The 72,089-nt window shown below is 45.0% G+C and overlaps 1 protein-coding gene across 1 annotated transcript; it reads left to right on the plus strand.

The window, feature by feature from the left end:
• Positions 1-28,112: 28,112 nt before the first annotated feature.
• MYEF2 (myelin expression factor 2) lies at positions 28,113-56,705 on the plus strand. The gene is made up of 18 exons (XM_040342657.1): positions 28,113-28,337; positions 37,758-37,954; positions 39,017-39,069; positions 39,909-39,916; positions 40,004-40,097; positions 46,660-46,851; positions 46,956-47,109; positions 48,577-48,626; positions 48,906-48,966; positions 50,591-50,692; positions 50,783-50,824; positions 50,926-50,994; positions 53,179-53,274; positions 53,358-53,456; positions 55,000-55,068; positions 55,150-55,346; positions 55,439-55,490; positions 56,206-56,705. The coding sequence occupies exons 1-18, from the start codon at positions 28,213-28,215 to the stop codon at positions 56,367-56,369; spliced, it is 1,824 nt and encodes a 607-aa protein (XP_040198591.1). The 5' UTR covers positions 28,113-28,212; the 3' UTR covers positions 56,370-56,705.
• The last annotated feature ends 15,384 nt before the right edge of the window (positions 56,706-72,089 follow it).

A 72,089-nucleotide genomic window follows, 5' to 3' on the forward strand; every position in this document is an offset into this window, starting at 1 on the left:
CTCCCCCTGTGCTCTCCACCTCCCCCATGCTCTATGCTGCCCCCCTGTGCCCTCTGCCTCTCCCCCAGTGCTCTCTAGCCCCCCAGTGCTCTCTAGCCTCCCCAGTGCTCTCTACCTCACCCTGTGCTCTCCAGCCCCCTGTGCTCTTTAACACCCCAGCCCAGTGCTCTCCACCTCCCCCCATGCTCTATGCTGCCCCCCTGTGCCCTCCGTCTCTCCCCCTGTGCTCTCCACCTTTCCAATGCTCTACGCCTCCCCCTGTGCTCTCCACCTTCCCAATGCTCTACGCCTCCCCCTATGCTCTCCACCTCCCCCCCCATGCTCTACACTGCCCCCTGTGCCCTCTGCCTCTCCCTTAGTGCTTTCTAGCCCCCCAGTGTTCTCTAGCCCCCCCAGTGTTCTCTAGCCCCCCCTTTGCTCTCCACCTCCCCCATGCTCTATGCTGCCCCCTGTACCCTCTGCCTCTCCCCTAGTGCTCTCTAGCCCCCCAGTGCTCTCCAGCCCCCACTGTGCTCTCCACCTCCTCCCATGCTCTACGTTGCCCCCTGTGCCCTACGCCTCTCCCCCAGTACTCTCCAGCCCCCCATTGATCTTCACCTACCCCCTGTGCTCTCCACCTCCTCCCATGCTCTCTGCTGCCCCCCCTGTGCCCTTCGCCTCCCCCCAGTGATCTCCGCCTCCCCATGTGCTCTTCACCCCCGTGCTCTCCTGCCCTCCCTGTGCTCTCTGCCCCACCCTGTGTTTTTGCTTCCCCCTGTGCTCTTCAACCCCCCACTCCCTGTGCTCTCCAAACCCCCATGATCTCTGGCCCCCTTGTGCTCTCCTCTTCCTCCCTGTGACCTCTGCCTCTCCCCTGTGCTCTCTGCCCCCCTCATTCTCTCCACCTCCCCCGTGCTCTCACCCCACCCAGTGTTCTCAAGGTTCTTCTCTGTGCTCTCTGCCCCCCCTGCTCTTTCCCTGTCCCCTTGCCCCCTGCACCTTTGCAGGGTTTCCCCCTCCCCTCTCCCGAGGGATCCTTTAGGATGGAGAGTGGGGATGGGCCGGTTAAGGTGTCATGGGCTGCTCATTCCAAAATGCCGGGCCTATTTTTTGACCCAGTCCGGGCCTGGTATGAAATATATATTTTATATTGATCATATGCCTGAACTTGAATTGGATTTGTGTTTTTGGTTTGGCCACTACCATAACCTTTAAAAGGGTTGTAAAGGTTTCGAGTGGCCCCGATCCTGGTCTTCTGGGGTTCCTCATCGGCTGTCTAGTCTCCTCCCCGCAAGAGCCAACCCCCCTCTGGGAAGCTCTCTACCGAGGGGGTTAGCTTGCGGGTGAGCTACCGTGTGATACAGTCAGCGGCCATAGCCGCCAAGTGTATCACTCGGCCCCGCCCCCAGTGTGCCGTGTCATTGATTTGATTGACAGCAGCGGGAGCCAATGGCTGTGCTGCTATCAATCATCCAGAGAAGAGCTGCCTCAAGCTGGGGAAAGAAATGCAGGATCGTGCCCACAGAGATTCGGGGCTCGGATACAGTAAGTAAAACGGCGGCCCGGGGGGCGGGAGAGTGTAAGGGGTTTTTTCACCTTAATGCATAGGACGCATTAGGGGAAAAAACACAAATCTTTACAACCCCTTTAAGAGATGAGTAGGTATAAAGCTCTCTTACAATGCATGCAGTGGTCCCATGCACTGGATTGTAACAGTGTCAGGTACTAAAGTAATGTAAATTGGTTGTATATGAGATTTATACTACTTCTTCAAGTTATGTATTATGCAGTCAATTCAAATATTACATTATATTTTAGGCTTCGTCCACACCACTGTGCTGCAGGAATGTGCTTCTCGTGCTATTCTTCTTGGAATGTTCAGGTGCTGCAGTTTCATTATTTCTTAACGGCACAACACTCCTTGCCGTTGAATGTGCCTTTAAAGTGGAGCTCCACCCAAAAGGGGATGCTCTGCTTGTTTGCTTCCCCCCCCCCTCCGCTGCTACATTTGGCACCTTTTGGGAGGGAAACAGGAGTTTTTGGGAGACCTCGGCGCGGCTCCACCACCGCTGGGCCATTCACAAAAAAGCACAGCGCGCTTCGCACATGCGCAGTAGAGAACCTGCTCTGAAGCCACAAGGCTTCACTGCCAGTTTCCCTTATAAAGAATGGCGGTGGCAGCACCCGAGAGCCAATTGAAAAATCGGCTGGATTATTTATATATATCTTTGTATATGTAACAATGTACTTTCATTTTATTGTGCAATCAATAAAGCTTTTTTGACAAGGAAAAATCAGCTGGAGTGCCAATATCGAGGGACAGGTAAGTATCCTAATATTAAAAGTCAGCAGCTACAGTATTTGTAGCTGCTGACTTTTATTTTTGTTGGTGGGGGGGCTGGAGCTCCACTTTAAGATTACGCCACCACACATAATGTATTATTGTGCATTGCCTTTCAAAAAAAGTACATGGTCCTTTTTTGGTGCATTTTAGTGCTCTAGGGCAGTGTTTCTCAATTCCAATCCTCAAGGCACACCAACAGGTCATGTTTTCAGGCTTCCCATTATTCTGCACAGGTGATTTGATCAGTTTTCATCTGAAGGAAATCTTGAAAACATGACCTGTTGGGGCGCCTTGAGGACTGGAGTTGAGAAACATTGCTCTAGGGAGCCAAATGGGGTGTCCTAACCCAATGCACCCTAACACACAAGCAACAAATGTCAGCACACTTTGGGGTTGATTTACTAAAACTAGAGTACGAAATCTGGTGAAGATCTTATTAGTAACCAATAAGCTTCCAGGTTTTATTATCAAAACTTAATTGAACAAGCTGAAGTTAAAAGCTGATTGGCTACCATGCATATCTGCACCAGATTCCAAGTTCTCCAGTTTTAGTAAATCCCCCCCGCATGTGTGTAAACACACTGCAAAGGTTACGCAGATAGTCTAAAATGATCATATTGAGTTACAGTTTAATGCAGATGAAAACTGTTCTTGTCTAACATATATCTATGAAAATATTCTGGCTCATTTTGCCACCTGTAGGCCAAAATTGGTATTGCAAAATGTTGTGAATTCTTTTTGGTAACGTATTTGTTTTCTATTGTGGAGCCCAAATAAAACACATTCACCTGAAAAATCACTTATAATGTTATATTATGCACTACATTATATTTTTTTGATTTTTTTTCTCACTTTTCTACACAAGCAAGAGGAAAATGTGTTTATGGTGTGTTTAAAGCTAAACTCCAGGCATAAAAACCTGTGTATAAACATTCACCCAAATAACCACCAAAGATATAAATCCACTTTTTTATGCACCAAATGCCCTTTCAAACTCAAATGTTACCTTGTAAAAGTAGCAGTGACATTAACACTGTGTTTCACATAGTCTGAGTAGAGAGCAGCGCTGTCAGAGGGACCAATCTGGTCCACTCCTAAAAACATGTATTAATATCATACCAAAGTAATATACCAAAACAGTACTGTTGAAAATGGGAGAGTATAGCCTCTTTTAAAATAATGGTATAAATGGTAAGATGTGCCAACATCCCATTTGATATGTAAACAGTGAGATCAAGTTACAAGTATACTGATGGTTGCTTGAGGGGGCCTCAAGCAACCCTCAAGCAACCATCAGTATCCTTGTAACTTGATCTCACTGTTTACAAAACAGTACTGTTGGCTTTTTAAAAACAATAGTGGGCAAAGGGGCAAATACCCCATCATTTACTTTCATTTATATCACTCAGGTTTATCCCAATTTGGACATTTTCACTTAGGGGTGTACTCACTTTTGTTGCTAGCGGTTTAGACATTTATGGTGTGTTGAGTTATTTTGAGGGGCAGAACATTTACACTGTTATACAAGCTGTACACTCACTACTTTACATTGTAGCAAAGTGTCATTTCTTCAGTGTTGTCACAAGAAAAAATAGAATAAAATATTTACAAAAATGTGAGGGGTGTACTCACTTTTGTGAGATATTGTATATTAGCATGTCCTTTCCATTCAATTTATTATTTTTATAAATCAGCCTTTCAAATTTAAATAACTGCTTTCTACTTTTAATTTCTAATTCAACTGTTTGCTTGAGAGTTGCCACAGTAAAATGTTACTTATAGTTATTAGGTCCTCAAACACATCCAGGCCTACTATATCATAAAGTGCTGAGATCACATGGAATCATAGCAGAATGGATGGAGGGAGCCAAATGGTAGGGCCCAGGGATGGACTGGCTATTGGGACCACAGGGAGTTTCCCGGTGGGCCGATGGCTCAGTGGGCCGGCTTCAGTGACAGCGGACTGCTGCCCCCCTCCGCTCCTCTGTCTCTCCCTCCCTGCAACGCTCACCTGGGGGTAACAAAGAAGCAGGGGGAGGACCAGAGGAGCAGGGGGGACGACAGAGGAGTATGGCAGGAGGGGACAGACAGCTGACTCAACAGCTATGGCCTGGGAGTTTCTCACTTCTGCCTAATCTTGTACCATAAGGGGGGCACCGAACTGATTCGGGTGAAATAATGTCTAGCTTCCCCACTGGTACTGCCTATAAGAGTACCAGTACCAGCCGTTCTACTCTAATAAAGTAGAACGGCTAGTGGCTAGTGAAAGGGGAGAGGGGGCTTGGGTGGCCGGTGGGGGGGGGGGAGTGCGGGAGTTGTCCGGCCGCCATGGGAGAGACCTGTAAAACTGTGCCAGTCTGGATGAAGTCCAGGGCCAAATTTCTGTCCCAGTCCATCCCTGGTAGGGCCCTCACACAAAGGTCTTAATTAAAGAGTGAGAAGCTAACAGCCTCAGAAAAGGAATAGAAAGGGCTGAACCTAATTATAAAGTAAGTGACCATGCAGCAGGATATAAAATCGGTCCTTGGGACAGAAGAACCTGATGATCTAGAAGAGTCAACAAACTGTCTGGCAGGAGTCTTACTAGGCTGGTGTATCACATCCACGTAGGCCAGTGTGAAGCAATGAGGATCATTCGAATGGCCTCCATCTTGAACCTGTGAAGCAGACAAGCAAGAAGTTTCAGGGGAGGGAAGTCATAGAAAAAGGTGTACAGATCCTACAGAGACACCAGAACATCAACTGTTTCCACTAGAGAATCCCTGTGTCTTGAGATAAATCTATCCAGTTTGTTGTTAAATTTGGAAGCCAGAGGATCTGCATCCCACACCCTCTATATGCAGCACAGGTCCTGGAAACCCATCTGAGTGTCAGAACCACTACCCCGAGTCCAGATGCTTCTGGCCGAGGAAGTATGTCTGCCATTTAGCTATGCTTGGAATGTTCATTGCAGTCTGGAACGTAAAGTTCTGGGCCCAGGTTTAGACAGGTCCAATATACCTGTTTTACAACAGTGAGAACTTCTCTCATGATGATTGATGTAAGCCAACTCTTTTGCATTGTCTGACTGACTCCAGATTGGATGATGCTCCGGTAGCACAGTCAAGAGCTGTAGAGATAGCAAATCATCAGATTAAGAAACTAGACTATTCCGACCATCAAGTCCTCTTTAATGACAGGGTACCCAGGACTCCTCCCCAGTCTGAGAAGATGACATTCATTGTGAGAATACAGAAAGTCATATAGAAAGGATTTTGGTCGTCAGACCAGGGACAACATTGTCCTCAGTGACACACCAATCTTTTTGTCCAGAGGCTTGATCAGTTTGTCCAGAGACTGGATCAGTTTGTCCCATGTTGCTAGAATGTTGTATTTTAGAGGTCTGGAGAAAAAATGGGCAAATGTAACTACCTCGGGAAAAAAAAGGTCTTCCATCAAACCTAGGACTCTCAGGCCTCGTACACACGACCGAGTTTCTCGGCAAAAACCAGCAAGAAACTTGCTGGGAGATATTTTTTTGCCAAGGAAACCGGTCGTGTGTACATTTTCGTCGAGGAAACTGTCGAGAAACTCGACGAGCCAAAAAGAGAGCATGTTCTTTATTTCCTTGACGGGAATGGAGAAAATTAGCTTGTCGAGTTCCTCGACAGCCTAACAAGGAACTCGACGAGGAAAACTATGTGTTTCGCCCGTCGAGTTCCTCGGCCGTGTGTACGAGGCTTCTTGGAGAGTCAGATGGCTCCTTGGCCGGAGAGTTTGAATTTGAGACTGGAGTGTCTGAGGATCCATCTCTGAAATGAACACTCTGGCCTGAGCTGTGACCAAAATAATGAATCTGTTCCAATGACAATTTATTAAGGATCATGTTCCATTTGAATTGCTGTGACGCCTGGACGGTCAACTTCAAATTATTTGAAAGAGCCTGTGCCGACTTCTTTTGATTTCATTGTCATCCGAGTATCCCCCTGCGATGAGATCACAGCAGGGCAAGTACATGGGCCAGCACCTTGTTGAATACATGAGGTGTAGACAAGAGGCTAAAGGGTAGGGTCATCAACTGGTAATGCGGAGACCCATGGCAAAGCATAGGAATCACTGATGCATGTTCCAAAGAAGCAGAAAATCTCCCTTGTGAATGAAAGCAATGATGGTAGATTTCATATAGAAATATTGGACTTTAATTACTGTAAGACAATTAGAGTTTTGAGATCCAGAATGGGACTAATACCCCAGTTGGGTTTGGGAATGCTAAAAAGGTTGAAGTAAAACCCCTGGAACTGTTCTACTGCAGGTACTGGGACAATGACACGCTGTTCCAGAGTATCAAAGAGTGCTCGATGACGATCTGCTGATCTCTGAAACTGAGAATGGGGCCGGGAGTGAATCTCTAGTTTGTAGCCCTGGGAGACTACCTTCAGCACCCAAACGTCTGACATGTAAGCTGTCCAAGCATTGCAAAGGTGTAGCAGCTAGCACACCAACTGACAAAAGTTGCTCAAAAACGAATGTAAAAAACAGTGCAGTGCTATAAATATGCTAGATATGCTAATAAAAGAAACATTAATGACACAACATCAATGATTAAATGGTATACATCATAGTAGTCATATGTAGCACTACCCCCGAAGGAGCTGCTGGTTTGTTTTGGGCGGCATGTTACCTCGTGTTTCTCTAATGTCTAGGGGTATTTGGTGGAAGTTGTAGTAACGGAACGTCCACGACAGGTGTCTTTTTCAGTGTTTTTTATTACCGAGCCGGGTAAAAACAATAAAACCTTGTGAAGGGTAGAGGTTTAGTAGAAATGAAGACAGAAGATCCAGATGTCAGTAATAGGGAAACAGTCCTGCTCCCACGTGTAATATCTTACAAAATAAACACAGTTAAAAGCATCACTGAGATCACAAAAAACAGCTAAATGTGAAGATTCCATCCACCAATTATTGAATGGGGTGCATGCAAATCACTGCTGTTCATATAACATTTAAACCCAATGGGAGTTGTTGTACATGATGACCAACCAAATATCATCTGTCATTCTCTGGGAAAATGAAAAAAATTAAATGTAATAATTAGAAGCACTAATTCCACTTTTGGTCCTGTTTTTGCGATTTTTTTTTGACAGAATTTTATATTGTAGAGGTGTGCAGTGAAAATAAAACAACCTCAAAAAAAGGTCTACCAGTAGACCTAGGACACTCATGCAAAAGCGGAGATTCAGGTGGCTCTTTGACTAGAAAGTTTGAACCTGAGACTAGAGAGTCTCAGGTATATCCTCTGAAATGAACATTCTGGCCATACTAACAACAATTTTGCAGGGTTCAGGGTCCATTTGAATTGCTGTGTAGCTTGGACAGTCAGCTTTACTTTGTCTGAAAGAGCCTCTGCTGACTGACCCCCATTGTGAGGGCCAAAAATTAAAACAAAACAAAAATGTTATATTTACTTTTTATACTTTTTTATATATTTTGCACACATACAATAGTCTCCCATCTGCTTCAGGAACAAGCAGTGACCAAAGCAAATTTCACATGCACTAGAAAAGATTAAAATACATTTTGGGTGTTTTAGAGCTAATTTACATATATTCCATGTGTGTGTGTTTTTAGTTTTACATACAATACCACAGACTTATATGGAAGACCATTTACTGAAACCTGCACCAAGCTTGATGTAACTGTCCCGCATTCGGATGAAGTGTTCCTTCTTTGTAACTAAATCCCTTTGTCCATCTTTCCTTCTCGCGTGTGCATCTTTTCGGTCTGATGTATAGACCAGTGTTTTTCAACTCCAGTCCTCAAGGCACACCAACAGGTCATGTTTTCAGGATTTCCTTTAGATGAAACGACTGTGGTGATTACTAAGGCAGTGAAACTGATCAAATCACCTGTTCAAAACAATGGAAAGCCTGAAAACATGACCTGTTGGTGTGCCTTGAGGACTGGAGTTGAAAAACACTGGTATAGACTACTATAAAAAATTTACTATTTAACTACCAAAACTTTTATACATCACTAAATCTTTTATCTATTCTCTATATGTATCTGGGGTCTCCAAACTTACTAAACAAAGGGCCAGTTTATTGTTCTCCAGATTTTAAATCTGTTGGACCGTGGCCATTGGTATTAGGGGGAGGAGCAGTGACCCATCATTGGTATTGTAGCACCCTCTAGTGTTCTAGAAGTGTAGTGGATAGGTTTTTGTTAGGATAGGCAAGTTTACAGGCTTGGCTGGCAGCCAAGTCTGTCTGTTGTAACTCAGGGCAGAGCTGATGACTCACAGGCCGCATCACTGAGACCTCCCACTTCTTTACAGGAGATCCTAGATACTCCTGGAAAGGAAGGAGGAGAGGGGAGGCAGTGCTGTTTTGGGTGTTCTAAGGAGCCCTGATCAATCCCCAACTTGGATTGGCATGGGTCAGGCATCCTTATATACCCAGGTTCTGCCTAGCTGGGGGGGAGTTGTTCGGGTGGAAGCTGGAGATGGAGTGCTAGGCTGTCGTGGCCTTTGAAGGAGCTCCCCAGTCTGGGGGGATGTGACCTTGGGCCTGGGGCTCAGGTGCGGACGGAACCCTTCTCACGATGTGCAGAGATGTTCTGGACAGATAGCATGGGAGCAAGAGAGGATAGTAGGAGAGCACAGCCAGGTAAAGTCCCCAGGAGAGGAAAAACAGGTCGCAGTCAAGAGGGCTGGTAAATGACAAAAAGCCAGGAGAGGACTGGGCAGGTACGCCTGGGAGGACTGGGAGCTTACAGTCTGGAATGGGTGCAGAGCCAAAGGAATGGACTGTGGTGGCATGGGCAGTGGAGATTGGCAGCTGCAGCCAGGAGGGCTGGCAGTGCCTGAAGTGGTGGTGCTGGGACCAGTAGCCATGAGGATAGCTAGCATTGGGACTTTAAAAAAAAAAAATCTACACCAAAGGGGCCCGCGGTCCCTGCCTACAAAGGGCATTCAATTTAGGCCTGGCTGAGCCTTTATTCTTGATGATTCACATAACAATGGTGTGGTAGGACTTGTGTCCTTTTTCTAAACTTTCTGTTAAAAGATTATAACAACTGGTAGACCTTGTGTATAGTAGTGGTTCCTGCATTCAGTGATAGTCTTAGGTTCTGGTAATATCAGTATTAAGTATTGGCCACTTGCCTCTTGAAACTTTATATGGGCAGATGGTGAGGTACTTATCATAGACATGCTCAGTAGAATATCAAACTAGTACCAATTTTGGACAAGAGCCAATCAACCTACCAGTATGGCTTTTGAGTGTGGGAGGAAACAAGAGAATGCAGAAGAAACCCACACAAGCACAGGGTAAACAAGCAAACCCCGTGCAGATAGTGTATTGGCCAGAACTCAAACTGGGTACTCAATAGCTACAAGGCAAAATTCCAAACCACTAAGTTGTTTTTTAAATGAATGAAACCTGGTTTCTCCAGGCAACAGCTCCATTTTTGTTCTATGTGTCTTTCACGGAGTACCTTGAAAAAGGCTGAACAGATACTATGTTGTGTTATAGTTCTTCCGATTGCAACTTGTCTATTAATACTTGACAAGCCCCATGAAAGAGCAATATTAACCACTTTCCGACCAGCTACATTATATATACTGCGACAGGTCGGCTCTCCTACACAAACACGGTCCGTGCATGTCCGCCAGCGACCCACAATCGTGATACACAGAGGCAGAACGGGGATCTGCCTATGTAAATAAGGCAGATCCCCATTTTGTCAGGGGACATCATGGAGATCTGCCGTTTCCAGTGATCGGGACCAGTGATTTCTGTGGTGTTCCAGTAAGCCCATTCCCCATACAGTTAGAACACACCCAGGGAGCACAGATAACTCCTTGATCACCCCTTCCCTGCCAGTGTCTTTTATACGTTGATCAGTGCATTTTTATACCATTGTTCAATGTCCCTGGTCCCCAAAAAGTGTCACTTGGGGTCAGATTTGTCCGCTGCAATGTTGCAGCCCTGCTAAAAATCGCAAATCGCCGCCATCACCAGTAAATGCATTTAAAAAAAGTCCATAAATCTATTCCCTAATTTGTAGATGCTATGGGGTTTATTCAATAAAGCTGGAAAGTGTAAAATCAGGCTCCCTTCTACATATAATCCAATCAGCTTCCAGGTTTTATTGCCAAAGCTTAATTGAACAAGCTGAGATTAGAAGCTGATTGGTTTCTTTGCCGAAGTGAGCCTGATTTTACACTCTCCAGCTGTAGTAAATAAAGCCCTATAACTTTTGAACAAACCAATCAATATACGCTTATTGTGTTTTTTTTTTGTTTTTTTTACCAAAAATATGTAGCAGAATACATATTGGTCTAAACTGATAAATGCTTTTTTTTTTTTGGATATGTATTATAGAAGAAAGTAAAAAAAATATATATTTTTTTTCAAAATTCTCAGTCTTTTTTTGTTTATAGTACAAAAAATAAAAACTGCAGAGGTGATCAAATACTACTAAAAGTAAGCTCTATTTGTGGAGAAAAAAAGAACATAAATTTTGTTTGGGTACAAAGTCACACTTGTCAGTTAAAGCGACGCAGTGCCGTATCGCAAAAAATGGCCTGGTCATTAAGCGGGGTAAAATCTTCCGGGACTGAAGGGGTTTAAAAGCACTGCGCCTATATTAAACACTATCGGCAATCATTCTAAATGCAAAAAAATATGCAAATGAATCTCACTATCTCTTCTACATCTCCATGCCTCTTGATCTATCATTGAAGAAATGTTTTAACCACTTCTGGCTCTTCCCAGAAAACAATTCTTCTTATGTTTCTCCAAATGATCAGCATTTTGAAAAAGTACCTTCAACACCATTTAGCATTTCTGAAGACATTATGGGGTTTACCCTTTTTAGCTGTATGGACCCTGCACAAGAAGAATTAATCTCATTTGTATTCAGTGATTTTTATAATTGAAAACTATATTTCATGTGCAGCATTTTTCTTTATAACAATGAAACGAACGCTGGAACAACAGACATCTTTCAGCAAATTCCAAATTAGTTTTGCTTCAATATGTACATTGTACAGATTCCTTTTTTTCATCTCAGTAACTTGTGCTGCTAAGAAATTAATTCAGCTCTAGGGCTTCTTGCAGAAAAAGGCTCCTGCAGAGGAACTAATTCATTATTGATTTGCCAATAAGATTTTTTCCCCCTATAACTTGTTCCGCAAAACAACAATATCAATTTGTAACTTGCAGTAAGGAGGATTCAACCTAGAAATATTGAAGATATTTCAATACGGCTGTTTTAGCTACATTTTAAACCGAAAACAAAATGAGCGCAAACTGCAACATGCATTTGTTTTGGTAAATACAGAGTCAATATATTTTTGTAAAGTCTAACTTTTGCACATTAGAAAGCACTGCACATAAACAAGCCCAGCAAATAATTCATTTTAGTGCCACTGTTATGCAGCTTTCAGAAGCAAAAAATACTTATACCCTGAAAAGAACATTACAGCCAAAATATACTTTAACAGCCAAAGAGATAGATTTACAGTGCTGCCGGAGTATGCTTTTTAATATAAATGCAAGAGAAGAATACAAATCTGCTTTAGGATCGCTAGAGTAAATAATCGGGGCTACAGATGAATATGCACACGTGGATTATGCCGGGATTTCAAGAGGAGGGACTTTAGAATGTAAAGCAGGGGTGCCCAACCTTTTGAAGAGCGAGGGCCACTTAAAGCGGGAGTTCACCCGAAAAAAATGTTTAACCTTAGATTGAGGCTCATTTTGTCAAGGGGAATTGGGTATTTTTTTTAAATCCGAGCAGTACTTACCGTTTTAGAGATGCATCTTCTCCGCCGCTTCCGGGTATGGTGTTCGGGACTGGGCGTTCCTACTTGATTGACAGTCTTCCGACAGGCTTCCGACGGTCGCATCTATCGCGTCACGAGTAGCCGAAAGAAGCCGAGCGTCGGTTCGGCTCTATGCGCCGCCTGCGCACCGACGTTCGGCTACTTTCGGAAAATCGTGACGCGATAGATGCGACCGTCGGAGCCAAAAAGGCTAAAAAAAAATTAAAAATAAAAATAAAATGTTATACTTACCAGAAGTGGCTGTTACTAGGCAGATTGTCCTTATCTGCCACTTCCTCGTCTGCCGTGATCTTCTCTCTTCTCCTCCTCGTGTTGCCTCCTGGGAAATGGGTGCACTGTCTTCTGGGAACTGTGTGTCTCCCAGAGGAAAGCCACCCATTCACAAATGGGTAGTAGGAAAAGGGCAGTGTAGCCACAAGGATTGGCCTCGGGCTACCGACATCGCGGGCACACTGGACAGGTAAGTGTGCATATTAAAAGTCAACAGCTACACTAGCCCGAGGTAGCTGTTGACTTTTAATATGCACACTTACCTGTCCAGTGTGCCTGCGATGTCGGCAGCCCGAAGGCCGATCCGTCCTCCGAATCGTGTGCCGGCGCCGACATCCTCACTAAGGGTAACAGGCAGTGAAACCTTGTGGCTACACTACCCTTTTCCTACTACCCATTTGTGAATGGGTGGCTTTCCTCTGGGAGACACACAGTTCCCAGAAGACAGCGCACCCATTTCCCAGGAGGCAACACGAGGAGGAGAAGAGAGAAGATCACCGCGGACGAGGAAGTGGCAGATAAGGACGATCTGCCTAGTAACAGCCACTGGTAAGTATAACATTTTATTTGAATTTTTTAAAATTTTTGAGCTTTTTTGGCTATTTTATTTTTTTAGGGTGGACTTCTGCTTTAACCACTTAAGCCCCGGACCTTTAGGCAGCTAAATGCCCAGGCCAGGTTTTGCGATTCGGCACTGCGTCGCTTTAACAGACAATTGCGCAGTCGTGCGACGTGGCTTCCAAACAAAATTGGCGTCCTTTTTTCCCCACAAATAGAGCTTTCTTTTGGTGGTATTTGATCACCTCTGCGGTTTTTATTTTTTGCTCTATAAACAAAAATAGAGCGACAATTTTGAAAAAAAAAAGCAATATTTTTTACTTTTTGCTATAATAAATATCCCCCAAAAACATATATAAAAAATGTTTTTTCCTCAGTTTAGGCCGATACGTATTCTTCTACCTATTTTTGGTAAAAAAAATCGCAATAAGCATTTATCGATTGGTTTGTGCAAAATGTATAGCGTTTACAAAATAGGGGATAGTTTTATTTATTTAATTTTTTTTACTACTAATGGCGGCGATCAGAGATTTTTTTCATGACTGCGACATTATGGCGGACACTTCGGACAATTTTGACACATTTTTGGGACCATTGTCATTTTCACAGCAAAAAATACATTTAAATTGCATTGTTTATTGTGAAAATGACAGTTGCAGTTTGGGAGTTAACCACAGGGGGCGCTGAAGGAGTTAGGGTTCACCTAGTGTGTGTTTACAACTGTAGGGGGGTGTGGCTGTAGGTCTGACGTCATCGATCGAGTCTCCCTATAAAAGGGATCACTCGATCGATGCAGCCGGCTCTCCCCGTTCTTCAGCTCCGGGGAGCGATCGCGAGGGGGCGGCTAGAAACGAATAGCCGCGCCCTCGTCCCGGATCGCTCCCCGCGGGTTACCGACCGCCGCATGTACCAGGGGGGGGTTCCGATCAGACCCCCGACCCGCGGAAAGGCGGGGATATACATGTACGCCCATATGCCTGTACGTGCCATTCTGTGGACGTATATGTACATGCGGCGGGCGATAACCAGTTAAGCGACTTAATCGGTCGTGGGCCACAATGAGCAGAACAGGCAGAAGACAGATCCGTGTCCACTCTGCATATGGCGCACTCTATGGGCGATCAGACGGAAAGGGACGAATCCCCTTCTGTGTTTTTTTTTTTAGCAGATTGGATTTGTGGTAGGTGGGTGTAAATGAACACAAGTCCGTTTACATCTGCTGCTCCATAGAGGTGAATAAAGGGTCCGATTGGGTCAGACCAATTGTGTGAAAGGGGCCTAAGGCTGCTTTCACAATGATGCACTGTGGTTTACCCACACCGTGGGTGCAGTGCATCTGCGGCTTTCCTGCACTTTGCCATAGACCTCTATTATATCGTGCAGGTGTGTTGCACTTTCTGAAAGTGCACCAAACCTGCACCAAACCTGCACCAAACAGAAGCCTATGGCACAGTGCAACTAACCCTGCAGATCAGTTTGAAATCAGCCCAGTAACCTCTGCAGAACAGGTAGCTGTTGCTGTCCCAGGAGGCGTGCATTTGGTATAACTCTGATTGTGACAGGGGCCGGCGCTATACAGGAAGCATCAGCTTATGTGACTCTGCTCTGCACCCGCTTGCTTCCTCTACTGCTGGTTCCATTTTACAACACTGATGCTCTGGGATGGCGGGTTGGCAACCCGCGATCAGGGCTTGCCATCCCAGAGCAGAAGTTCACGGGCCACATCAGAGGGCCACATGTGGCCCCCGGGTCACTGGTTGGGCACCCCAGATGTAAAGGAACATTATAAAAATGAAACTAGGAGGAATTTGTTTCAATGTACATTCAAGTGAATGGACCCTAGTGCACACCACTCCTCGATGGCCCTTTAAGTAAGGGCTTTTCTCCAATCAGCTGGTACCATTCCAGTCAGTAGACTGTCAGTAAAAATTAGGAACAATGGTCTGGTAATTACTTGACTGAGTTCACCAAGTACCCTTGGGTGCAAGCCATCTGGTCCCGGTGATTTATTAAGGTTTCCCAAGTCTAATTTTAATTCTGTCCTCTGTTAACCATGGAGGTGCTTCTTGTGATGTGTCATGAGTAGGGTTGAATGAACCCGAACTGTATTTTTTGTACCCGGACCCGAACCCGAACAATTTGCTGAAAGTTCGGGTTTGGGTCCGTTGTTCGGCAATGTTACGGCGGGCTGCAGGGCAGCCAATCGCCATTTGTTTTACTACTGTTACTAAGAAGCCATCACAGCCATGCCTACTAATGGCATGGCTGTGATTGGCCAGTGCAGTATGTGACCCAGACTCTATATAAGCTAGACGGACAGAGCACAGCTCGTCACTCTGCATTAGATAGGGTAGGGAAAGGCTGCTGCTGATCTGATCTGAGGGAGAGATTTAGATAGGAGTCAGACTGTCCTGCTACAGAAATCCGATTACACCAGCGCTGCATAGGTTCCTGTGAGATACTCTGCATTAGATTGTTTAGGGAAAGGTTCCTGATTATTCTTATAGGGACAGAAATATATAGGAGTCAGTCCTGCTTCAGAAATCATATTACACCAGCGCTGCATATGTTCCTGTGAGATACTCTGCATTAGATAGTTTAGGGAAAGGTTCCAGATTGTTCTTATAGGGAGAGAAATATATAGGAGTCAGTCCTCCTTCACAAATCAAATTGCAGCAGCATTGCATATGTTCCTCTGAGATACTCTGCATATTGCACCAGCACTACATATGTTCCTGTGAGATACTCTGCATTAGATAGTTTAGGGAAAGGTTCCAGATTGTTCTTATAGGGAGAGAAATATATAGGAGTCAGTCCTGATTCACAAATCAAATTGCAGCCGCATTGCATATGTTCCTGTGAGATACTCTGCATATTACACCAGCACTGATAGGTTCCTGTGAGATACTCTGCATATTACACCAGCACTGCATAGGTTCCTGTGAGATACTCTGCATATTGCACCAGCACTGCATATGTTCCTCTGAGATACTCTGCATATTGCACCAGCACTGCATATGTTCCTGTGAGATACTCTACATTAGATAGTTTAGGGAAAGGTTCCAGATTGTTCTTATAGGGACATAAATATATAGGAGTCAGTCCTGCTTCACAAATCAAATTGCAGCAGCATTGCATATGTTCCGGTGAGATACTCTGCATATTACACCAGCACTGCATAGGTTCCTGTGAGATACTCTGCATATTGCACCAGCACTGCATATGTTCCTCTGAGATACTCTGCATATTGCACCAGCACTGCATATGTTCCTGTGAGATACTCTGCATATTGCACCAGCACTGCATATGTTCCTGTGAGATACTCTGCATTAGATAGTTTAGGGAAAGGTTCCAGATTGTTCTTATAGGGACATAAATATATAGGAGTCAGTCCTGCTTCACAAATCAAATTGCAGCAGCATTGCATATGTTCCGGTGAGATACTCTGCATATTACACCAGCACTGCATAGGTTCCTGTGAGATACTCTGCATATTGCACCAGCACTGCATATGTTCCTCTGAGATACTCTGCATATTGCACCAGCACTGCATATGTTCCTGTGAGATACTCTGCATTAGATAGTTTAGGGAAAGGTTCCAGATTGTTCTTATAGGGAGAGAAATATATAGGAGTCAGTCCTGCTTCACAAATCAAATTGCAGCAGCATTGCATATTTTCCTGTGAGATACTCTGCATATTACACCAGCACTGCATAGGTTCCTGTGAGATACTCTGCATATTACACAAGCACTGCATAGGTTCCTGTGAGATACTCTGCATATTACACCAGCACTGCATAGGTTCCTATGAGATACTCTGCATATTGCACCAGCACTGCATAGGTTCCTCTGAGATACTCTGCATATTGCACCAGCACTGCATATGTTCCTGTGAGATACTCTGCATATTACACCAGCACTGCATATGTTACTGTGAGATACTCTGCATATTACACCAGCACTGCATATGTTACTGTGAGATACACCCTTTATATACTTTTCTTCTATTGTGCTATTCAAAAAACATCCATTTAGGGAAAAAATACAAATTTTGCAGTGTTTCCTCTAGTTTATGCAGTCTTGCCTGCATATCTGTACGTGTGAGATACACACTTTACATACTATTTTCTATTGTTCTATTCAAAAAACACCCATTTAGGGCAAAAAATTATATTTTACAGCCACATCCACCGCCACCGCCACATCAACCTCCTACTCCATATGGACCTCGTCCTCCTAGGTCAAGATTATTTTTTATTTATTTTTTTATGTTATTTTAAGTTATTTCCCTATCCACATTTATTTTCCATTTGCCATTTGCAGCCCTCTAGCCCATTCCCTTAGTGTTTTAGAGACATTTTTGTAGTGAAAAGTTCGGGTCCCCATTGACTTCAATGGGGTTCGGGTCCGGGGTCAAGTTTGGGTCCCGAACCCGGACTTTTTTCCGAAGTTCGGTGGAACCGAACATCCAGGTGTCCGCTCAACTCTAGTCATGAGGATAAACACTGCAATTTTGGTTACGGAAGCCCCCAGATTCTTTGTGAAGACTGAGGAGAAGAATAAATTCATACCTTCGACATCTCCCCATCCTTGTAACCAGATGTCCTTCCTCATTCTTTATGGGGCCAATATGGTCTGCCCTCCCTTTTTTACTGTTTACATACTTAAAGAATTTCTTGGGATTTTTTTTGCTCTCCTCCGCTATGTGTCTTTCTTGTTCTATCTTAGCCACCATAATTGCACCCTTACATTTCTTGTTGCATTCTTTATAAAGTCTGAGTGCTGACAATGATCCCTCAACCTTGTATTTTTTGAAGGCCTTATGTCTTTGAATTCCCCTTATGTTTCCTATTTGTGTGATTTATAGTGAAGCCAATTGACCTGTGATCGCTGTTTCCTAAATTGCCCCATATTTCCACATCCGTGATCAGGTCTGTATTGTTGGTAATCAGTAGATCCAGTCACTATTTATTTCTAGTTGGTGCGTCTACCATCTGACCTATGAAATTGCCCTGCAAGACATTTAGGAACTGGCGAGCCTTACGAATGCGTGGTTTCCTCCGCCCAGTCTGTGTCTGGATAATTAAAATCCTCCATTATGATAACACTTCCCATCCTTGCTGTTAATCCAAATTGTGATAGGAGATCCATCTCCCCCTCCTCCCTCAGGTTAGGGGGCCTATAGCATACTCCCAGTATTATTTTCCCCTTAGCGACATCCCTTTGGAGCTCTATCCATAAGGATTTTACCTCCCCCTAGCTCTATTAGTGATGTCATCTCTCACATTCACTTATACATTATTCTTGATGTATAGGCATACCACTCCTCCTTTTTTACCCTCTTTATTCGTGCAATAAAGGGTATACACTTGAATGGTTGCCAGCCTATCATGAGAGCTGTTGAACCAGGTCTCTGAAATTTCCCACAAAATCCTCCTTGTACAACAGTATCGTATCTCTAGATCACCCATCTTGTCCGCCAGGCTCCTGGCATTGGTGAACATGCCACGTAGTTTAGACTGGTTGCATACTATCCTCTTATTGGGAGTTGCGAGATTGCAACTAGGACTTGTTACTATACTTACGAAGGGTTTATGTGCTTTAGTCAAGCTACCACCAATGCCTCCAATACTACTCTCTGGAATATGTTCCACGCTGACTATCTCTACCTCTGGACCCTCCCCCCATCGCCCAGTTTAAAAACCCCTCTAACTTTTTTCCCATCTTCACTCCCAGCAGATCTATACCCTCCACATTTAGGTGCAGTCCATCCCTTCTATAGACTGACTTTGATTGACAGAAGCGGAAGCCAATGGTACCGTGCTGCTGTCTCAACCAATGAGGAGGGGAGTCCCGGACAGCTGAGTCTCTCCTGCAACATCACTGGCTCTAGATGAACCTTAGGTAAGTATTATGGGGGCTGGGGACTGCTGCACAAAGAAGGTTGTTATCTTAATGCATACTATGCATTAAGATAAAACACCTTCAGCCTCTATGACCACTTTGAGTCCTTCTCGTATCCTCCTCTACCCTATTTGCATGTCATTTTGGGGGAGGGCGGGTTCTTTCATTTGACAGGTACCCGCTCTCACTTTTGCTCAGAATGCCTAGGTGTTCTGTGTGGAAGTTCTCCTCCCTCCACACCCTCCCTGCAGTTTTCTGGGACACGTCATAGGTCCCAAAAGACTCCAGGACCATTCACAAAGTGCAGCACGTCTCACGCATGTGCAGTGGGCAGCCAACTGTGAAGCCAAAAGCAGCTTAGCTGGCTGCCCACAGTTAGGGTGTCATCGCCAGGAACCCAAAGGTTAGTGAAGAACTAGTCTGATTGAGGACAGTGATGGATTCCCTGGACAGGTGAGTGTCCTTTTATCAAATGTCAGCATCAGGGCCGATCCGCCCTATAGGCTCACTATGCAAGCCGCTTAGGGCCCCACAAAGTTGCGAAGGGCCCCCCAAATTATTAGAGGCCCCGCCTGGTGAGAAGTCATTTTCGGCCCCTCACCCCGCTTCTCAACTCGCTGGCTGCATGGGAGAAGAGGTAAGAAGTCAGCACCCCTGCTTCTCACTTTAATGTAAGATGTAACTTCCGACAGCAGAACACCCCCTCCCCCCGCTTCTCAATTTGATATGTCATTTTCGGAAGCCCCCCCACTTCTCAACTTTAATGTGACATTCTGCTTAGGGCCCCAGGGAGGTCAGGATCGGCACTGATCAGCAGCTACAACTCATAACAACTTGATAAAAATATTTGGGCTCTATTCACAAAAGTAGATCATATGCGGTATTTAGGTGTTTTCCCAAATACCACATTGGATCATGAGACATGTCAATTCACTATTGCTTTATGTGGTATTTACCACATTAAAGCAAAAACGCTTGGTGAATACCCTATAACACAGGAGTTAAAGTCAATTCAGAAAAGAGAAAAAAAAGAAAAAAAAATGCATGTGGTAAATAAGTAGTGGCCCTGCCATGCGATATTTAAGGAAACAGCAACCTTAACAACCAGTAAACAACTGGTTGGGGATGCCATAAGGGGGCGGAGCCACTCGGAGATGTCAGCGGGTGGTACCATCCCTTAGTTTATTTTGTGGCAGTAAGCGGCGGAGTTGTCAGACAGCGGGAATTTTCGTAAGGGGTGGAGATTTTGTTTTTTCTTCAGGTCGAGGAGCATCGTGATTGACGATTGACCTACACTGGGGACATTTTTTTATAATAAATGACTTGTCAAAAACTGTCTCTTGTGTTTTTTTACACTACACTCTTTGGGGGGGGGAGTAGGGGTACTACGTATTCCAGCCCTCAAAATTTCCACTCGCCTGCTCGCATTTGGCGAGTGGAAAAAACTTGAGGGCGAGTGTGGGGCTGCCTTGGAAGGGGGGAATCACGACGCTGTTCTCCTCCCAGCGATCAGCCAGGAACCTGGGGAAGAGATAGAGAGGAAAAGGGGAGAGCTAGCCTGATCACACAGAGTGGGGATCTCCCTCTCTGACACAGGATGGATTTAATTGCCCAGTGGCTGCTGTTAAACAAAGTCCTGCCTTCTGGACCGACTCCTATGATAGACAGCACACCAATGCCAGAAAATTTAACTATTATGAAGTCTATCATAGAAGCTGGTCCAGGAGGCATTTGACTGCAGGAGATCCCCGTTCTATATGATCCGGCCAGCTCTCCTTTCTCTGATCCCTGTGAAAACTGGTGAGGCTGCATTGATGGGCACTCGTGAGGCCACATTGATGAGCAATTGTGAGGCTGCACTGGTGGGCACTGATCGGGCTGGATTGATGGGATCTGGTGAGGCTGCATTGATGGGCAATGGTGAGGCTGCATTGATGGGCACTGATCAGGATGCATTGATGGGCATTGGTGAGGCTTCATTGATGGGCACTGATGAGGCTGCATTGATGAGCACTAATGAGGCTGCATTGACAGGCACTGGTAAGGCTGCATTGATGGGCACTGATGAGGTTGCTTTGATTGGCACTGATCAGGCTGCTTTGATGGGCACTGGTGAGACTGCATTAATAGGCACTGGCGAAGCTGCATTGATGGGCACTGGTGAGGCTGCATTGATGAACACTGATCAGGCTGCATTGATAGGCACTGATCAGGCTGCTTTGATAGGCACTGATCAGGCTGCATTGATGGCAATAACCACAGGCTTTCACTACTAAAATAGGGCATGAATTCATAAAATAGTGAATGCGGAATTTTAGTAGTGTTTTTAGTGAATGCCAAAACTTTTTTTGAAAAATGCTGTGTGGTATCTTACTGCATACTCGGATGTGATGAGATTCCACTTAATAAATGGAGCCCATTGTTCTTTAGCAAGAAACATACATTCCACATTAATAATCATGCCACCAACATTAGTGTGTGCTCTAAATTTCCTCCAGCATTGCTCCTGTTTTTTCTTGCTTGCCATTTTGCTGAAGCCCAGAGCTCCTGAACAGCAGTAAATCATAAAGCAGAACTAAACCCATCAATTTAACGGTTTCAAAAAACAGATAAATTCCTGGAATGCCAGGATTGCGAACGGTCACATTTTCTTGTGTCCTCAACCAAACTGTCAAACCATCAAATAGCTGGTGTCATAACTGGTCACATGTGCAGCACCATGGTAGTTGCAGATCAAACAGAAACAGATTACTTGGCTGTAAAGGATAGGAGGGTTTAATTCCACCCGGCCTATAGCAAAAATGACGGTCAGGCAGATTTGGGTAGAAGTAATATGATGTCCTTTCGGATCGCGTCTCACCTGCTGCCAGTACCATGTGACCGATGTGACCAATCACACCAAATCACATGACAATTATAAACAGTGGGGTAGATTCAATAAGCAATTGCGCCTGTGTAACCATAGGTTACACAGCGCAATTGCTTACTTGCCCCGGCGTAACGAGTGCTCCTGATTCAGGAACCTCGTTACGCCGACTGCAGCCTAAGATCTGCGCGGCATAAGGCTCTTATGCCCGCATATCTTAGGCTGCATTCTTGCGGTGGCCGCTAGGTGGCGTTCCCGTTGTGCTCAGTGTATAGTATGCAAATTGCATACTAACACCGATTCACAACATTGCGCGAGCCCTGCGTACGCAATTTACGTAGTTTACGTATGGCGGTTTTCGCGCATGTTACGTATACCCGTCGTTCCCGCGTGGCAAAATTTGAATTTTACGTAGTTTGCGTAAGTGAATCGTGAATGGCGCTGGACGCCATTCACGTTCACTTTGAAGCAAATGACGTCCTTGCGACGTCATTTGCCGCAATGCACGTCGGAAAAGTTTCCCGACGGAGCATGCGCTCTACGATCGGCGCGGGAATGTGCCTAATTTAAATGATTCCCGCCCCCTACGGGATCATTTAAATTGCGTGCTCTTGCGCCGGGCATTTTGCCGGCACGCCCGCGCAATTTACGGAGCTACTGCTCCGTGAATCAAGGGCAGCGGAGCAAATTTGTGGGGGCGCAGTGCAAAAACGTTGCCCTGCGCCTCCGTAAATAATGCGCAATTCTACCTGAATCCGGGCCAATGGATGCCTTCCTTTCATAACATCCATTGTATACAATTGTGTTGCTAGCTGTGGTCGGACAATGATCACATGGTACAGGCCGGACAAATTACAGACCATCTATACCATGTGATTAGCTGTGGCCAATCACAGCTTTTCACAACAAAACAAACTGAATTAATTAATTTCATTCAGTAAAATGCTTGATTATAACAATGAAATGATTTGCTATAAGCAATCATAATGTGTAAAAAAAAATACTGATTACTTCTCCAGAGTAGTACAATGATACTATGGTGACAGAGTGATAAAAAAATTAAAAAAATTGTACTGTCACTAGTCAAATGTAGCACTACCCCCAAAGGAGCTGATGTTTGTTTTGGGCGTCATGTTACCCCGTGTTTCTCTGATGTCTAGGGGTATTTGGTGGAAGTTGTAGTAACGGAATGCCCACGACAGGTGTCTTTTTCTGTGCTCTTTATTACCGAGCCGGGTAAAAACAATAAAACCTGGTGAAGAGTAGAGGTTTAGTAGAAATGAAGACAGCAGATCCAGATGTCGATAATAGGGAAACAGTCCTGCCCCCACGTGTAATGTCTCTTTCACCACTCCAGCCTCAGTGGGTATAGCGCACCTGGACAGGCCTCTCTCACCAGCCTGGCAGCCAGAGTGTCACTCGAACCTTAGGAAAAAGTCTCTGCCACAGACCCTCCTGATAAATGAACAGCGGAGATAATCCTCCTTAGCAGACTTGGCACCTGGATCTCCTTCAGGTAGTTTTTAAATTAAGGTACCGACTGACAGGTGGCCAACATCCAGCCTCTCAGTGTCTGGCTCCCTTGGTCCCCGATGGATGGTCAGGCCCCTATCGGAACACCGGCCTCTCTTGGTACTCCTCAGGCAGACTCTCCACCATACGCCTCCTCCAAACTGGACGGACGACCCAGGACCTTCTTAGGTGGGACCCAGTCGATTACTGAGTCCCCAAGCGGCAGATCGATTACTGGTCACGAATCCAGGATCCTTGCGTTGCACGCGCAACCCCGGCCCAGAAAGCCATTTGCCGGGGCGGCGTGAAGTGGCTACCCTAAAGGTGGGTGCCACACGAGGAGAAGACCCAGGAAGATGGCGTCTGCCTCATAAATACTCTCTCCCAGCATGAACAGCTAGGCCAAACCTCCCTGATAGGCTGCTGGGCCAGAGCACCCAATCCTTGACTCCACTGCTGCCACCTGCCAACCTGGGGTGAGATCAGCACCCCAGAAACTACAGAATGGACCCACAGCACAGCCAAACCTGAGACAGAGACCCACATTTGAACAAATCAACATGGTCAGAGTTAACTAACTCTCTGACAACCTCTAAATTTAACATAGCACCGGTTCTGGAAAGTAACCAGCGCTACATATATATGCCATAGTTTGTGGAATCTATAACTTTCCTATAGAGTAAATAATAAACACTGATTTTGTGATTTTCACCAAAGAAATGTAACAGAATACAAGGAAGTGCAGCCCCCCCCCCCCCCCCAGGAAAAAAATTAAAGTCAGCAGTTGCAAATATCTGCATGCTGTGCCTTCTGAATGGCCTGGCAGCGGGGGAAGGAGGAGGGGGGCTGAACTTCTGGGGGACCTTGCCTCATCTCGCCGCAGCCAGGTCTCCCAAAAGTGGGAACGAGTACCTGTCAAAACCAGGTACACGTTTCCCCCTCCCCCTCGAAGGGTGCCAAAAGTGGCACCAGAGGGGGGGAGGAAGCAGATAAGCGGAGCTTCACCTTTTGGGTGGAGCTTAGGGTGACCACACGTCCCGGATTCCCCTGGACAGTCCCGCATTTTGCAGGTTTGTCCCGGGCACCTTCATTCCAGGACAATACAGTGTCCCGGAATGAAACTGACACAGCCACCCCCCAAGCCAAACTAATGCCCCCAAAAAAGGCCACCACATCACCGCTTTACTCACTGACAGTACTTGTCCTGGCCGGGAATGCCTCGAGGAGCACATCCCCGCCCCCTGCTTGTGATTGGAGAAATTTTATAAATCCCGCCTCTTGTGTCCAATCACTGTGCTGTGATTCGTTACAGCACAAGCTGATTTTTGGGGAGGGGGGTGTCCCTGAATGGTAGTTTGGAAATGTGGTCACCCTAGTGGAGCTCCGCTTTAAGTATGGTTTTGCCAAACACAATCTCTTAAGGGCCCTTTCACACGGGGCGGATCAGTAATGATCCACCCCGTGAACCTCCGCTTGCTCAGCAGGGATCCCTCCGTTGATCCCCGCTGAGCCGGCGGATGACAGGGCAGTCCACGCACACTGTGCAGGGACCGCCCTGTCTTTTCTCCGCTCTCCTCTATGGGGGATCGGATGAACACAGACCGTCTGTCCGTGTTCACCCGATCCGATCTGCAGACGGAAGGAAAAATAGGGTTTTCCTCTGTCTGCAGAATCGGAGGAATGCGGAAGCGGGCGAGATCGGGTGTCAGCGGATGATTATCCGCTGACACCCGCAATCTCATAGGGACCAATGTATGTCCCTTTTTCATCCGTACACGGATGGATGAAAAAGCAGACATACGGTCCGCCCGTGTGAAAGGGCCCTAAGAACATATTTACACTTCTTTTTTTTTCTTTTTAAATTCATTCTCAATATTCAAGCATGGTTTTAAAAAAACAGTTGCATTCCAGGTAAGCTGGGAAAGCTAACTGTCACATTTGCTTGTGCTCTCAAACCAAAATTGTCAAAACATCAAATGTCTGGAATCATAACTGATCAAATGTGCAGCACCATGGCAGTTGAAGATCAAACAGAAGATGGAAGCTTCCATGGCTGAAAAGGATAGAAGAGTTTAGTTCCAACTTATATGTTTAGTCTCAACTTTCTAACTGCCACTTTTGCTGGATAGCTTGGTCTGCTAAAGTGGTAGTAAAGTATTTTATTTTACATGTACCTACAAGTAAGTCTATAATAAGGTACAGTGAATATCTCCTAAACCTGCACTGTTTAGGAGATATTAACACTGCATGCAACCGGTGACGTCATCGGCGCATGTGCTGAAGGGACAGCATACCTGTGCCATCCCTTCAGAGCTCTGTGCCACGGCTCAGCCAATGAGATGGCCGGAGCATGCGAATCTGGAAGGAAGACTGGGTGAAGATGGAAGTCCTATCAGAGGTGACAGTTTGCAGCTGGAAGGCTTTGTTCTAAGGTAGGTATTTCATAATGTGCTAGTATGTAATGCATACTAGCACATTCTGATATTGCCTTGCCGGGTTTATTTTTTTATTTTTTTAAGGTGTGGTTTACTACTGCTTTTAAGGAAGTTAAAAGACAATAAAAGAAAAAAATATATAATATATTCAAATATTTGTTTTTGAGTTAACTGCTGTAGGGCTAGTTCACACCACAATTCCACATTTGTTGTGCATTTCAGCATATACATTTCCACACGTCTGTAATGTGTTTGTAATGTGTTCCAGTGCATTTCTTCCTTTATTTTTCACTTCAATCTTCAGAATAACAAAACCTCCTTGTGTGTATGTGTATTCCAGTGTGTCTACAAGCATTGTGGTGCAACCAAATGAATGCTGCTATAAACCAAATATGTGAAAAACAATCAGCGCAGTTATACATTTATATTTCTTGATATTACCAAAAATATGATTACTGCTAAAACATCACCCAGTGTTTTCCACTACACCTCTAAATACATATACTGGCCCAGATTCACAAAGGGCTTACGACGGCGCAACGCCATGTACGCCAATCTGGGGACAAAACCAGGGAGGACAGTGTCCTCAATCAGGGGACTTTCCCCTGAAACTGGGAATGTCTGGTCACCCTAGGTTAAAGAGCTGTGGCTGGGACTGGTGTTTATTATGAGGTACATGGCTGCCTTGTCTCTGTGGGACTGGTGTTTATTATGAGGTACATGTCCTTGTCTCTGTGGAACTGGTGTTCATGAGGTACCCGGCCTTGTCTCTGTGGGACTGGTGTTTATTATGAGGTACATGGCCTTGTCTCTGTGGGACTGGTGTTCATGAGGTACATGGCCTTGTCTCTGTGGGACTGGTGTTCATGAGGTACATGGCCTTGTCTCTGTGGGACTGGTGTTTATTATGAGGTACATGGCCTTGTCTCTGTGGGACTGGTGTTCATGAGGTACATGGCCTTGTCTCTGTGGGACTGGTGTTCATGAGGTACCCGGCCTTGTCTCTGTGGGACTGGTGTTTATTATGAGGTACATGGTGGCCTTGTCTCTTTGGGACTGGTGTTTATTATGAGGTACATGGCCTTGTCTCTGTGGGACTGGTGTTCGTGAGGTACATGGCCTTGTCTCTGTGGGACTGGTGTTCATGAGGTACCCGGCCTTGTCTCTGTGGGACTGGTGTTTATTATGGGGTACATGGTGGGAGACAAGCTGTGGGACTGGTGTTCATGAGGTACCCGGCCTTGTCTCTGTGGGACTGGTGTTTATTATGAGGTACATGGTGGCCTTGTCTCTGTGGGACTGGTGTTTATTATGAGGTACATGGCCTTGTCTCTGTGGGACTGGTGTTCATGAGGTACATGGCCTTGTCTCTGTGGGACTGGTGTTCATGATGTACATGGCCTTGTCTCTGTGGGACTGGTGTTTATTATGAGGTACATGGTGGCATTGTCTCTGTGGGACTGGTGTTTTTTTATGAGGTACATGGCCTTGTCTCTGTGGAACTGGTGTTCATGAGGTACATGGCCTTGTCTCTGTGGGACTGGTGTTTATTATGAGGTACATGGTGGCCTTGTCTCTGTGGGACTGGTGTTTATTATGAGGTACATGGTGGCCTTGTCTCTGTGGGACTGGTGTTTATTATGAGGTACCCGGCCTTGTCTCTGTGGGACTGGTGTTCATGAGGTACATGGCCTTGTCTCTGTGGGACTGGTGTTTATTATGAGGTACATGGCCGTGTCTCTGTGGGACTGGTGTTTATTATGAGGTACATGGCCGTGTCTCTGTGGGACTGGTGTTCATGAGGTACACGGCCTTGTCTCTGTGGGACTGGTGTTCATGAGGTACACGGCCTTGTCTCTGTGGGACTGGTGTTTATTATGAGGTACATGGCCTTATCTCTGTGGGACTGGTGTTCATGAGGTACATGGCCTTGTCTCTGTGGGACTGGTGTTCATGAGGTACATGGCCTTGTCTCTGTGGGACTGGTGTTTATTATGAGGTACATGGTGGCCTTGTCTCTGTGGGACTGGTGTTTATGAGGTACACGGCCTTGTCTCTGTGGGACTGGTGTTTATTATGAGGTACATGGCCTTGTCTCTGTGGGACTGGTGTTTATGAGGTACACAGCCTTGTCTCTGTGACTGGTGCAGGTGGGCCCTGACTGCTCTGTAAAGCACCTTGCTGGTGAACAAGGTGAGGCCTTTATGAATGCAGCATGTGACTATGTAATGCACTGTAACCAGGGGACATTCTCCATCTTTTGTACAGCCAGGTGCTGCACAAACTCTCGGGGAAACAAAGAGGTCCTCCCCCACCCTCACTCTATTGTCCCTCTCAGTGTTTGCCCCTTCCGCTAACAATAAAGTTGTGTGAAGGGCAGGCCGGTAGGAGGGGACTGAGCTCTCGCGAGATTTCCCTGTGATCACGCCCCCCTGTGAAGAAGAGGCGGCGCGGCCTTGTGAACTCTTTCCTCGCGGACGGTAGCATTGAACGGAAGGCTATTCACATCGGAACCATGGCGGAAATCGACCAGCAAGACTCCCAGGACGCCCTCAACAATGGCAGCGACAACAACAGCGAGTGCGACGACCAGTGTGACGCCAGCATGGCGGAGGAGAGCCATTCCAACGGCATGAAGAAGTAGGTGTGAGGAGAGGGGAAATGGCGGCACCTAGACGGGGTGGGAGGAGGGAGGCTGTGAGCGGGAACTCTTCCGTCCCCGCCGGGTGTGCGGGGACGGTGAGGAGGAGAGCTCGGGGCCGCCTTCCTTCCCGCCATCCCCACAGGCCGCACTGGGCGCCATTGTCTGTACACAGCCCGGGAACCCCGCACCGCCTGAACCACAGGCCCCAACCAATCACTGATCACCTCCTTCCCCATCACATCCACACACGAGAGCCCGACACCTTCTCATCGCTTCATTTATGTGCGAGTATAAATCAGACATACGATAGACAATCTGATGCAATGTACTGCAATCTTTTGCAACAATACACTAGGCAAAAAGATTGATGTTGGAGCGGATTGTACAATCTGATTGCAGGATATAGGAGGGGAATACCGGAGCGGATTGTACAATCTGATTGCAGGATATAGGAGGGGGAATACCGGAGCGGATTGTACAATCTGATTGCAGGATATAGGAGGGGAATACTGGAGCGGATTGTACAATCTGATTGCAGGATATAGGAGGGGAATACCGGAGCGGATTGTACAATCTGATTGCAGGATATAGGAGGGGAATACCGGAGCGGATTGTACAATCTGATTGCAGGATATAGGAGGGGAATACCGGAGCGGATTGTACAATCTGATTGCAGGATATAGGAGGGGAATACCGGAGCTGATTGTACAATCTGATTGCAGGATATAGGAGGGGGAATACCGGAGCGGATTGTACAATCTGATTGCAGGATATAAGAGCCGAATACTGGAGCGGATTGTACAATCTGATTGCATGATATAGGAGCGGAATACTGGAGCGGATTGTACAATCTGATTGCAGGATATAGGAGGGGAATACTGGAGCGGATTGTACAATCTGATTGCAGGATATAGGAAGGGAATACTGGAGCGGATTGTACAATCTGATTGCATGATATAGGAGCGGAATACTGGAGCGGATTGTACAATCTGATTGCATGATATAGGAGCGGAATACTGGAGCGGATTGTACAATCTGATTGCAGGATATAGGAGGGGAATACTGGAGCGGATTGTACAATCTGATTGCAGGATATAGGAAGGGAATACTGGAGCGGATTGTACAATCTGATTGCAGGATATAGGAGGGGAATACCGGAGCGGATTGTACAATCTGATTGCAGGATATAGGAGGGGAATACCGGAGCGGATTGTACAATCTGATTGCAGGATATAGGAGGGGGAATACCGGAGCGGATTGTACAATCTGATTGCAGGATATAGGAGGGGAATACTGGAGCGGATTGTACAATCTGATTGCAGGATATAGGAGGGGAATACCGGAGCGGATTGTACAATCTGATTGCGGGATATAAGAGCCGAATACTGGAGTGGATTGTACAATCTGATTGCAGGATATAGGAGGGGAATACCGGAGCGGATTGTACAATCTGATTGCAGGATATAGGAGGGGAATACCGGAGCGGATTGTACAATCTGATTGCAGGATATAGGAGGGGAATACCGGAGCTGATTGTACAATCTGATTGCAGGATATAGGAGGGGGAATACCGGAGCGGATTGTACAATCTGATTGCAGGATATAAGAGCCGAATACTGGAGCGGATTGTACAATCTGATTGCATGATATAGGAGCGGAATACTGGAGCGGATTGTACAATCTGATTGCAGGATATAGGAGGGGAATACTGGAGCGGATTGTACAATCTGATTGCAGGATATAGGAAGGGAATACCGGAGCGGATTGTACAATCTGATTGCAGGATATAGGAGGGGAATACTGGAGCGGATTGTACAATCTGATTGCAGGATATAGGAGGGGAATACCGGGGCGGATTGTACAATCTGATTGCAGGATATAGGAGGGGAATACTGGAGCGGATTGTACAATCTGATTGCGGGATATAGGAGGGGAATACTGGAGCGGATTGTACAATCTGATTGCAGGATATAGGAGGGGAATACTGGAGCGGATTGTACAATCTGATTGCAGGATATAGGAGGGGAATACCGGAGCGGATTGTACAATCTGATTGCAGGATATAGGAGGGGAATACCGGAGCGGATTGTACAATCTGATTGCAGGATATAGGAGGGGAATACTGGAGCGGATTGTACAATCTGATTGCAGGATATAGGAGGGGAATACCGGAGCGGATTGTACAATCTGATTGCAGGATATAGGAAGGGAATACCGGAGCGGATTGTACAATCTGATTGCAGGATATAGGAGGGGAATACCGGAGCGGATTGTACAATCTGATTGCATGATATAGTAGCGGAATACTGGAGCGGATTGTACAATCTGATTGCAGGATATAGGAGGGGAATACTGGAGCGGATTGTACAATCTGATTGCAGGATATAGGAAGGGAATACCGGAGCGGATTGTACAATCTGATTGCATGATATAGGAGGGGAATACCGGAGCGGATTGTACAATCTGATTGCAGGATATAGGAGGGGAATACCGGAGCGGATTGTACAATCTGATTGCATGATATAGTAGCGGAATACTGGAGCGGATTGTACAATCTGATTGCAGGATATAGGAGGGGAATACCGGAGCGGATTGTACAATCTGATTGCAGGATATAGGAAGGGAATACTGGAGCGGATTGTACAATCTGATTGCATGATATAGTAGCAGAATACTGGAGCGGATTGTACAATCTGATTGCAGGATATAGGAGGGGAATACCGGAGCGGATTGTACAATCTGATTGCAGGATATAGGAAGGGAATACCGGAGCGGATTGTACAATCTGATTGCAGGATATAGGAGGGGATTGTACAATCTGATCTAGATTCAAAACTCTGAGGCCTAAATAGCCCATTCAATGATATCCAATGAGGCAGGTCTTTATAATGCCCAGTTCTTAGTAGATCCAATTGAGACTGTACAATCAGGTTGTAAAGGTTGACCATGCACTGTACAATCTCCTGGAGTTCCAACCGCTTTTGAGAGGTGGTCTTAAATGAAAGACTACCTCTCCACACCTCGTTTTTGGCTAGTTAAAAAAAAATATATGTACTTTTTTTTTTTTTGTTATGAAGTACAGCCTGTACTTCCGATCCATCTGGTCCGTGACGCAGGACATCATGGCCTCTTCTTTGCCAAGCCCCCCTCGCTGTCTTCTGGGACGTGTGTCCCAGTAGACAGCCCGCCATTGACGTGTGTGTGTGTGTGTGCGCGCATTAGGGCCGTAAGACTCCGCTGCCGGTTTCCCTTAATTAGAATTGTGGTGCCCGCACCCGATGGACGGATCGAATTCAGGGAAGCCAACATTGCGTGCTCCCTGGACAGGTAAGTGTCTGTATTAAAGTGGTTTGTAAACCCACTTCTTGGACTTCTTCTATCTATAGGTTGTGGAAATATCTCCTAAACGTGCGCTGTTTAGGAGATATTTCACTTGTTTCCGCCGAAAATTCCAATGGCGCATGCGCGGGAAGAAACAAAGTGCTGTTTCTTCCCTAGCCTGTGCCGTTAATCGCAGCTCCCGTGGGAGTGATGTCATGCGGCTCCGGCGAATCACAGAGCTGGAGTCCGCGGCCCGGAAGGAAGAGTTGACATTGCTGGATTCTTTTGCAGGTAAGTGGCACATAATGGGCAAGTATGCTATGCATACTAGCCCATTATGCTTTTCATTTGCAGCGAACCAGAGAGGAAGTAAAACCCATCAGGGTTTACTTCCTCTTTAAAAGTCAGCAGCTGCAGTATTTGTAGCTGCTGACTTAAAAAAATAAAAATTGATGATTGAAAACAGATTTCAAGTGATAGGGTTTTAAAAAAAAAAAGTTATACTTGCCACCTCTTGTGCAGTTGGTTTTTCACAGATCTGCCCTGATCCTCCTCTTCTCGGGAGCCTCTTCGGCACTCCTGGCCCCTCCTTCCATAGAAAGCAGCTTGCTCTGGGGGGGCTGCACACAGTGTTTTTTTTATTTTTACCTCCATGTATACAAATAAAAAAACTTGAGCTTTTAGAACTACCTTAGAGTGGTTGTAAACCCACGAACAAAACAAGACATTCATAATGAGATAGTATGCATCACATACTATCTCATTATATATTACTTGCCTTGGATCGAAGCCCCCGCACCAGTCCTCGTACACTGCTCAGGCCAGTGACATCTCTCCTGGAGTTCCGGGTATAGCGGGCTTCCGGCGCTGTGATTGGCCGGAGCCACAATGTGACTCCCACACATGCACGCGGGGGCCGCCGGTAATGGCAGTCTAACGAGCAATGGCACGTATGTGCAATTGCTTCAGTGCACATGTGCCGATGACGTCAGCACATGCTGATACAGGGGGATGTCTTCTAAACCGTGCAGGTTGAGGAGATATCCGGGGGAGCTACATGCAAGGCTTACCTGTAGCAGAAAGTGGTTGTAAAGGGTTTACAATGACTTTAAGCCTGCATGCACATGTGTGAGGACACGCATTCCTGACCGGCAAGCAAAATGCCTGCACTTTGTACATGAAAAAACGCGTGGTTCCATGCAGCACGTTGGTCTCTTGTGGGTATGTCAGCCCATTGAAATGGATCGACTGTTGTACCTGTGATGTATACATGCGTTAACATGCGCACATCACAGGTAGAAGTGAGCCTAGCCTTGCATCTGCCATCAACTGTGTAGTTTTTTGGAGTCTGCCTGATTGGCTAAAGAGTGATCGGATGGTTCACGTTTGTCCTCCAATATGTAGTTGTGAAGCTAAAGGGGGTTGTACGGTGTATGGTCAGCCTAATGCTGATGATACAATTTACCTTCAGTTTAGCACAACTGTGTAATAGGAGGACAAACCTGAACCATATGATCAGACAGGCTCTTCTTGCACTACATAATAGTTGGTAGATGTAAAGCAGATAGCATGACCAGATTGTAATGTGTGTGTGTGTGTGTGTGTGTGTGTGTGTGTTAGAGCGGCACAATTCTGGCTAAAATGAGAATCACAATTTTTTTTGTTCATAAGATGGATCACGATTCTTGCGGTGTAACATCTTTCACATTAAAACCCCCAAAAATTGGGCTAACTTTACACTTTATTTTTTTTATTGAAGTGTATTTTTTCCCAAATAATTGTTTGGAAAGACCGCTGGGCAAATGCAGTGTGACGTAAAATATTGCAGCATTTGCCATCTTATTCCCTAGGGTCTCTGCTAAAATATATGTTTGGGGGTTCCAAGTGATTTTCTAGCAAAAATATTGATTTTACCTTAAAGTGGATCTCAGCCGAAAAAAAAATATTAAAAGCCAGCAGCTACAAATACTGCAGCTGCTGACGTTTAATATTAGGACACTTGCCTGTCCCTGGAGTCCAGCGCCAGCAGAGGACGGGCGATCGCTCATCACTCTGCTGCCCCCACCGCCATCCTCGGCGAGGAAACCAGGAAGTGAAGCGTTGTGACATAACTGCCCGGTTCCCTACGGCGCATGCACGAGTCACGCTGCGCCGTGCTCACTGGTCCCCGCTGTGTTCTGGGAGCCATGTTTCCGATGAGCGCAAGTTCCACTTTAGGGTGGAGCTCCGCTTTAAACAAGTGTGAGAAAGATTTGGACTTTAAGTGGTTAAACTTCCTGCATTTAGCCCAGGTTCACACTGGGCTGCTGTGAGTTCAGCTGAACTCGCACGATTTCACTCCCGCTGGCAGTCCCGATTTCGGCCGCGATTTAAGAGACATCTGTGCAGGTTTCTGCACAGGTGTCAATGTAAATCGCGGCCCGAAATCTCAAAGTAGTACAGGAACTACTTTTTGAAATTGGTGCAGCGCTGCAGATTCGGCGTTGCACGGATTAGGACGGTGCAAATGCCAGCGTTTTAAGATGCGATTTGACATGTGGAATCGCATCTCAAATCGTACCCAGTGTGAACCTGGGCTGACACACAGAAGAATGAAGTGTTTGTTACAATGTTTCATGTTAAAAACTTGGCAGACTGCCCAGATTTTTTTCTTTATACACACACACACACACACACAGAAGTTTATCCCTTTGATCTAAGATGAAAGCATTAGTTACTATGTTTCCTGTTAAAAATTGGCAGACTGCCCATTTTTTATTTTTTTCCTCTTGATGGCTGATAATCCTCTCCACTTGTTATATGAAAGAATTGGCAAACTCTGCATTGGAGATCATGAGGGTTGAATCGAGATCACAATTTTAACGATTAATTGTGCAGCTCTAGTGTGTGTGGTGAGATTTTAAGGGATAAGTTGACCGTTGAACATGTTGCATGTTCCACCTGTCTTTAAAGTGTAGTTCTGGCAAAAAATGAAGTCAGCAGCTACTGATTTTTTAATAATCTGACACTCGCTTGTCCCACGGTCCAGCGATGCGGGCGTACAAAGTCCCGCTCCTTAGCGCCGGTTTTCTTACTGTGGGCGCCCAACTGTGGCTTCACAGATGGGCATGCTGTGAATGGCCGGGTAATATTCTGGGACTTATCCCAGAAGATTGCAGGGAGGGGGGAGAGGTGAACTTGCAGAGCCCTGGGAGGAAGTGGGTGCTGGATGCCTCTAAAGAGGGTATCCGCTCTCCCCAAAAAGACATGCCAAATGTGGCATGTCAGGGTTTCACTGTCACTTTTTGGGTGCAACTCCGCTTTGTGACGGTGACCCCCTGTGACGTGCCATTTCTTGTGAATGAGTAGACTACAAGTATCCATTGCAGCTGATGGCTTGTATTTGTCAGTGAATTATGAAGGCGATGTTGAGCATCCTCAGTCCTATGACCTACCTGTATCAGAGGTACAGTAGACTGCTATCCTGAGTCTGCAGGAGCTGGACATTGCAACCCCAATCTGCTGATTGCGGGTGCGATGCTCTGCAGGCTCCTTGGGAAAAAATAAAAATGCATTTTTTATTTTCAAAAAGTGTTCTTGGCCTTTAAGGTGGCCATACACTATAAAGTGAGATTTTACATTCTCATTTAGACTCTCAAACTGTGATGTGAGGGTACAGTTCATTGCATTAGTATCCAATTGGGAAGGTCCATGTACTACATAGTAGTACAGTCACTTTAAGGCTGACCATACACAGTACAATGTTAGTTCTGCTAACAAGTGTGCAGTGCAAGGACCTTCTTGATTGTATACAGATTGGCTGGTTTAAGTAGGCCTCTCATATTACATACCGGTAGTTTTGGTAACTCTAAAGGCCCGTACACAAGATCGGATTCAGAAAACGAAGGAGTCCATCCTGAGATACAGAGGGGGGCGGCAGCAGCACAGTAGGGTAGAAGAGAGAGGGACAGATGCATGGAGGGGGACAGATGCATGGAGGGAGACAAGGAGCCGCTGCGGGGGTTTTTAGAGAGAGAGAGGACCGGCTGTGGCTGTCAGACTTTTAAATCTATACAGGGTGATCGGTGCTTGTAACTCCTCCACAGCACTGATCACCCTGACTGCCCAGGTATCGGGTGAAGTTTTGGAGCATTTGCCCGAGTACAAGTAACCTCTTTCTTTTAGCTGTAATTACCGCTTAATGACCTTCTTGGCAGGTGGACTATAAAGTTTTCTGTGCTGAGCGCGCTCACTGCACAGTAAACTGGTTACGGAAAGCTCTCTAAGCATACTTGAAATTGGGAGCTTTCAATCATGTGACTCATGTGGTCACATGATTGGAATGCTTGTCTCCATTTCTATCCACTTACAGGGCTGGGATGTGGTGGTGGAAAGGGATTGAACTGCACTAAACGTTGTGAGATCAGCTTTAAAATAAGGGGTATTTACTGCTTGTGCAGTGCAGGCTTTTGTGACATCATCCTCAACAGTTATTTGATCTTCTTTCCCAGAGGAAATGGTAATGAAGGGGGGCACCTTCTGGCCTAACATATGGAAAGTACAAACTGCTGGGAATAGTTGTGAGCTAATCAGATGAGCTGGGAATGGCATTTCTGATGGAGTCTTATATGTGATTGAGTTTGAAATGCTTATTTTATCTGCAATAAAGTATTTAGTGAATTGTGTAACTAAATAAGTGAAGTTGGCCTAAAGTGAAATTGGACCTTTTTAAAAATAAAGGCTTGGACCTCTTTCACGTGAGCATTCTGGTTGGTTCCGCCTGTCAGTTTTTCAGGTGGCCCTGATAGTAGGGTACACGGAGCCCTATGGGTAGGCAGATATAAATGGACTTGTGGCCATATGCACCTACCTCTAGGTCTGGGAAAAGCACTACACCCTTTTCTGGTTTTGAGGACTGGATTGGCATTAGCCGGTGTAAACGGTGTAGTCTGCTTACACCCATCTGCCCATAGGACAGCAGAAACTGAATGGGCAGGAATGTCAAAACTCTGACGCCTATCCCAATCTGCTGTGAGCACAGATCCCCTGCTGGTTGGAGCAGACTCTGCTCCTTGTGAAAAGAGCCCTAATGTGTATTAATGGGAGGAAAACAAAAAATTGTCTAACTCTTTCAAATAATGGCAGGAAGTTTCATTTTTACTTTCCGAACAGTAAAACATTCTTCTGACCCTGACCAGAGAAAGAAAGGAACTCCACTCTCTGACCCAGTGCATGAGTGCAGCCACATCTTCTGTGTCCAAGGCCGTGTGTGTGTGTGTGTGTGTGTGTGTGTGTGTGTGTGTGTGTGGTAAAACATGGCAGAGGCCATGGCTGAATCGGCACTGGCTGAGGCAACTCTCATTCACATATTCATGCACTGGGTTGGTGAGCAGTGTTCCTTTTGATGCTTCTACACCCCTGAATGGTGTATAGGTGCCTGCTCCCTTCCCTGTATCCGGCTGGGAGACCTTTTGTCTCGGCTTAAAGTGGCGCGACAGCGTTGTGGTGGACAGATTGGACACATTGGGGACCATTCGCATTTATACAGCTATCAGTACTATAAAATGCACTGATTACTGTGTAAATGTCACTGACAGGGAAAGGGTTAACTGTTGCCTAGGGAGTGACTAACTGTGGGGAGGGGACTGCCTGGGTGAGGAGAGCGACCGTTCATACTTTGTATGAACAGATCGCTCTCCTCACCCCCTGACAACTGAGATCTGTCTGTTTACATTGACAGATCTCTGTTCTGTCTGTGGAGCGATCGCGAGTACATGCACATCGGCGGGGCACACCCCCTAGTGGTCAAATGGCAAACTGATGTACAGCTATGTTGGTTCACCCAGGGGAGCCAACCTGCCACAGTATAACTGGAGGCTGGTCAGGAAGGGGTTAAAGTGAGTGTTTACTCCATCATTTATGGGCATAGGGTCAGTACTATACTAGAGGGTTATGTAACAATTACATTATTTAGAAAAGTGATGATTCAAAATTCTACCAGGAAACTTTTCAATGTATTCATTAAAAGCGTCCCTTGTTTGGTGTAAGAACCAAGAACTATTGTTGGGCACTTGAAACCCTCATGTAAATATAATGTCAATGCATTTTTCTTGCAGGGACAATGACGACACAAAAGAAGAGAAATCCACGCTTAAAGAGAAATCTGGAAATAGAAAGGGAAACAGATTCCATCCTTATGGAAAAGAGAAGGGCTCTGGGGAGAAAAAGGGTCAGAGCCGGAATAGGGTGTTCATCAGCAATATTCCTTATGACATGAAATGGCAAGCCATTAAAGACCTTATGAGGGAGAAAGGTAAGCTTTGGCTGCAGTCATAGATGCAACCATATATATATATTCAGTCCTTTCCCTTCCCTTTCAAGCTTTTGAAATTCACACCTTTAATACAGGTACCCTGGTTTACACAGGTAACGTTTTTTTTAATGTAGTACATAGCGATTATTATACCTGTTTACCAGGGAAGTGTTTGCATGCTGTTAATTGCAGCTGTAATGTGGTTTTTACAGGCCAATAGTATAACTTGGAGATGTATTTACTGACCATTAGTATAACTTGGAGATGTCTGGATACATAACTGCTGTTTCCAAGCAGTAGGCGCTTGTCTTGCACAGCAGACAATTATTGCAGATAGAGAGTAATTTTGGAGACCTTGTGTTTAATGGCAAAGACTGTCTTGCAGTTTTTGTTTAGTGCCTGTTCTTGTGAAATTGACTTAATATCCAATATTACAAAATTGGACTGGAGACTTAATGGTTTTCACTGGAAATCACCAAAGTCTAAAAACGTTCCCTTGGTTTCATGGTAGTGTGTTCTTTTATTTTAAATTGTAACATTTTGTAATAGTCCTTGGTGTCTCTGTTGTAAGGTGAATGACTATTTTTGGTTTTATTCACTGTATTTCTTTGTAGCCTACTGTGAAACACATTGACTTGTTAATTTGGATCTTAAGACAATTTTACTAATTGAAGACATTCAGGTAGAAGGTCACCTTAAACCAGCTGTTGTGAGTTGGATGGCCAATCTTTTTTTATCGACATGTTTTAACTATTCTAACGAGTTGATTAAGGTACTAGCTGCATATCTGAATGTGTTCAACTATATCCTATTCAAATACTACATCTGGTATTTAAGGAGTAAAATGGTTATTAGTCTATTGCTCTTGACAATGTGGCTGCTTCCCAGTCCTGAAATTGAGCAAAATGAGGTAGCCATTGATAGGTGCTATGTCGGTTCTGTGTTTGATTGTTGGTGAATTATAGGTCATTTTGTTTTGTAGAGCTGTGCACAGGGCACAGTAAAGTTACTGGTGTTAAATGCTTTGTCTCTTGGTATTTTCCCTTTGTATGTCTTATGTAGTTGGTGAGGTTACATACGTGGAGCTCTTTAAGGATTCTGAAGGAAAATCAAGGGTAAGTGCCGTGGGCAACCATCTGCTTGAGGGGTAAAGTGCCTCAGTAGTCTTCTGTATCACTGTACAAGTATATTGGAAAGTAAGTTTCATTTTCTTACACTGTATTGCAGTCTGAATGTTCCAAGGCTCACAGTATGCTACTTTTCATCCAAATTACATGAGGTTGAAAGTGACGACTAACTGAATTTCTAAACATTTTGCTTGCTCACTTCTTGTAAGTTTGCTGCTAAAAGCTCAATGCAGATGTCAGTCAGGTTCGGAGTACAATTCACTGGCACGTCTAACAGTATTCCTGGGATTGTAGTGAATTTGTCTCGAAATATAATTTTTTTGAATTACCTGTTGTGGCGTGCAGGGCTGCTCCACTGTCAGTGCTGTGAACGTTTTGAGTCATTGAGCTAGACTCTTAATTAGAAACCGAATTATCTGGTTAAGGATTATATATAATATATATAATTTTTTTTTGAAACAAGTGAGTCATTGAGCTTGGTGACAGAAGTCTAATTTGCGGTTTACGGTTTTTTGGAGATTTAATATTGAAGAAATTTTTTGGGGTGACAAAGTTGTCCTGTATGATGGCTATGTTTAGACAGTCAGTGTATCCAGTCTTGGGTGTCTTTTTATAAATGTTTTCAAAAGATTCCTTGAGGGTTCACCTTTAGCTTTTTTTTTTTCTGATTGAATCCAATTTGAAAAAAATGTGAATCCTGGTTTAAGTTGTATGAAAACATTTTAAATAGACCCCGTAGTGATCTCTGATCTTGGTATTCAAGCTAACATTTTTCTATTTTTATTTTATTTTTTTTGGATTCTTTTCGTGTGGCCACGTGGATTTAGGGCTGTGGGTAAGTCTCTTTTGATTGTGTGTGTGTGTGTTTGTGTAAGTAAAATTTTTACACAATCAAAATCCTCATCAAAACTTTTTTTTGCAGTGTGGTGGAGTTTAAAGACATGGAATTTGTACAAAAGGCATTGGATGTAATGAATAAGCATGATCTAAATGGAAGACCCCTTAACATCAAGGCGGTAAGCATCTAGGGGTCATTTAGCCTTAAGCTAGTTGCGCAACACTATGACTGCATTAAAACCTCTGTTTTAAATCGCTGGTATATTTGCCGCAATTCTCCCCACAATTTTGAAGCTCCATTGTTTGATACATTTCAGGACTCGCATTTGAGGTGCAATTCATCTGTATGACGCCTAAAATCACGCTGGGGGGGGATCTGCAGTGATAGTCTCGCAGCAAATGCATCGCATGAAGCTTGTTGCCCAAAAAAAGTTCAGGAGCTACTTTTGGGCAACATGCTTCACGTGATGCAGATTATCTCACGATTCATCATACGAGACCCGCACCCTGATTTTAGGTGTCATTCAGGTGAATGGCATCTCAAATGTGAGTCCTGCGATTTGTCCTTCACACATCGGTGCGTTAAGAATCATGGCCAATCTGTCCGATTCAAAACGTTGAAGTGTGAATGCAGTCTATCCGCTTTGCACCAACCTTTTCTTTATCGTACATCACGGGACACAGAGCAGCATAGCCATTACATATGGGTTATATAGTGTACCTTCAGGTGATGGACACTGGCACTCTCCGACAGGAAGTTCCCTCCCTATATAACCCCCACCCATAGTGGGAGTACCTCAGTTTTTTCGCCAGTGTCTTAGGTGTTGGTGCACGTTGAAGGTTGTGCCTGCAGTTTGTCCTTGGGACCAGGGCCAGCCGACCGGATCCGTCCAAGGTGCTTCATAGCCAAAGTGGACGGTACCCGGGCCCCAATTCGTGGATGGGGTTTTGCCTATAATGCCTCTCCTTGGAGGGCTGGACTCTGGGTTCCAGGACTGGGTTTTTTAACCTATGAATACCTGCTGCCAGTAGTGCTGTATAGGTCCAGGTGTGTGGTGTTCCTGACTTGGACCCCGGTCCCTGAAGGTCTATGACCATACCCACGGTGAAGGGGGAAGATTGGGCCTCTTGCATGAGCAATACCCTGCGGCGTGGAAAGGTAAGCGGGGGGCCTACGGAACTTGGTTTGTCAGTGGGCTCCCCACAGGGGACTCTGGGGAAAAGCCTTTTTTATGCCTCTGTGCATGGGCTAAAAGAGAAACCACAAAGTCTGCATGACTGGATGGCTCAAACACCCAGGTATACTGTTCCTCTGGCTGGGCTAATAGACTGCTGCTGCTGCTACAAGGTGTTTTGCTCCATGAAATGTAAAAGGGAGCATGTCAGGTTTAAATTACTTACTTCCTGATGTCTGTGTATCTCCAGCAGCTCCCGGGCTCCTCTCCCCACATGGATTCTGCTTCCTGCTTCCTGAAAGCGGCGTCGGGAGCGCGCGTGCGCGCGCACTGTTATAGGCGCCGACGCTGCGTGGAGGGGCGGGGGACGCCCAGGGAGTTCCCTCCCCTCTGTACATCAGAGGGAAAAACTCTATTTAGCCTGTCAGTTTGCTGAAGGCTGTGAAGGGACACGGAGCAGCGATGCTGAGCTGAGCAGGATAGGTTTGCCTATGTTATGCTGACACAGTGACACCTAGTGGCCGTTTTTTTGTACACACCTTGCTAAAGAGCTGTTTAAGCTCATATTTTCTCTAAAAAGCCGGTGTACTAAGTAGCAGTCAGAGTACTTAGTATTTGGTACTCTCTTAGCCCAGCATTAAGGGAAGCAATATTAGGATATGATTAAGCCCTTGGGGCTCAATATTGCTATCTCTTGTTAGGGTTTGGGAAGTTTAGTTTCTGTCTAACATTACCCTAGCCTAAATTTTTTTTTCCTCATTTATTTAAATGTGTGTTTTTCTCCAGCTATTACAGTTAGTTGTATATTAGCGGAGTATCTCAGATTTGTTATTATGGCTCCTAAGGGTGCAGGGAACGCTAAAAATGCTAAAGGTGTTAAAAAGCCGAAGGGTTCCCCATCGGGCTCGGAGGATATTTCCCAGAATCCACCTGCCCCTACCTCCCCGGAGGATCCGGAGGTTGCTGCCCTGGGTGAGCCATCGGGGTTGCTAGGTGCTATGGCGGGCCCTATTCAACCAACTCCTTCCTATGTCACGGAAGAGATGTTAGCCTCCACCTTGGGTGGATTTGAAAAGAGGATGGCCGCTCTTATTACGGCCTCTTTATCCGGGAAGAAGCGGGCTAGGTCCCCGTCTCCCAGGTTTGAATCTCCTGAGGAAGATGTCCTTTCCACTGAGGAATTGGAAGATACAGGAGACCAGGCTGAGGATCATTTGGACCATTTGGGTTCTGAAGATTCTACTATAGAAGAACCTTTTTCAGCTTCTCACGCAGAAAAATTGTGGGTTCAGTCCTTAACGGATATGGTGCGGTCAGCTTTTAAAATGCCTTTGCCTCAGCCTCTGGCCTCCGCTGTGTCCTCATTGGGCTCCCTAAAAGCGCCCCAAGCCAACCTGGTGTTCCCGGTCCATCCTTTGTTAAAGGACCTGATATTTCAGGACTGGGTTAAGCCAGACAGGATTTTTCTGCCTCCTAAAAGGTTCGCAGTTATGTACCCTTTAGAGGAGGAGTTTTCAAAAAAATGGGCTGTCCCCACTGTTGACGCAGCCATATCATGTGTCAATAAAGCTTTAACATGTCCAGTGGACAATATTCACATGTTCAAAGATCCTGTGGATAAAAGGCTTGAGACCTTACTAAAGGCATCCTTTTCCACAGCGGGGGCAGTGGTCCAGCCAGCTGTAGCTGCCATTGGCGTCTGCCAGGCTTTAAAAGACCAGGCCAAGCAGGCCCTAAAGGACCTCCCGGCTCAACAGGCTCAGGACTTAGCCGATCTACCTAGAGCCTTATGTTTCGCGGTAGACGCTATCAAGGATTCAATCCAACAGGCGTCCCGCCTATCCCTGTATTTGGTCCACATGAGAAGATTACTTTGGTTAAAGAACTGGTCTGCAGAAACCCCCTGCAAAAAACTCCTTACAGGATTCTCCTTTCAAGGAGAGAGATTGTTTGGAGAAGATCTTGACAAATATATTCAAAAGATCTCTAGTGGTAAGAGCACCCTTTTACCGGTTAAGAAAAGGTTCCGAGGTCCCTCTTTTAAGCGCCCAACCTCTCCAGTTCCAGGGCCCTCATTCTCTAGGCAGTATCGACGGCCTCCTGGACGCGCAGCTGCAAACAGGCCCCAGGGGCAAGCTGCAGGGAACAAGAGACCGTGGAACCGTAAGCCGGTTAAGGCTGCCCCTAAGGCAGCCTTGTGAAGGGGCGCCCCCACTCTCTCGAGTGGGGGGAAGACTCCGGTTGTTCTCGGAGTTGTGGGGGGCCCAAGTTACCGACCAATGGGTTCTGTCCTCAGTAACTCAGGGGTACAAGCTGGAGTTTCGGGAGTTCCCCCCTCCTCACTTTCAAATGTCAAGACTTCCAGGCGACCCTCAGAGACAGGCATCGCTTCTGTCCGCCCTAGAGCGACTCCTATCTCAAGGAGTGATTATGGAAGTACCAGCAGGGGAGCAAGGACAAGGGTTTTACTCAAACCTCTTCGTTGTCCCGAAGCCAAACGGCGACGTCAGGCCTATTCTGGACCTAAAGTTATTAAACCGCTTTTTAAGAGTCCGGTCTTTTCGAATGGAGTCCATTCGTTCGGTGGTGGCCGCCCTCCAAGGAAAGGAGTTCTTGGCCTCCATCGATATAAAGGACGCATACCTGCACGTTCCGATTTTCCCAGGCCATTACAGGTATCTGCGTTTTGCCCTAAACTATCGGCATTATCAGTTCGTGGCTCTTCCGTTCGGACTAGCCACGGCCCCTCGGGTTTTTACGAAGATCCTGGCCCCCGTATTAGCCATCCTAAGGGAACAGGGCATTCTGATCATGGCCTACCTAGACGATCTTCTGGTAGTCGACCACTCAGCGGCCGGTCTAAATCGGGCAGTGTTGCTAGCAGTAAACTGCCTAGAGTCCCTGGGTTGGGTTCTAAACCGGGACAAATCGGCTTTACAGCCCACAAGAAGGTTGGAGTATCTAGGTCTGATTTTAGATACAAGACAACAACGGATCTTCCTGCCCCAGTCCAGAGTGGACTCGATAAGGGAGTTAATCCACATAGTCCTAAGCAGCACAAGGCCATCTATACGCCTCTGCATGCGCCTGTTGGGAAAGCTAGTGGCCACCTTCGAGGCAGTGCCCTATGCCCAGATCCATTCTCGGAGACTACAGAGAGCAATTCTCGCGGCCTGGGACAAAAGACTCCAGGCCTTGGATCTTCCCATTTCCCTTCCCTATGCGGTAAGGCAGAGCCTGTGTTGGTGGCTAGTCACAAAAAATCTTCTGAAAGGAAGATCGTTCAATCCCCCCTCATGGAGGATAGTAACCACGGACGCCAGCCTATCAGGTTGGGGTGCAGTCCTAGACGATTTAACCCTACAGGGGAAATGGTCAAGGGCAGAATCAGCCCTACCCATAAATGTCTTAGAGATCCGAGCAGCTCGGTTGGCTCTTTTGGGCTGGACGGAGGTTCTGCAGGGCTCCCCAGTAAGGGTACAATCCGACAATGCCACTGCCGTAGCATATATAAACCACCAGGGTGGCACCAGGAGTCAGGCAGCCCAAAGGGAGGTAGATCGGATCTTTTCATGGGCAGAAGCCCATGTCCCCTGCATCTCAGCTATCTTTATCCCCGGGGTGGACAATTGGCAAGCGGACTTCCTCAGCCGCCAACAGATGTCCCCAGGGGAGTGGTCCCTCCATCCCGAAGTGTTCCAGGTCATTTGCCGGAAGTGGGGTACTCCGGAGGTGGACATTATGGCGTCCAGATTCAATGCCAAAGTAGCAAACTTTGTCTCTCGAACGAGGGATCCATTGGCCTGCGGGACAGATGCCTTGGTGTGTCCTTGGCATCAGTTTGCGCTAATCTATGCCTTCCCTCCAATACGGATGCTACCCCGTCTTCTTCACAGAATTCAAAGGGAACGCAAGCCAGCGATTCTAGTGGCCCCAGCGTGGCCCCGAAGACCTTGGTACTCCTTGATAAAAAGGATGACCGTAGAGGAGCCTTGGGTCCTCCCTCTACGTCCGGACCTCCTCTCACAAGGGCCATTCTACCACCCTGCCTTACAGGCCCTAAATTTAACGGCCTGGCGGCTGAGTCCCTGATTCTCAGAAACAGAGGCCTTTCAGGGCAGGTCGTTTCTACCCTTATAAACGCAAGAAAACCAGTTTCCAGGTTAATATACTATAGGGTGTGGAAGGCCTATATTACCTGGTGTGAAACCAGGAAATGGGATCCCCGCAAATATACTATTGGGAGAATCCTGGAGTTTTTACAGTTGGGAGTGGAAAAAGGTTTGGCGGTCGGCACAATCAAGGGGCAGGTGTCTGCCTTGTCGGTCTTCTTCCAGAGATCGTTGGCTGCCCATTCCTTAATGAAATCCTTTTTACAAGGTGTTATTCGGGTGAATCCCCCGATTAAAGCTCCCCTGTATCCTTGGGATCTAAATTTGGTTCTATCGGCCTTGCAAAGGCAGCCCTTTGAGCCCTTGTCCGTGATTCCTTTGGTCCTTTTGACTAGGAAACTAGTGTTTCTGGTGGCCATGGCATCCGCCAGAAGGGTGTCGGAGTTGGCAGCCTTGTCATGTAAGGCACCTTATTTATTATTGCATAAGGACAGGGTCGTTTTGCGGCCGCTTCCGTCCTTCCTGCCTAAGGTGGTATCAAATTTTCACCTTAATCAAGATGTGATTCTTCCATCATTTTTTCCAAAGCCTTCTTCTAAGGAAGAGAGGTTACTACATTCCTTGGATGTAGTTAGAGCTGTAAAGATTTACTTGGAAGCTACAGCCCAGATTCGTAAGACGGACGTCTTATTCATTCTGCCGGAAGGGCCCAAGAAGGGCCAGGCAGCGTCTAAGGCCACTATTGCTAAGTGGATTAGACAGACGATTATTCAGGCCTATGGCCTGAAGGGGAAGAGTCCACCCTTATCGGTTAAGGCTCATTCCACTAGAGCTATAAGTGCCTCTTGGGCAGCGTATCACCAGGTCCCTATGGCTCAGGTCTGCAGGGCAGCAACCTGGTCATCTGTCCACACATTTGCAAAATTTTATCAAATGGACGTTAGGAGGAACGCTGATTCAGCCTTTGGGCAGGCGGTACTGCGGGCCGCAGTTTAATCTCCTCTTGTCCGGTGGCACCTCTTGTTTGGTTTTTTCTGGTTGTCTCCCTCCCCTCATGGAGCATTGCTTGGGGACATCCCATATGTAATGGCTATGCTGCTCTGTGTCCCGTGATGTACGATAAAGAAAAAGGGATTTTTATTAACAGCTTACCTGTAAAATCCTTTTCTTGTAGTACATCACGGGACACAGAGCTCCCACCCCTCTTATGGGGAATTTTGGGATGCATATTGCTTGCTACAAAACTGAGGTACTCCCACTATGGGTGGGGGTTATATAGGGAGGGAACTTCCTGTCGGAGAGTGCCAGTGTCCATCACCTGAAGGTACACTATATAACCCATATGTAATGGCTATGCTGCTCTGTGTCCCGTGATGTACTACAAGAAAAGGATTTTACAGGTAAGCTGTTAATAAAAATCCCTTTTTTTATTTTAATGTGTGCTTTTTTTTCAGGATCCAGATGGGGAGCATGCACGAAGAGTTCTGCAGCGTAGTGGAGGCCAGTTCCCTGGGAGCCATAACGCTGATGTAGGCCCTGGAATTGTAAACCTCCCACCTTCAATTCTCAATAACCCCAACATCCCTCCAGAGATAATCACTGCTTTAAGAGCTGGGCGACTTGGAACAACAGTCTTTGTTGCTAATGTAAGTTTTAACTTCTAAAGAAGAAAAAATATTAATGCAATCCTACTGACAGCAAAAGCTGTGGTTTTGGGATTTACACTGATTTATTTATTTCTTTTCCTCAGCTGGACTTTAAAGTTGGGTGGAAGAAACTGAAGGAAGTGTTTAGCATTGCTGGAAATGTGAAGAGAGCCGACATTAAGGAAGATAAAGATGGAAAAAGTCGTGGCATGGGAACGGTTACCTTTGAACAATCCATAGAGGCAGTTCAAGCAATCTGTATCTTTTTATTTTTTTATTTCCTGTAACTTCAAGTGGTTTTGTACCACTATGCCAATAGAACTTATTCATAACGTTGGCTAATTATAATGGGTTTCTGCAATGTGCATTTAGGTACAAAGCATGTAACTGGTACAAAGTAAAAGTGCTTTCATATGTGTACATTTATAAATATAAAGGCAATGGCGTCCAGTTAGGAAGAATTTCCTTGTCCTTCAGGCTGTGTTCATACTTATGCGATGCCAGACATTGCATGTGATTCACGCTGCAGTGCACATCACATGTGATTGTCACTGCAATGCGAATTCAGCCACACAGTTTGTAAGGCTGAAATTGCATTCACACCAAAATTGTGTAGGGCCCTTTTTATTTTATTCCGGGTCCGAACTGGAATTGGATCGCATGTTGCAGTTTGTCCCTGTTGAGAAGATTTCTTTCAAATTGACTCATGATCTCCAGAAATGTAGTAAAATTTCTTCAAGCACACATCCGTAAACCTTTTCTATTAGGGCGAGTTCACACCAGGCGCAGTTCAATGTGCATTTTTTCGCTAAAAATGCATGCACAGTGTTTTTCCATGCATTCCAGTGGCTCTAGTTCACACCATGCAGTCAGTTTCCGGTGCAGAAACTGACTGCATAGTGTGAACTAGAGCCATTGGAATACATGGAAAACACTGTGCATGCATTTTGTGCAGAAAAAAGCACACGGAACTGCGTCTGGTGTGAACTGGCCCTTAGAGTAGAAAGTCCGCGATCAGTGCTGATTCCAGCTTCATTTGGATCTCCCGACGGACGTGCCGGTTGGCTGCTCAGGTCTCCTGGTGGGACTGGAGACCGGGGAGACGGCTGTTATGACCGCCGGCGGCAGGCATCACCCCGGTACAACCACTTAAAAAAAAAATTGACATACAGGTATGTGGTTAAAGAATGGAATCTGCTTATCTGACTTGGCTAGATTTAGGCCTGGTTCACACTTATGCAGTTTGCATATTATCTCCATTGAAGCCTATTGAACCAGAATGACCCATAAAAAAACATGTTCAATGGACTGTAGTGTTACTGAAAACAGGTGTAAACCAGGCCTTAAAGCTGAACTCCAGGCAGATCTGAACTGTTGATTCAAATTGGTGAGGGAGGACCTGCAGTGGGAGTTGCTCAATTTGAGCTAAATTCTAAAAAGTAACAAGTAGTTAAAACTATAGACATTGAAATGAGAGGGGTAACCTCACTGGTCTGCTGATGCTCCCTGGCTGTCTAATCGGCAGGGTGGTGGTGTTGATCGTAATTGAAGAAGCTGTCGTCCTCTGCTGTGACATTTTGTGTAAATTTAAGGCCAGAATAGATAGACATGTAAATTCGTTAGCGTATCCTATTTAATATTCTAAATTCAGAATCTGTAAACAACCCAGAATATTACTAATCTAAAACTTAATGGTATAGTTCCTTAACAGTGATTTTCTTACAGCTATGTTTAATGGACAGTTCTTGTTTGATAGACCTATGCATGTAAAAATGGTAAGTAAACATTATTTGCATATTAAGTTACCTAAGTGGAAAGACTTTGGGATGCTATTGGCAGTAAAAAGCTCCATTCACATCTGCACGTTTTGTGAATATGCAAAAGTGTCCTTAACAGCACCCCAAATGCGGCCCATGTTTTTTTTTTTTTTTTTTTTTTTTTTTAAATGAATGTGCTACCCTATATGTCCTGGGGAAAAAATGTGTGGTCGCATTATGTGGCGGTGTAAATGAAGTGTTGGTCATTCTTGCTTACTGTATTTGTTTTCCTTGTAGGATGATAAGTCGCTTCCCCCAGATGACTTTCATGCAATGGAAAAACCACCTCAGTTACCTCGTAAGTACAAGGCATAATTTGTATGGCAAATCTTATTTTAATATGGTGTCTTAATGTGCGGTAATCCCTCCCTAGCACTATTGTAAGTGCACATACTTAAAGCAGAACAAAAAATCCCCTGTTAATACGCGCGCACAACAATTGCATCATCCTCTTTATAAACTGTAATCGGACTACATTTCCCATGAATCCTTGGGATTGGACTGAATGTGGGAGGGTACACTGGGCTTGTACATGTAAATATAAACAAGCCCACTTTAACATCGCACCCCCCCAGCCATACATAACACACAGTATGATAGGTTACAGCCTTATAATAATATAATATAGATTTAATACAAATGCAAACCAGTACCGGGGTTATCAGAAATCATGAAGATGACAGATCGGGTATGTCCCGCTGTGATGGGTATTGTATGTGAAATGTTGATCACTGTATAGTGGGCTAGTTCTACGGCTTTTTTTTTTTTTTTACTAGTAATGGCGCCGATCAGTTTTTTTTTGTTATCGTGGCTGTGACCTTATGTCGGACACTTTTGACGCTATTTTTGGCACCATTCTCATTTATACAATGATCAGTGCTATAAAAATGTACTGATTACTGTAAAAATGTGACTGGGAGGGGTTACGTGTCACCGAGGGAGTGATTATGACTGGGGCTTGCTGTGACACAACACTGATCCCGATGAGAGGGAGCAGACAATCAGTGTTTCACTAGGCAGAGCGGAAGATGTTGTGTTTACACTGGCCTCTCCCAGTTCTGCAGCTCTGTGACCTGATCGCGGGACAGTCCGTGGGCACGGTGTGAAATGTATATGTGTGTGTGTGTGTGTGTGTGTGTGTGTGTGTGTGTACATACACACATACACACACACACACTTTAGTTCTGAAGCGGTTGGCCTGAATGTTTAATAAAGTTACTGTGTAAAATAAGTTCCCGTTGGGAATGGATCTATAGAAGCATGCAATAAGCCAAGGATCTTCAAACTACGGCCCTTCAGCTGTTGCGGAACTACACATCCCATGAGGCATTGTAAAGCTGACATTCATAGGCATGATGGGAATTCTAGTTCCTGAACTGGAGGGCCATAGTTTAGTAACTGCTCCAGGTGGGTATGTTGAACAATCGGCAACGGTTCAGGAAATCAAGGGTGCGGCAATGCACAAAGCAATTGGTAGAGGGAAAAAAGGATGGACAGCCGCACTCCAAAAAACCATAAGGTTGTCTTTAAAATAAAAATGGAAAAATGCACTACAAAAACAAGCAGAGAACAGGAATAACAGCCTACGTGTTTCACACTACAATGCTTAATCATGGCTGCCATTTTTATATTAAAGACAACCTTATGGTTTTTTGGAGTGCGGCTGTCCATCCTTTTTTCCTCTACCAATAGTTTGAAGACCCATGGCAATATGCATGCATATGGTATAGTGCATGTCGCCACTTTTCCAGGAACTTGGGAGAGAATTATCTGCAACATTTTGGTTAAACAGTTGTAGTTTAACATCAAGTTTTTTTGTTTCAGATGTGACAGAATGCTTTTGGCATTTTAAATTTCCAAATAAATGCTTTTTTCCCCATACAGTTTGATGCAGTGTTTTTACACTTTCCTTTTTAATCCAGGTGGGCTTGGTGGAATTGGAATGGGTCTTGGACCAGGTGGACAGCCTATCAGTGCAACACAAATTGGAATGGGTAGTGGAATGGGCAGCATGGGTCCATCAGGCAAGTGTGAAGGATACCTTTTAATTGTCAATGCTCAAAGCCCCACTGTATATGAAGTGTGAATAACGTGTTTGTTTTTCTGTCCTAAAGGTATGGATGGACCTGGCTTTGGTGGAATGAGTAGAATGGGAGGTAAATGTCTTTTAAAATATTGTAATTTCGTTTAGTCTGTAAATAAGTTTTGCTTCAATGGAATATATAATTTTTTTTTTTTTTTTTTTTTTTTACACCAGGAAGTGGATTTGGTGGCATGGATGGACTAAGTAGCATGTCAGGATTTAGTGGAGTGAGCCGAATGACAGGTATGATGGGGTCTGTGTATAAAAATGCTTTGTGTTACTAAACTTGCAACATTAAAGTCAGTGTGTACATGCAGTAAAGCAAGCTTGTTCTCACTGTGGAACTTAAGAGGGGGGGTTAATTATCTGCATTGTGTAAAAAGACTGATCCTGTCTTCTCTGATCCTCCGACTCCAAAACATATCCGGATAAGAGCCTTTTGGAGTCAGGCTGCACATGCTCAGATTAGTCTTACTATAGTTTTTTTTTTTTTTTTTTTCTGAGTGTATGTGATCGGCACAAAGCCAATGGGCACTGTCCAGACAGGGTCAGGGGTCCTGCATCCTGAAAGGGCAATTGTGGGAGAATAAACTTACAAGCTCTAACCACGCACTGATAGTCACAAGATTGCTATATACAGGTTCAGTAACACTTTAAATAAGCTGGCTTTCAGGTTTTGTATTTGAGTTGCATTACTAAGAATTTTAAGTAGCACCTTGTAGACCGGAATGGCTCCGATCAGCTCTATGGACCAAAACCATAAGTGAGTATTTCATCACTTCTGGTTTCCCAGGTTGTAAATCTTTAGTGGTTTGAAAAAGCATTGGATCATACCGATCTTGGTATGATTTGAAGGGCAGAGGAGTGATCTTGGTAAAGAGTACATGTCACTGCCTAGTGCTATCACAGGGGATATTTGATATTCCCTGTGATGACAATAAGGGGTAACATGTGCAATTTTAAAGCATGACATGTTCAGTATCTCCTTGCCATAAAAATTGGTTGGGTTTTTGTGCATTAAAAATTCAAGTGTTTCCCCCAAAAATTGCATATAAACTGCTGTGTAAATACCGTGACATGATGCAACACCCACCATTTTTTTTTTTTCTCTCTAGGACCTGGGCTTTAAAAATGTTTGGGGGTATCGTGTAGTTTTCTAGCAAAAAAATACACATTTTTACATGTCAGCAAAGGCTTGGTCTTAGAGTGGAGTTCCACCCAAAAATGGAACTTCCACGGTGTTACATTTGGCACCCTCCAGGGGGTAGGAGGGAGCAGATACCTGTGTAATACAGGTATTTGCTCCCACTTCAGGGCATAGATGACTGCAGTGACCTACGCCAGAAGACAGCAGGGACCAGTGGAATCGCGCAGTGTGAGTCACACATGCGGGGTAGGGAACTAGGAAGTGAAGCCGCAAGGCTTCACTTCCTGATTCCCTCAACTGAAGATGGCGGTGGCAGCACCCGAGGGAGAGATCGCCTTCGGGTGCCAACATCGTGGGCTCTCAGGACAGCTAGGTGTCCTAATTCCCCCTCGAACTCTGCTTTTAAAGTGATTGTAAACACTTTACAACCACTTGCACCTACAGGCAAGCCTTAATCTAGGCTCACCTGTAGGTTAAAGAAATATCTCCCAAACCTAAAGGGTTTAGGAGATATTTGCAAAAAATTACAGCACCGATGTCTACGGCGCAGACATCAGGCACATTGAGCGTGCCGCTACCAACTGCATCATGCAGTTAGTGGCGCCTCCCGCGCGCATGCGTGGGAGTGACGTCATCGCTGCTCCGGCCACTCACAGTGCCGGAGCAGCGATACCCGGAAGTCACTACGGGTATCATGGCGTCGGATAAGGCGAACGAGGGCCCCTACAGGGGCTTTTCTCTCAGGCAAGTAATAATGAGCTAGTATGCTATGCATAGTAGCTCATTATACCTTTGTCTTGCAGGTTGACTTTTGTCCAAAAAAAGTTTGCTCACGTTAACCACCTTAAAGAGGAAGTAATCTGTATTCCTTTAGTAAATCCTGCTTTTTGAGATGTTGGTGCATGGGTGCGGAACTTCAAGCCCCCATGAGGAATTGCAAGCCATTGAGTTACAAGCATGACTCCTAAAGGCAGAGGCATGATGGGACTTGTAGTTCTGCAAACAGCTGAAGGGTGACTGGTTGAGCACCCATGTGTTGGTGTATGTGATAAGATGGTTGACTCGCGGAGTACTACAGTACTCGGATGTAGCGCTGCATAGGCAAGTTTGAAGATCATTTGTTGTGCAGTTAAAAGCTGTGCAGTTAAAATAACCAAACGGAATTGAAAATGTAACTGCTAAGGAGTGTAAACCGAAGTCTTCATGTAAACTAATGTACTTGGACCCCTCCTAAATTACTTCCCCCCCCCCCTCATGTTGCTGACTGTTTCTTTGCATAGGAATGGGTGGTGTAGATGACTTCAGAGGCAGTTTAGGCTCTGGCATGAGTGGAGGCATGTCGAGTAGCATGGCGAGCATGGCAAGCAGCATGGGAGGTAAGCTGTCAAGACGCATTGTTTTAATCTATTTGTCCAAATGCCCTGTGCTCTGCTGTAACTCTTCTTTCATTTTGATTTAGACTTGTACAGAGGAGGAATGGGAAGCAGCATGGACAGAGACTTTGGTCGCAGTGAGCTTGGATTAAGTCGTGGCTTTGGAGATTCATTTGGAGGAATGAGTAAGTGGGGCTTTTATTTTTGTATCTGAAAGCAGTAGGTTAAATGGCTTGAGGGAAAAGCATTAGGCTCCACATTTATAAATGGTTAATCTTGAGAACTTGTAGGTACTTGGAGTCAAATACTGAATTTATAGTGGTATAGGTTTTCAAATGGTGGTAACCACAAAACAAAAAGGTAATATTGGCAGCTTGCCACTCACTCAGTGTGTGTGTGTGTGTTACTTATAAAGCTGATCACTAACGACTACATTTGTGAGCTTGTTATAAACAGACTTGCTGACCAGATCACCAAAATGAATGCATCCATCACATGTAAGAATTAACTGCAGTGTTTGCTTTTGGGTTTAATACTGCTTTAACCACTTAACCCCCGGACCATATTGCTGGTCAAAGACCAGAGCACTCTTTGCCATTCGGCACTGCGGCGATTTATCTGACAATTGCACGGTCGTGCGACGTGGCTCCCAAACAAAATTGGCGTCTTTTTCCCCACAAATAGTTTTCTTTTGGTGGTATTTGATCACCTCTGCGGTTTTTGCGCTATAAACAAAAATAGAGCGACAATTTTGATTTTTTTTTTATAACTTTTTGCTATAATAAACATCCCCCAAAAATATAAAAACATTTTTTTCCCTCAGTTTAGGCCGATATGTATACATATTTTTCATAAAAAAAAATCGCAATAAGCGTTCAATTGGTTTGCGCAAACGTTATAGCGTTTACAAAATGGGGGGTATTTTTATGGCGGCGATCAGCTTTTTTTTTTTTTTTTTTTTTTTTTACATTATGGCAGACACTTTTGACACGATTGGCATTTTTAATAGTGATCAGTGCTATAAAAATGCCACTGGCAGTGATGGGGTTAAGTGTGTTCCCTGGGTGTGTTTTTTAACTGTAGGGCGGGTGGCCTCACTAGAGGAAACGACTGATCTGTTCATACATTGTATGAACAGAAGATCAGCATTTCTCTCCCTGACAGGACCGGGAGCTGTGTGTTTATACACACACACACACAGCTCCCGGTCCACGCAACGAGCGATCGCGTGTGCCCGGCGGTTACGATCGTAACCGCGGGCATGGGAGTCGGGGGCGCACACCCCAGTGGCCTGTACGAGAGCCGATGTATAGCTACGGGCTCTCGCGCAGGGGAGCCGACCTGCCGCTGTAAAATGACGGCAGCTGGTCGTTGAGTTCAGTAGTAGTTTAGGATTGTTAAATTCTAGCTGATGCACTCCAGTGTGTAAAAATAACACACATAGCAAGTGGCTTGTTATGGGGGCACTCGGGAGCGCTGGCAGGGGACCCAAGAAGAGGAAGATCAGGGCTTCTATGTGTAAAACCACTCTGCACAGAGCAGGTAAATAAGACGTTTGTTTAAAAAAATAAAAAATGAATAGAACACTCGAACCAGCATTGTGTGGACTTTGTAAGGGTACATATGCAATATTTGAAAATACAATGTATATTTTACGGATCTGTAAATGACAGGCTGCCTGCTATGGCTTCAGTGCTTTTTAAATGTATTTTCTTTTTACCTAAATAGGCAGTGCCATGGTTGGAAGTTTTGGTGGAATGGGTTCTTCTTCTCTTGGTCCTTTGGGATCTGGAATGAGTAAGTAAGGTTACTTTTTTTTTTGTAGAATGGTTCCTTGGACACTGCTTGTATTGTAATGTAAATGTTTGTTTCTCTTAGGCACTGGAATGAGCGCTGTAAATAACCTAGGTATGGGCCTTGGTATGGACAGAATGAGTTCCAGCTTTGACCGTATTGGTGGAGGTTTGGACAGAGCCATGGATATGGACAGAGGTTTTGGAGGATTTGGTTCCACCCCGTTGGGAGGCGGCTTAAGAGAACGAGGAAATAAAGGATGCCAAATATTTGTTAGAAATGTAAGAACCTTGCTACCTTACTAATAATTTTTGAGGGATTCAGTATAACATCTTAATTTATTTTTATTTTTCCCCCCCCCCCTTTTTTATAGCTCCCATTTGACTTGACATGGCAGAAATTGAAAGAAAAATTCAGTCAGTGTGGTAAGTGTTATGTTTTTCTGTGGGTTCATAAGTCAGTTTCGAGGAATTGTATTTTATCACCATGATGATCAAAATTAAAATCTACAGCTGCCTTTAGGGGTTTTCATCCCACTAATGTTAAAGGTTGTAAACCCGGGGAAAAAAACCCCTGTAAGACAAAGGCGTGATGAGCTAGTTAAAATTGCATACTAGCTCATTAAAATATACTTGCCTTAGAACTAGGCTTTTGCAGTGGCGTCTGCACATCGCTGAGGCGGCTGACATTTTCCCTGGGCTTCGGAGCTGTGATGACGTCACTCCTGCAAATGCAGATGGGAGCCGCCATTTACGGCTCTGGAAAAGAAACGCACAAATTGCCGTTCTTCAGAGTACATGTGCCAGTAATATCACTGGCTGCATATAATGTGCATATCTCCTACTAAACGGTACAGGTTTAGGATATCTTTTCACTACCTATAGTCCTATGCTCAAGTCATTCTCACTGCCACGCTGGTCAGAACATATCTGACATTGAATTGCATACATGGTCACTGATTATCCTAGTGACTTCTAGATTTGCAGAGATTTTCTGGTGGAAATGATCTATAAGGGGTAATTGTTCATTCAGATATCAACTTGTACATTGCCCAACCTTCCCAAATGGTGTACTTGTTCTGGGCTGAGGCTTTTCTAACACAAACTAATGGTAGCCATTGTGGTTTTACTTCTGTTACAGGTCGAGTAATGTTTGCTGAAATTAAAATGGAGAACGGAAAATCTAAAGGCTGTGGAACTGTGAGATTTGATGCCCCAGAGACGGCAGAGAATGCATGCAGATTAATGAATGGCATAAAAATCAATGGCAGAGAAATTGACGTCCGCTTAGATCGCAATGCATAATTCCTTATTTTTAGTGACATTCCCACATTTGATCATTCTTTGGTAAATAGTAACAGTGATAGAACTGTAAAGGATAACTTTTTAGTTCTAAGTCTTTGATAGTGTGGTGTTTAATGTATTTTCTTTTTTCGTTGTAAATCCAACTTGGTTTTTAAGCACCATGTCTAGTCATTCAGTTTAAATGAATTGACATACTGTTTTTAATAAAGCCTGTTTCTCACAGCTAGTTTGAAAGTCTGTGGTGGAGTTTTAATGCTGTATTTTATCCTGAAATATTGTATTGAATTACACAGATGAAATGCCTAGAAATTACAATAAACTGGTGAAAATGGCAAATGCTGCTTTGTTTAAAGTGACCTTGCTATAGTTCTCGTACTGGAAACATAAGTTTGATTTATTAGATTGGGACCAGATTTATTTTTTACATGTTTGGTTGGCAGCAAGAGGTGCTCACCGTCCACTTTATTAGTTACACCTTGCTAGTACCGGGTTTCCTCTTTTAGAACTGCCTTATATCTTTGTGGCATAGATTCAACAAGGGGTTGGAAACTTTTCTCAGATTTTGACATAACACCACGCAGTTGCTGCAGATTTGTAGGCTGCACATCCATGATGCGAATCTCTCTCTCGTTCCACCACATCCCAAATGTGCTCTATTGGTTGAGATCTTGTGACTGTGGAGGCCATTACAGTGAACTCATTGTCATGTTCACAAAACTAGTTTGAGATTGGAGCTTTGACATGGTGCATTATCCTGCTGGAAAGAGCCATCAGAAGATGGGTACATGGTAGTAATAAAGAGATGGTCAGCAACAATACTCAAATGGGCCATGGCATTTATGATTAATTGGTACTAAGGGGCCCAAAGTGTGCCAAGAAAATATCCCCCACACCATTACACCACTGCCACCAGCCTAAACCGTTGATGCAAGGCAAGATGGATTCATGCTTATGCCCAGTTCTGACCCTACCATCTGAATGTTGGCACTGAAATTGACTCGATGGACCAGCAACGATTTTCCCACTCTTCTATTGTCCTGTTTTGGTGAGCCTATGCTAGTTGCAGCCTTGGTTACCTGTTCTAGCACCCAGTGTGGTCTCCTGCTGCTGTAGCTCATCTGCTTCAAGGTTCGATGTGTTGTGTGTTCAGATGGTATTCTGCATACCTTGGTTGTAAGGAGTGTTTATTTTAGTTACTGTTGCCTTTCTATCTTCTTAACCACTTAAAGGGTCACTAAAGGAAATATTTTTTTTAGCTAAATAGCTTCCTTTACCTTACTGCAGTCCTGGTTTCATGTCCTCATTGTTCGTTTTTGCTCTGATGTTGCTGTAATTCTTCTCTGTTCTGGACACTTCCTGGTTGTCTGTTTGCTGATGACCACAGTACTGGGAGATTCTAGTTTCATTTTCCAAACCATCACTGCTCTATGGCTCTGTGTAGCACAGAGGCAGGATAACATGCAAAAACGAAACTAGAGGTACATTATGATTGATTTTTATCTATTTTTAATCAATTTTAAAAGGAATCCCTTAACTATTATGTCTCTCTACCCTGTAAACAGTCATTTCAGCAAAAAAAATTCCTTTACAACTCCTTTAAGGACCGCCTAACGCCGATATACGTTGGCAGAATGGCACGGCTGGGCACAGGCACGTTGCCCTTTAAGAACCCAGCCATGGGTTGCGCCCGGCCCGAAGCTCCAGGACCCATGATCCTGATCGCCGCCGATGTCCCGTGATCGGGTCACAGGAGCTGAAGAATGGGGAAAGGTGAGTGTAAACACATCTTCCCTGTTTTTTTTTCTCTGTGGCAGCGACACTGATCGCCTGTTCCCTGATATAGGGAATGATGATCAGTGACGTCACACGTCCAGCCACGCCCCCTACAGTAAGAATCACTCCCTTAGGTTACACTTAACCCCTTAGCACCCCCTAGTGGTTAACCCCTTCACTGCCATTGTCATTTTCAGTTATCCATGCATTTTCATAGCGCTTTTCGCGGTGAAAATGACTGGTCCCAAAAATGTGTCCACCATAATGTCGCAGTCACAAAAAAATCGCTGATCGCCACCATTACTAGTAAAAAAAAAAAAAAATCATAAATGCCATAAAACTATCCCCGGTTTTGTAAACGCTATAACTTTCACAAACCAATAAACGCTTATTGCGATTTATTCCCCCCCCCCCCCCAAAAAGTAAAAGAATACATATCGGCCTAAACTGAGGGAAAAGATGGATATGAGAGAAGCAAAAAGGGGCCAGGTCCTTAACCTGCATATTGGTCCAGGTCTTAAGTGGTTAAACCAGTCTGCCCATTCTCTGATATTAACGAGGCATTTTTGTCCACACAACTGTTGCTCACTGGATATTTTATTTTTTGGTCCATTCTCTAAACCCAAGAGATGGGGGGGGGGTGTGTGTGTGTGTGTGTGTGTGTGAAAAGCCCAGTAGATCAGTTTTTGAAATACTCAAACCAACTTATCTTGCACCACCACCAACAACCATGCCATGTTCAAAGTCACCCAAATCTCCTTTCTGGCCAATTCTGATGCACGGTTTGAACTTCAAGTCGTCTTCACCACATCCAAATGCATTGTTTCTGTCATGTGATTGGCTGATTAGCAATTTGTTACCAAGCAATTAAACAGGTGAATCTAATAAAGTGGCTGATGAATGTAAATCTTTTACAGTAACGGAAGGCGGCGTTTTTCTTTCCTAACCTATGTTGCCAGAAATAGTTTTCTTGTTTGTGTGACAGTTTTATATTGAGACTGACCACTGAAATGGTCTAATACATGAATGATCTGGTCTGGCAACAGGATCGTTTTATTTCAGCAAAATACCATTCAATCTACAACCAGCTATGATTTTCTAATGTTTCGTACGCTTGCAACCATGGCAGCATTAGTCTACAAGTATTCCTAAAACTTTCTCTGCTGGGTTTTGGATTTATAACAGCAATGTGTTTCAGCTTTACGAATTTACTGCAGTAATCATCTTTTAAAAACATTTGCAAGTCTGCAGCCTATGGTGGGAGTTCACCAAGACCTTTAAAGTCTGGGCAAAGCAGAGCCGGAGGACCATGCCATCTGGCCGATCCGGAAAGTGTTTTTTCCGAGTAGTTTAGAATTTCTAAGATTCTATAGAACATTGTTGCGAGGGCAGGCATGTCTACCTGAGAAGAATCCTATTTGCTCAAGCGTGTCTGCAAGAAGCAAAGGGAGGCTGCACTGAGGGCAAACTCCTGGACCATCCTGGGATGCCTTCTTCCAGAAGGCGACTACGGGTAAAACCACTCCTAATGCTGAGACAGGCCAGATACCAGTGATGCCTGGGGAATCTAAAAATTGTTTTCACAAAAGAGAAGCTTTAGACTAAGCAAAAGTCTACATCCCCCGCTCTGTAGGAACTGGACCCCCAAGTTCTCCAATTCCACAAGCAAATCTCTCACAGTGAAGAGTGCGCTATATAATGTTTCATTGTCTAATTTATCAGATACATTTTAATCAACTAAACCCCTTTGCCCTGCTTGTGTAGTTTCTTAGTTTAGTATTTCTCCAGAGAATGGGGTGTGCTTATGTGAGCCAATGTGGTTCACAATTTAACAGTGGCCATATGGCCCAAGCTTGTTTGGCTGTGCTTCTATGGAGTGAAGTTTGTTCATTCCTGTGAATGTTTTTTTAGTGGGCTGAAGCTTGCTGACATTCACAGAGCCAGTCCAGGCTTGGACAAAATCGCAGCAATGAGGTTGGGATCCACTCGCATGCCTGGACCAGCACCCCTCTTAGGGCTATGGAGGGGGCAGGAGCAGCTTGCTTAGAACCACGCAATCGACGGTGTTGGGTCAATTCTCAGTATTGGAGCTGGACAGATGTGGCATTGGACTGATGCTGCATCCACCAAGGTAAGTGATTGGGGGGAAATGATTATTTATTTTAACAGCTTGCGGACCAGCTGCCACGATATCTGGGCACAAGAGGCAGAACAGGGACATGCGTGTGTGTGAACACACATCCCTGTTCTGTTCAGTGAGGAAATGCAGATTGTGAGTTCCTAATAACCCCAATTTCTGATTTCCTCCATTCAGTCACATCCCCTCCTTCAGTTAGAACATTGATCAGGGAACACAATTAACCCCTTGATCGCCCCCTAGTGTTAACCCTCTTCCCTGCCAGTTTAGCCACTATGCTTATTGCACTATTTTTTGGAAAGAAAAAAATACGTAGAGATAGATAGATAGATATATCTATCTATCTATCTATCGGCCTAAACTGAGGGGGGAGAATGAGATATAGCAAAAAAAATATATTTTTTTTTTTTTCAAAATTGTTACTTTTGGCACAAAAAATAAAAACCGTAGAGGTGATCAAATACCATCAAAAAAAAGCACTTCTTTTTTTTTTTTTTTATGGTAATTGACCGTTAAAGCGACGCAGTGCCGAATTGCAAAAAATGACCTCATTGGGCAGCCAATTCTTCCAGGGCTAAAGTGGTTAAAGGTGTAATGCAGAGATATATGGTCATAGACATTAACCACTTAAGACCTGGACCAAAATGCAGGTAAAGGACCAGGCCCCTTTTTGCGATTTGGCACTGCGTCGCTTTAACTGACAATTGCGCGGTCGTGCGACGGGCTCCCAAACAAAATTGGCGTCTTTTTTTTTTTTCACAAATGGAGCTTTCTTTTGGTCGTATTTGATCACCTCTGCGCTTATTTTTTTTTTTTGCGCTATAAACCAAAAGAGCGTCAATTTTGAAAAAATTCTATATTTTTTACTTTTTGCTATAATAAATATCCCCCAAAAATATATAAATTTTTTTTCAGTTTAGATAAAAAAAAAAAAATCGCAATAAGCCTTTATCGATTGGTTTGCGCAAAATTTATAGCGTTTACAAAATAGGGGATAGTTTTATTGCATTTTTATAAATTTTTTTTTTTTTTTTTTAACCAATGGCAGCGATTTTTTTTTCGTGACCGACATTATGGCGGACAATTTTGACTCATTTTTGGGACCATTGTCACAGCAAAAATGCTATAAAAATGCATTGTTTACTGTGAAAATGACAATTGCAGTTTGGGAGTTAACCACTAGGGGGCGCGGAAGGGGTTAAGTGTGACCTCATACGTGTTTCTAACTAGGGGAGCGGGGCTGGACGTGTGACGTCATTGATCGTGTTTTCCTATATTAAGGAACACACGACCAATGACAGCGCCACAGTGAAGAACGGGGAAGCTGTGTTTACACACACCTCTCCCCGTTCTTCAGCTCCGGGGACCGATTGCGGTGATCGGGTCCGCGGGTGGGCATTTAACAGTCGCGTACAGGTACGTGATTGTGCCCAGCCGTGCCATTCTGCTGACGTATATCGGTGTTAGGCGGTCCTTAAGTGGTTAAGGTGCTTTTATTATAGGTTGAACTATTCTAGAGCATAAAGCTGTTTTAACTGTATCACCAACACGTGTAACTGGGATTAGTGTTGCATTGGCTGGCCTATTGAGTAGAGCAATTTCATTACCTCCTCTGTAATACTGAGATAGGGTATACTACTCAACGTTTCACCTTTTGTCATGTCTTATTTGGCCCTCTGACTCCTTCCAGGATAACTTATGGTTACCTGCAATTGCACAAATCCTGAGCACACTGGGATTTACTAATGACAAACGCTATTCACTTTTCAAGGGGAGTTGCACTCTGCAAAGGAATTCTCGCCACTGCCTAATGAGGGGAAGCTCTGCTGATGCCCTTCGTCCAATCATGTGCAAACCTTAATTATCGGAGTATAACACGCACCCTAACTTTAAGAGGGAAGTTTCAGGAAAAAAGCTTTCCACAGCCCCCTGTGTATAACACGCAAGCACAATTTACTCTCTCTTTTCAGGGTAAAAAAAGTGAGTGTTATACACCAATAAATACAGTATATAGATTTTTTTTTTTTTTAAAGGAAGTTTTGAGGTAAATGTATAGTGTGACTTACCTTTGCAAAGTGAATAACCTCCTTGCATTTAGTAAATCCCACTGCCCTTTTTTTGTTTTGCCACCTAAACCCATTAAGGCTCCATTCACACCTGTTTTAGGATCACGCAGCATCGCTGCAGTTCTGCCCACAATCTCAAACGTGGTACAGCTTTTGCCTCAAGCGGGGGTGTTTTGTTAGCATTCAGGCAACTGGTTCCTGTAGCAATCTCTAAACGGAGTGGAGATGTTAAGCCAGTACAGAGAGCAATATATTTTTACAGAACATGAGATCTATGATGTGCTAGGGCAGTGGTATCCAAACTGTGGCCCTTTGCGTGCCTTTATCCGGCCCTTGGGGCACTATTCCACCAACTGACACATCATTTCTCCCCCTGACACAACTAATAGAGCACTATTACTCCCTATGATACCAGAAATGGGGCACTATTCCTTTCCCTGATATCAGATGTTCACTAACAATGATGCCAGGAAAATTTCTACTCCCGCTGGTCAAAGTCCGGCCCTCCGGGAGTCCGAAGGACAATAAACCGGCCCTTTGTTTAGAATGTTTGGAGACCCCTGTGCTAGGGAGTTGAATAGTCAAATTTCTTGTAAGTTCAAAGGCACATTACAAGTACATAAAAATTACTGCCAATTTTATCGTTTTTAAAATCCCTTTTAGATTCTTCTGTTCTTTTACCTGCAAGTTGTGACATGATTTCTGTAGCTAAGTTATATGGGTAAAGAAGTAGTTTTATATACTTTGCACCCTTAGGAATTACAGGTGCCCCTAATGTTATCTAGATTTGTTTATCACTTGACCTTTGAAAGATTATCCCCCCCCCCCTCCCTTCATGACCAGGGTATTGTTTTGCGCTATGGCACTGCATTGCTTTAACTGAAAATTGTGTGGCCATGTGACACTATACCCAAATTCAATTTTTCCCCCTCCCCCCACAAAAAGCTTTCTTTTGGTGGTATTAGATTAAAAAAATATATATATTTTTTTTACTTTGTTATAAGACACATTTTTTGGTTTTAAGGGATACATTTATGGAATTTTTATTTATACAAAAATGCTGGCAATTAACGACTTGGCAGGACTGCTCCCCTGCGTTGATGGGGGGGGGGGGGGGGGACTAAAAGCCCCTTCCTGACAACCCTGGCCGGTGATGGTTTATTGGAATCTGGAACCTCACTTTACGAATGGGACTCCAGCGCGCCTTCCCATGTGAATGGGTACATCGTACTCCTACCCATTCACCAAATAGTGAAATTAAAAATGAGAGCCGTTTTTTTGACAAGTCTCTTTTATTAACCACTTGCTGCTGTCATTATACTGCAGCAGGTTGGCTCTATTGGCGAGAATCGCCGTAGCTGTATGTCTGTTCGTGCAATAGATACAGTGGGCACCGGAGCCAATGCACATGACCGGTGGCCGTGATATCCGCCGGCCACCCTCTATTGCACCACAGAGCCAGAATGGGGATCTGTCAATGTAAACAAACAGATTCCCGTTCTGACAGGGGAGTAGAGAGTCTGTTCCTAGTGATCAGGAACAGCAATTTCTCCCCCCACAGTTAGCAACACCTCCCAGGGAACACATTTGGCCCTCGATAGCCCCCTAGTCAGTGGTGGTGCGTCCATAGTGGGCGTAGGAGCGCTGTCCCCTCTCTCCTGCATCCGTCACTCAACAATACATATTCATGCATTGTCGCCGCTGCCTATTCAGATGGTTGGCCCCCTGTTGAGCGCTGGCCATCTGAATAACAGTGGTGGGTGTGTTTTGAAAGTGTCTATCAGAGCCAGCGTTCCCGATTACAGCCTGTGGGCTCTAATTGGCTTCCAAATGGTTAACCAGAGGGCGCACAGGCTGTGCGTTCCCTGGTTAACACTGACATACGGGACAGGGCTGCCCGGTCTCGCCCATGCTCTATGCTCTTGCAGTAGAACCGCTCTGCATAGCTCTGCGCCACCACCCCGGGATCACTGAGCTACGCTGCGGTCGGGTTACTGAGCTTCTCAGTCTCTACGCCGACGATATGCTTCGGTACCTCTCGGATGCGGGCCCCTCGCTCCAGACGGCTCTCCAACTCATAACACAATTCGGGAAATTTTCAGGATTACAGATAAATTGGACCAAGTCCCATATCCTTCCCCTGGATTTAGGCCCCCCTACCGCCGATCAGGCGGCCCTCCCCTTAGTGAGAACGGATGTCATTAAATATCTGGGTGTCCACATTACCAGATCTCCCTCAGACTACATACGCCTCAATATCGAACCCTTGTTCACTACCCTTAAGTCCAAGACACAAACATGGTCCCGTCTACCCCTAGGAGTTATGGGTCGCATAAGTCTTGTTAAGATGATTCTCCTTCCGAAGCTGCTCTATGCCTTTTGGCATGCCCCGCTGTACATCCCCCCCCGCATTTTCAAAGCCATGGATTCCATCCTCAATTCATTCATCTGGGGCCCCTCGCGACATAAATTGTCATGGCGGGTGCTAAAATGCCCAACCAGTCAGGGTGGTACGTCGGTTCCGGACCTTTTCCTCTACTACATTGCATCCCAACTTTCCCACTTTTATTATTTTCACCACTCTGACAGGGAGCGCTACCTGGCCATGGTGTGCTCTAAGGCCCCTGGCTTGGTCTCACATCCCTTTCAGATTCTATTTTGCGAGCCTCGCGATTCCCGGCGGGCGGGTGACAGAGAGCAACTGCTTTTCCACCATCGCAAAATTTGGCAAATCGCCATGACTGTCGGCGAGGCACCGTCTCCGCATTCACACACGCCCCTATGGGACAACCCTCGATTACCTGAGCTGGCCACAATCCCCGACCACGGTATCTGGATCAAGAGTGGAGTTATATACCTCACACAGGTCGTTGCCCTCGGCTCGGTTAGGTCCTTCCAAACCCTTAAGGAAGCCCACACCCTAGCTAACCACATGCTCTTCCGTTACCTCCAACTTCGCCATGCACTAGTCACACAGTTTAGTTCCGACATCCCCGCGCTCGAGACCCTGTTACCTGTAGACATTGTACTGGGCTCTGACCCTAAGAAACTCATTTCCCAATTCTATTCCTACCTACTAGCGCCTTCGGCGACCGCCACTCTCCAGCAGGTAAAGTCCCGTTGGGAGCCTGATCTGGGGGTGGTGTCGGCGGAGGACTGGGACGAGGCCCTTATTAATTGCAGACTAGTTTCTCCCAAAATCTCAGACCGTCTCACTCAACTATACATCCTGCACCGTTCATACCTGACACCTCATCGAATCGCAAAGTTTAGGCCGGGCAGCGACCCCAACTGCCCAGGCTGTGGCTGTTCCAACGCCTCCTTTTATCACCTCCTCTGGGAATGCCCCTGTGTGCAAGGTTTCTGGACACAGGTGGTCCAGTACCTTCACGACCGTATGGGGTCACCATTGTCCCTGTGCCCCCGCCAATGCTTACTCGGGCTACTCTCACTGTCTGAGGCCGAGAAATACCTCAACACCTTTCTACAAGAGACGTTGTTCCTTGCCAGGCTGCAGATAGCTAGAACCTGGATGAGGGGACCACCCCCTACCCTGCAACAATGGATTAGAGCTGTTAACGCAACCCTACCCTTTAAAAAACTGCTATATGTCCACAGGGGCTGCCCCAATAAATATCACAAAGTATGGGACAGGTGGTTGGGGGAGGCCTCCACCTGTGCTACTCCTGATGAATAAGGCTCCGAGCGGTGCCCTTTGAGTACTCCTGTCCATCGGCCTACAACTGTGCATTTTTCCACATGTATTACCTTGCATATGTAGCTCGCTATTTCCTCATTGTGTCCGTCATGTGTGTATACCTGACATTGCATTGTATCCTTGCTTGTGGTGCATGTTGCACCGATTATTAATATGTCTGTAATCCTTTCTCTTTATGCTCAATAAACGTAGTTTTTGATAAAAAAAAAAAAAAAAAAATACTGACATACGGCTCAGCAAATCAGGTTCAGCAGGTCTGGTCTCCAGATTGGCTGAAGCGACATTGAGGGAGCGTGGAGGAGGATAGCTGACCCGAGAAATGCTAAGTGGGGGGGGGGAACTGGCGGCAACTGCGTTTGATGGCACAGTGGCAACAATTGATGAGCACAGTGGCAACAATTGATGGGCACAGTGGCAACAATTGATGGGCACAGTGAGGCTGCAATTGATTTTTCTTTCGTTTGTTTGCGTCCCCCCAAACATTTTTGACCACCAGCCGCCACTGCCCCTAGTGTTAAGTCCATGCTGGGGTGTGTGTGTGTGTTTTTTTTTTTTAAGAAAAAAAAAAAGACAGCTGATGACTCATCGGTTAAGGATGCGGCAGCCAGATTCCAGGCCCGCTCTTTGGCAACCAGCTATATACAGTAAATGAAATGCAAATTGTGGCAAAATCGCAGTACTTGCGTATTGAAGAAGAGAAAATGTTTGCATCTGTTCAGAGGAGGTTGCAACTTTGAGCCTATTCAACAGTGTGCTGTCACTAAATCACAGCACAGGCAGCCACGCACCCCCTGCCCTTGTACTAGGTATGTGATTTAATGCAGGGAAGCCACTTAGATGCGTTTTAGACCGCGTCCAATTCGCATAACATGTGAGTGTGACCAGCTTTCGATGGAGACGGTTAACACATGTCCGGGACGGCTGCTGTGCAGTTTTGAAAATTTAATTTTTGGGTCTGGTTCAGGTGCGAATTCAGAGAAGAATTTGCACCTGAACTGGTGAACAAAAATGCACAAGACGCTGGACTAGATGCCCAGCCTTAGCCCCCGTTCACATTGGTGCAATTTGACAGGTCAAATCGCATGTCAGAGCCTATCGCTGGTAATAGCAGCATCACAATTGGCGCGGCGCCGCAAAGATTTCCAAAAGTAGTTCCTGCACTACTTTTGGCAACTTCGGGGGCGATGTCAACAGATATCTGTGCATGAACCCGCCCAGGTGTCTTTCAAGTCACACTAAAATGCGGCTTTGAAGTTGTGCGAATCCATCTGAACTTTCAAATCCGTATTCAGTGTGAACGAGGGCTTAAAGGGTTAGAGACTTCAGGCACTCAATATACAATCTGGGGGGAAAGGGGAGACATAATTAAACTTTAAATACATCAAGAGGGTGAATAAAGGCACAGGACTTTCAACTAGAAGGAAGAAAGATTTTAAAGCTAGTATTATTACCAAAAGAGTAGTTGAACGTGGAATAGACTTCCAACAGAGGTAGCGAGTCAGTCAACAGTAAGTGAATTCCAGCATGCTTGAGCAAAAAAATATATCAAATTGAGCTGACTCGATGGACCGCTTGTTTTTTTTTTTCTCTCAGGTCACTCTTTCAGGTTTTATCCAACAGTGTGAGCGGTGATAGGATAAAAGTTAATTAGATTGCACTGTATGGGCTTGTCTTTAACCATTTGTCCACGGGAGGACATTTGTGCGGCGAGATCTGAATGCTGCCTGGAGCTACGTCATTCGTCCCCCCCGCTTTTCCGGGCTCTCCCGTGCCATCGGGGGCCCGGAGAGCGAATCGGTCAGCGCTGCTGGAAAGCATAGAGATGACTGGTGACCAGATGGTCATCTCTATGACCGTCGGAGGCCCGGGCGCGACGTTATGACATCACGCCCGGTACCCGGAAGTAAACAAAGCCGCAATCGTGGCTGTCGGCATCTGATCGGTGATTTTTTTTCACCGATTTCATGATGGTAAGCCTGGAGGAGACATGTGGGGTCTTATTGATCCCACATCTCTCCATAAAGAGGACCTGTCATAGTGATTCCTATTACAAGGGATATTTACATTCCTTGTAATAGGAATAAAAGTGATCAAAATGTTTTTTTTTAAGTGTTAAAAAAAAAAAAAAAATTAACCACTTCCCTACAGCCTCATTGTGAAATTACGGCTGCAGGAACCCCTCCTCGATCCGGGTGGACGTCATATGACGTCCTGCGTTCCCGGCGATCTAGGGCGTGTGCGCCCGCGGCGACGCTCGTGACCCGGCGCGGGTGCCCGGCGGCCGCGATTGCTGCCGGGTGCCCGCGATTGTCGGTAATTACGGCAGGAGTGTGGATCTGTGTGTGTAAACACACAGATCCACCTCCTGTCAGCGGTGAGGAGACCAATGTGTGTTCCCAGTACAGAGGAACACACATCGGTCTCCTCCCCTTGAGAGTCCCCTCCCCCTACAGTTATAACACACCTTAGGGACACATATTAACCCCTTCAACGCCCCCTAGTGGTTAACCCCTTCCCTGCCAGTCACATTTACACAGTAATCAATGCATATTTATAGCATTAATCGCTGTATAAATGTGAATGGTCCCAAAAAAGTGTCCGATGTGTTCGCCGCAATGTCACGGTGACAGTAAAAAAAAAAAAAAAAAAAAAAAAATGCAAATCGCCGCCAATACTAGTAAAAAAAATTATAAAATAAAAATGCCATAAATCTATCACCTATTTTGTAGACGCTATAACTTTTGCGCAAACCAATCAATATATGATTATTGCGATTTTTTTTTTACCAAAAATATGTAGAAGAATACGTATCGGCCTAAACTGAGGAAAAAAAACGTTTTTTTAAAAAAAATTGTGATATTTATTAAATAAAAAAGTAAAAAATATTGTGTTTTTTTTAAAATTGTCGCTCTTCTTTTGTTTATAGTGCAAAAAATAAAAACCGCAGAGGTGATCAAATACCACCAAAAGAAAGCTCTATTTGTGGGAATGAAATGATAAAAAAAAATAGTTTGGGTACAGTGTAGCACGACCGCGCAATTGTCATTTAAAGTACGACAGTGCTGAAAGCTGAAAATTGGCTTGGGCAGGAAGGTGCGTAAGTGCCCGGTATGGAAGCGGTTAAGTAAAAAAAAAAAAAAATTTCAAAACGCCCCTGTCCCAGTTATCTCGCGCGCAGAAGCGAACACGCATGCAAGTCCCGCCCACATATGTAAACGTCGTTCAAACCCCCCAAATGTGAGGTATCGTCGCGTGCGTTAGCGTGTGCAACAATTCTAGCTCTAGACCTCCTCTGTAACTCGAAAATAGTAACCTGTAAAAGAAAATTGGGCTAACTTTACTGTTTTGTTATTTTTTAATTCATGAAACCGTTTTTTTTCCCAAAAATACCATACGAGAAAAAAAGTTGCAATAACCGCCATTTTATTCCCTAGGGGGTGTCTGAGATTATATATATATATATATATATATATATATATATATATATATATATATATATATATATATATATATATATATATATATATATATATATATATATATAATGTTTGGGGGTTCTGATTAATTTTCTAGCAAAAAAATTGTGATCTTTACATGAAGGAGAGAAGTGCCAGAAGGCCCGGTGGACAAGTGGTTAATATGTAGTTTTGGTACATTTAAAGGAGATTGAAAAATCAGAGAGTGTAGTGTGTATGACCACCCTTATGAAGATTGGGTCTAGTTTTTGGATACATTTATGAAAAAGAGAAAATTCCTAAGGCCAGTGTCTAAAATATTTTTACTAACTGCTTCAGGCCTCATGCACACTGGACGTTTTTTGTCAGTAGATGTTTTTTCTACAGACAAACTCTCGATCATGTTATCCTTTGTGTCCATGCACAGATAAGACAATTACCTTCATTGTGCTTTTAAAATCTGTGCCTCTATTCACCTGTCTGCTGACCTGCCTTTTGTGGAGTGCTTATTTGATCGCCTTCCATCTGTGGCACCTGCTGATCATCTCCGCCTGACGCTGTGAGAGTGCAACGAGCGGGGGAGGAGCCAGCGATCACCTGACCATCCAGGAAGTACTTACATGGCGGCGGCACCCTGCTGGGTGCCGGCGGCGTGCCGGAGGCGCGCCAGAGGCAAGCCCGTCCGGGCCCCTCTGGGTCCGATCGGGCCCGGTCCCGGCACGCCATGCTGGCCTAATGCAGCCCCACATGGCCCACACCTTAAGGACACCATCTTGTGAGTTGACGGCACCTCGCCGTCTTTACAGTAAGATGCAATTGACTCAACTAGATCATGTGGACTATACTATTTCAAAAAAGGTTAAGAATGTTTGCCTGTCTAACAGGATTTTCAGACACCCTGCCAAAAAAAAACATTCTTTGGTCGACCTTCCACGGGTGGGACTGATCAATGCTCGATCAGCATACAAGAATGCATCACAGATCCATGAGTTAATTACTGAAAATGACCTTCACCTGATGGCCCTGACCGAAACCTGGTTCTCCTCAGGAGGGCTGGTTCACCTGGATGAGCTCATGCCCGAGAATTACAAGATTTTAGCTAAATGTAGACCTGTCAAGAAAGGGGGGGGGGGGTGGCTGTAATTTATAATGAGGACTTAACATGTATAGAAGTTTCTTCAGCACCTTTTAAGTAATTTGAGCACCTCCTCACCCGATGTAGTCTAGACAATAACCTCTCCATCTTGCTTGCAGTGGTCTACCGTCCACCCGGCTATGATAGCTCCTTTGCGAATGAGCTCTCAGCTTTTGCTCTACATTGCCTAACTTTATGTGACTTTTTTATTTTAATGGGGGATTTTAATATTTGGTTAAATGTAGAACATGATAAATTGGGACAAGAAGTATTGGCGGACATGGAATCTCTGGGTCTTTTGCAAACCGTTTCTGGGCCATCAGCTGGATGCCATATTTTGTTCTAAGAATCTGATATGTAATACTCTTTCAAAACAGGTGATTTGGTCCGACCACTTTTTCTTGTCAGCCAATCTTAACTATGAAATACCAAAAGGTAATCCCCCTGGCCCACCAATGGCAGTAACTGAACCTTATAGGAAGTTACATGACATCAAAACCCCGGCATTTACAGAAGCTTTTCATTCATGTGTAAATATCGATCCCGAGGATGTAGATCTGGGCTCCTTTGAAAAGAGTCTTTCTGCCCTCGAAGCCAAATTAGACGTGTGGGAACTTAAATTAAATACAATTTTGGACATTGTTTCTCCTTTAACAATGTCTAAAAATCGCCACAGGGCTGGCAAAAACCAACCCTGGTACAGCCCCTCCTTGTCTACCATTAAAAGGAAATGTCGGGCACTAGAACGCCATTGGTATAAGACCAAAAACTCCACTGACAAGAGGCAGTATAGAATTCAATGCCAAGCTTATACACAGGCCTTAAAACAGCAAAAAAGGTCCCATTATGGTAATCTTATTGATAACGCCGATAACAGTGCTTCGGCACTTTTTAAAATAGTTAAAACCTTATTCTCCCCCTACGCAGAGCCAGGTGAATATACCCCATTCGCAGGCTCTGTGTGACAATCTACTTAATACTTTTGTTACTAAAGTAGCCGACATACGCTTAGGCATAGGACAACTAACTCCCTTGGAATATCCCCAATCCTCATCCGACCCCCTGTCACTCTTAGGGACTGACTCACAGAAACCAATCACTTGCCCCCCCAAACCAAATTCCTCAGTGCCTAATTCCCTGTCGTCCTTTAGTAAGGTCAGCCGGGAACATCTTCTAAAATCTATGGCAAAAATTAAGGCCTCCTACTTCTATGGTGACATTTGTCCAGCCTGGCTCTTGAAGAAGAATGCAGAGCTGGTTGTGAACGACCTCCTGATACTTGTCAATCTTTCTCTAACCCATGGTGTGTTTCCGGCTCGCTGGAAACATGCCATTATCACACCAATTTTTAAAAAAAACAACTTGGACCCTGGCTGTCTAATTACAGACCCATTTCTGCTATAGGTTTCCTGGCTAAACTGGTGGAATACGAAATT

Source organism: Rana temporaria, chromosome 3, assembly GCF_905171775.1.
Source record: "Rana temporaria chromosome 3, aRanTem1.1, whole genome shotgun sequence".
NCBI classification, from domain to species: Eukaryota; Metazoa; Chordata; class Amphibia; order Anura; family Ranidae; genus Rana; species Rana temporaria.

Excerpts from the sequence above, each read along its gene's own strand:
- MYEF2 (XM_040342657.1), top strand. The coding sequence starts at position 28,213 with ATGGCGGAAATCGACCAGCAAGACTCCCAGGACGCCCTCAACAATGGC. Across the intron at positions 46,852-46,955 it reads CAACAGTCTTTGTTGCTAAT|CTGGACTTTAAAGTTGGGTG; the intron begins GTAAGTTTTAAC and ends TCTTTTCCTCAG. Across the intron at positions 55,069-55,149 it reads TCCTTTGGGATCTGGAATGA|GCACTGGAATGAGCGCTGTA; the intron begins GTAAGTAAGGTT and ends TGTTTCTCTTAG.